The sequence below is a fragment of the Cinclus cinclus genome, chromosome 8, assembly GCF_963662255.1.
Source record: "Cinclus cinclus chromosome 8, bCinCin1.1, whole genome shotgun sequence".
Lineage (NCBI taxonomy): Eukaryota > Metazoa > Chordata > Aves > Passeriformes > Cinclidae > Cinclus > Cinclus cinclus.
The window spans coordinates 14807779-14879867 of record NC_085053.1 but is presented as its reverse complement, the minus strand read 5'-3'; the positions used below and the strand labels follow the sequence as shown (position 1 = coordinate 14879867).

The 72089-nt window shown below is 38.6% G+C and overlaps 1 protein-coding gene across 7 annotated transcripts; it reads right to left on the bottom strand.

Moving 5' to 3' along the window:
• Positions 1-15208: 15208 nt before the first annotated feature.
• Positions 15209-63793, bottom strand: ZNF644 (zinc finger protein 644). 7 transcript variants are annotated; one of them, XM_062497078.1, is made up of 10 exons: positions 46835-46869; positions 45124-45196; positions 44209-44264; positions 32727-32799; positions 29462-31505; positions 28477-29032; positions 27702-28307; positions 25028-25150; positions 17659-17761; positions 15209-17161 (listed from the first exon to the last, which is right to left on the bottom strand). In XM_062497078.1, exons 5-10 carry the CDS (start codon positions 31472-31474, stop codon positions 16969-16971), a joined length of 3594 nt encoding a protein of 1197 aa, XP_062353062.1. In that variant the 5' UTR covers positions 31475-31505; positions 32727-32799; positions 44209-44264; positions 45124-45196; positions 46835-46869; the 3' UTR covers positions 15209-16968. The 7 variants fall into 7 exon arrangements, with proteins under 7 accessions (XP_062353062.1, XP_062353059.1, XP_062353057.1 ...); XM_062497075.1 differs by lacking the exons at positions 25028-25150; positions 46835-46869 and adding an exon at positions 63733-63752 and having other exon boundaries at positions 28477-31505; XM_062497073.1 differs by lacking the exon at positions 25028-25150 and having other exon boundaries at positions 28477-31505.
• Positions 63794-72089: the final 8296 nt, after the last annotated feature.

Here is a 72089-nt window from a genome sequence, read left to right as displayed (position 1 = left end):
CTAGAATGAGGAGCCTAAATCCCTCTTATTCACCTTGGAGAAGAGTTTTTCAGAGCACCAGAACCTCATGGGTGATGCTCAGATCCAGATGTCTTGTCCCTGGAGTGGCTCAGGTCTATTCTCAACTCCTCTTCCTGCCCATTTCTCAGAACCCCAAATCTCATGTTAGGCTAAGCGTGGATAACACCTCCACACTACTCCCTCCCTAAGTATCACGAATATGTTCAGGCCTTCAGATAAGAAGCTCCTGAGGCAGGGATTATGCTCTGTAGTATTACCGTTGTCATATTTCCCTGTTGTAATGTTCCATGTACATTTATGTCATTTATAAAATACAATTAACAGACATAGTGGAATCCACAATGGTCCAAAGAAGGGAATAACAGAGGCAGAGTAAGCATGTACATTTTCTTCCTACAACTGTGCTGGCTGTGGTGCCTCCCAGCCAGCAGACGAGTAGTAAAAATGAAACACAATTCTGAATATTTTAAAAGTATGCTAAAGTTGTCCATACTTCTTTTTCACTTAGCAGAGGCTTCATAATGATGCTCAGCTTTTCTCTGCCTGAAGACACAGATCTTGCTCTGTCCTCACAGCACACCTCACCTCTTTCCAATGACTTAGAGTAAGTCAGAACTCCTATGATATACTGTCTTGTCCAACCACCAGACAAGCACCCAAACAGTCATCCAAAATGATCCACAGGAAGGATTGTACCAGGCATTATCCTTCCCCAAGAAAGGCCACTCCAATGTGGATCCACCAACGCTTCCTGAAGAGAATCACTACGGGACCAGCTGTCACTTGTTTTCAATGAAAGGCATCAAGTAGGAATACAGAGTGCCTCTTATTCACTAAAGTTTCTAAATCAATGTAAATATATATTTTACAGTGTTCAGTATTTCAGTAGTGTGTACACATACCCATCTACTCACAAGTCCACTCCTATGGCACCACCTCAGTGAGCTCTGCTCAACTGGAAGGTATTGTCATTGGGGTCACAGTCTGCCAGTATAGGCTGAGATTTTGTAGGCAAATGTCCTCCAGCAAAGCCCAAATTGTGTTTTTTAACATTTACAAATTGGTTTGTGCTAATAATTGATTATGCTCTCAAGCAATGGAATGAAACTTGAGGGAGGAAAAAAAAAAAACACCTTTAGATCAATCTGAAATAATATTCTCTGGCTTTCTTTGCTAAAACTAAAACAAATCCCATACATCTTGCAGAGAGGAAAGTGCTTTGTTTCATCCAAAATGTTTTGTTTCAGGCACTTGCAACAGAAAGAAAAAAAATCCTCCAAGATATAAGAGGTTGGATTCACCACAGCTGCTGTCATTCCCTTCTTATCCCCTAACCCAGTAATTAGGGCAGTGACCCAGGATGTGGGAGATCCGTGTTCATTCCCTTTTCTGCCTGAAGGGATCTGAACCTCCATCTCCAAGGAGAGCTTTAGAGCCACAGCACTGGAGGGGCCCTTCCCTGCTGTCTCCTGTCAGCTTGTCCCTCCTGCACAGGTGTTGGCCATCACAGGACACTGAGGGTGCCCCCTCTCACCTGGCTACAGCTCAGCTCCCAAAGTCTGGCCTTACTCCCCGACCTCTGCCCTGTGGCTCTGTGGGGCCAGAGATGCTCTGTGCCAGGTGGAGGAGTTTCAGTGGGTCAGACCACTCTCAGTTCACTAAACAAAATGTTTTAGGTGCATCCATAACCAGACCACCGAGGTGGTCCCAGGTCTGGGCATTGATGCTGTAAAGCAGAATCTGAGTCCTTCCTTGTTCCATACCATGATACCAGGGCCTTCCCCCAGTAAATGAGAAATAAGCGAGTGTTAAAAAATTAAAATATATAATTAACATAAATATCATATTCCTCTAAGTCTAAATTTCTTCCCACATTTCTAATCACACTTTGCTACTATTTCAATTACTGTCCTAATGAATTTTTTTTCTATTATTGTAAATTGCCCATGATGCTAGGAAGGATCGACCTTAAGAAGACTTTAGTAATGTGAACTTATTACTTTCTTGCCATTTTTTCTTGTACCTTTTAACCATAATTCGCTTCATAAGCAGCTTATACTCACCCAGAAATTAATTGTACAGTATTGAGTATAGAACTGAACATGTGAAACATTCAGCCTTATGCATATTTTGCAGGGAAGCTTTGCACATAGTAGTTCACATGTATCATTTTCATGTCACTGGTGAGATCAGCCCAAGTTCTTTCTTTAATCAGGAAAATTTGGCACCTCAATACTACAATTTTGAAATTTTAAAAATTAGAATAATTTTAATAATGGTGTTTAAAATTATTTTCTACTACATATTTCTATTGAAAAGATTGTCCTCATTTATTTGGTTTTTGCTCTATTGTTTCCAGAAGATAAACAAATTATCTGGCACTTCTTAGGAGCAGTCTTTGATTACTGAGAAGCCTATAATTTCTTGATACTTGATAACCTTTTATTAGGGCTGACCTCTGGGGACTCTCCAGACAAGTGGCCACACAAAGTCACAGTCAGAGAAGGGGATTCACTCATCCAAGTGTGAGAAGGACTCCTTTGTAATGAACATTAAAAAAAACCCCTCTACTTTCATCTTGCTGTAAGAGCCTCTAGCACAGCATATTTACAGAATAATAAAACAGAGCTTCAGGCCTTTTCTTCTCATACATCAGTAACAGGATTCTCATATCATGCTTACATGCTCTGTACACTGCATAGTTTTTTGCATCTTGCTTCTCATAGCAAATAGTCTCAAATACACTAAATGAAATCAATCTTCTACTACTGTTCTCACACAAGAATTAAATCAGGGCAAAAAACTGGCTGAGAATATCTATCCCTGTGACAACTTCTGTCCCCTCCTTCCTCTGACTTACCCAGTCCTACCGTGGCACGCCTGCTTGCGTGACTCATTTATTGTTGCCTAGAACAAGCCATTGTGAGATTGCTATTTATTCATGCTATGAAGAAGAAACTTCAAATGAAATCCCTAGTATCAAAAGCTGTACAGATACAAAGCTAAGATGCTTCCCCTATCAAAGAGCCAATGCTCTAAAGAGATGGGAGGTGGGAGGAAGGAGCAGGGTGTTTTCAAGTACAGTCATCAGAGCCAACTGTGTGCACAAATAAAGGGAAACCACTGCTCCCAGAATTAATGCTTTTTCTCCTTTGCACTGATTTTAGAAATTATAAAGAACTGTGGAGTTAGTAGAGTTCAAAATGAAAATAGTGAATGAATGGCTTGTTCTGGGGAAAAGCATGAATCACAATCCATCAAGCTAAACTCAGACTTTCAACTCAAAAGCAAGAAACATCTGGGATTTTTATAACCACTTATGTTGGTGGGAAAATGCTTTTGAAAATTATCTGCATCTGATGTGCATGTGTGAATGGGTGTGTGTGTGTGTATGTATGTTCATTGTTTCATTTAAACTTTGTATCAATCAAAAATATATTGAATGGTACAGAAAAATGACGATATTTGTTCTCATGGTAATTTTAATTGGAGCTTGTACAAGAGCGGAAAAACCCAAAGTCTCATGCTATTTTGGATCATAAGGAGGGGGTAGATTTTTGGCAGTGAAGGTTCAGAGAGGCTGTGAACACTCAAGGAAGTGACCAAGTTCAGGCACCCTCAAGCACACAGATGTAGCCCTGGCCTGCAGACACCCAAAGCCCAGATCAAGGAGAGTACAGCACCCAATTGTCAGCCCAAATCCTACAGCCCCTGGTCTGCAACACTAAACCTACCACAGATATCCACCTGGCTCTCTTGAGTCCTCTCCAGTAAGGAGAAACAAGGCACTGAGGAGTCAGGGCAGAGATTTAGAGGTGTCCTGCTGCCTGTGCCCACCCTTGCCCAGGAATGCCAGGCAGGGCTCCTGCAGCAGTGCTGGTGCTCCATTGGAAGCTTCCCTAGCAAACAGTTGGAAAAAGGAAGGAAAGCCTCTGTCATTATGCTCTCCTATGTCTCCATCTATTAGCTCAAATACTGTTTTGAAGTGATTCAGGATCATGGCCCAGGAGTCCTTCCAAAGAATGATGGACAACGCATTAGTGTGATCCTTTCTGCTCTCCTGCTTTGCAGAGAAGTGTGAAATGATAACACTCTCATTGGCTACTGACAGTCCCTGCCAGGAACACCCCTATTCCTAAGTGGTATGGGACAGCACTTTCAGTTTAATCTCACTTGGAGCACCAGATGCTCTAATTACATCATCCTGGTCTTCTATAAGGAGTTTCAGATGAACAAATGTCACATCTGTAACAGTGACAAGTACTATTTTTAACCACATCCATGATGGTTTTGTTTCAAAGCTCAAGAATCCTTTCCCAGCAGACCCATTTAATGTATTTACATGACCCAAGAGTCTCAGTGAGGAACTCCTGAGATACATTCACTTGTATCTGTTTACCAAAAGTTGAAGGCACATAAGGCTATGAACATTTCTTGCCCATCTGCTCCATAAATTTTTTTTGTAAGGCTTATTGCAGAGTGCAGTAAATGAGTTATAGGCAGTCAGCTTCAGCTGTTGCTTTCCATTTTTGGCGCATTTGTTGCTCAGCAGGCTGCAGGTAAAGCCCATACCTGCATCAGCCTGCTTGATACAATCTCTGTCCCAGTGAAACTCTTAGATCCAGTATCCAAATTGCTGTACCTGCATCATCTCTTAATTAGTCATCTACCCTGGTTATATACAGCTGCTCGAAATGACCCTGAGGTCTGTAAGGTTTTTTATTAGAATATTATAGAAAACAGATGTTTTCCCCCTAATCCTGATGACATGTTTAAACACAGCCAGGGACAATTAGAAATACAATGCCCTGGAGACTAATTATCTATCACTGACAATTTTCCAGATTATCCTTTTCTGTTTTCAGATTTGATACTTGTATCATTACCTCCCTCCATCCTCTTAGAGTGTAAAGAAAACTTCTGGAAAGCAGTTCTCTCCCAGGTTGTTTCAACAGCAGCAGCAGTAACATCCAGCCTGGTGAGCATCTGTTCAGAAATAACAGATCAACTTAAATATTTAAATTAAAAATATGTAACTTACAGAAACTGTTTATGGAATTGTTATTTCTATAAAATATCTGGTTACATGTTTAGTTTACAGAATAATTTCAACTAACAAAACTGTATGGTCCAAGTAGAGTCTTACAAATAAGGCAACAACTATGCCTCTCTATTTATGATATGCAAGAAAAAATGCCAATTTTTTTACATAGTGCAATCAGGAGAGAGATGCAAGAAAACAATTCCCTTCAGAGCCAAGACAAAAGCAGAGAGAGAAGTGAACTGAGCTCAATTCTCAAAAAAGTTCTTTCCCAGGAAGAACACAGAGCGGCTTGGGCTAGGACTTCAGGAATGGGAGCTGCCTTGCCTGCTGTTAGTGACAGTGTCTGAGGGCCCGTGGAGATGAAACCATGACACTTTAAAGGACAATAACATGCACCCACACCAGACTTGGGAACACACAGTAGATGGCACATGTGTAGATGGTGCAGGAAGTTTAGAAGTGCCATGTCCTGTGTCCCATGTCCTGTGTCCCATATCCTGTATCCTGTGTCTCATGTGCTCTGTCCCATGCCCTGTATCCTGTATCCTGTGTCCTGTGTCCCATATCCCGTACCCCGTGTCCCATGTCCATATCCCATACCCCGTGTCCCGTACCCCATGTCCCGTGTCCCATAACCCGTGTCCTGTGTCCCGTGTCCCATGTCCCATATCCCGTGTCCCATGTCCCGTACCCCATGTCCCATGTTCAGTATCCCATGTTCCATGTCCTGTACACCGTGTCCTGTGTCCCATCTCCCATGTCCCGTACCCCATGTCCCATGTTCAGTATCCCATGTTCCATGTCCTGTACACCGTGTCCTGTGTCCCATCTCCCATACCCTGTACCCCGTGTCCCATATCCTGTACCCCGTGTCCCATGTCCCGTACCCTGTGTCCCGTACCCCGTGTCCCATGTCCCGTACCCCATGTCCCATGTCCCATATCCCGTACCCCATGTCCCATATCCATATCCCATACCCCGTGTCCCGTACCCCGTGTCCCATATCCCGTACCCCATGTCCCATACCCTGTACCCCGTGTCCCATACCCCGTGTCCCATATCCTGTACCCCGTGTCCCATGTCCCGTACCCCGTGTCCCATGTCCCGTACCCCATGTCCCATGTTCAGTATCCCGTGTTCCATGTCCTGTACACCGTGTCCTGTGTCCCGTCTCCCATGTCCCGTACCCCATGTCCCATGTCCCATATCCCGTACCCCATGTCCCATATCCCGTAGCCCGTGTCCCATACCCTGTACCCCGTGTCCCATACCCTGTACCCCGTGTCCCATACCCCGTGTCCCATGTCCCGTACCCCGTGTCCCATGTCCCGTACCCTGTGTCCCATACCCCGTGTCCCATGTCCCGTACCCCGTGTCCCATGTCCCGTACCCTGTGTCCCATACCCTGTACCCCAAGTCCCATGTCCCGTACCCCGTGTTCCATGTCCCGTACCCTGTGTCCCATACCCCGTGTCCCATACCCTGTGTCCCATGTCCCATACCCCGTGTCCCGTACCCCGTGTCCCATGTCCCATACCCCGTGTCCCATGTCCCGTACCCCGTGTCCCATGTCCCGTGTCCCTGCAGGAGCGTGGCTCTGTGGAGAAGGCTGTCCCACTGCACTCGGTGACCAGGCTGGCACTGAGTGCAACTCCGTCATGGTATTTAAATCACATTAAAGCTTTCCTTTATTACATATCCCCTTGTGATTTTGCCTGGCTACATTCTAATTACCAGCCTTGCTGCAGCACACGTGGGCTCCACTGCTCACTCCTCCTTCCATTTTATGGAAAATGGCTTATCTTGCACAATCCTAATGAAAATACTGCAGTGAGATAACTCTCTCCTTTCATCTTGCAGTTCCCACTCTAAAGTGTAAAATGTTTTCTGTGGGGGGAGAGACCACAAAATATTCAGGGTTTCATGCATTTTTAGAAACAGCAGATATATCTGCTAAGGCTCCCCAAGGCAGTTTAATCACTTTTACTATTCTCTTATGTAATATCTGATCTTGAATTATCAATATATTTTTCCACATCAGATGTTATGTGCAGCACATTAGCTGCACCTGTTTTTCAAAGATTTTGCAATTTTTTTTAATTTCTTAAAAAAAGAAACCAATTTGCTTTTCTTATGCCTCACCTATTAACTTTTCAAATAGAATATTTTAAAGGAGATGCATCTCACTAACTTCTCATGACTTACACAGGTTTTTTTCTAAGCAATCTTTTTAGCAGTAGGCACAAATCCTCTCTCCTATTCAATTAGCTCTCAGCACTAATCAGGTCAGAGATCGTGTGAATTTTAATGCAGAACTTAATAACGTTCAGGAAAGCTTAAGAACTAGGATGTGTTTTCATTTGTCCATGGCTCTTCCACCCTCCATTTTCCAACTACAGCACTAACCATACCTAAACAGCACAAAGTTTTTATACTGCCTTTCTCTTGAGTAAGATCAAAACAATTTTGACTGATAATCAAGGCAAAGTTCCCATACGGTGAAAGGCTACATTTTTACTTTCTATTTCATTTGATTTACAACAGTTCCAGACACAGACCCACAGTTCCTGAGTACAGGTCTGGAGATGGGTCTCATTAACCTGTGTGCAGAGACCACCTTTGGGCAGGGCACTAGTTCAGATCTGCAGAGTGAAGAGGGGTGAAATCTCACCTTTGCAAGTCTTTTGGAATTAAGGCAGAATTTTAACAAGAACCTTTCCAGTTAAAAACAACACAACTAACACTTTCCTGAGGGCACGGGAAAGGAACTGAGAGAGAAAGTGTTTTCAAGGAAAGTTAAAAAAAAATTGGGATAGAGCTTGGATTTGCTCTGACAATAAACGAGCTCCCTGTGACAGAAGCAAACAGCAGCTCTGGCTGCAGGCAGCACGTGCTGCTGTTTCCTGGCAGCAGAAACATGAAGCAGTTGAAGCTCTGAATACATCTGGTTCAATTTTCTGTAACAGCTCAATTTTTATTGTGATTCCAAACCTGTCAGGCTTTCTCTCTGTGCAACAGTAGAAAAGATTTTCAGCTTTGGTCAAATTCTCAGCTTTCAGAGACAGAAAGCAGAAATAAAGCACCTGTGGTGGAGTGACTCTGGCTGGACAACAGGTGCTGACAAAAGGTGCTCTGCCACTTCTCAACTGGACATGGAAAAGAAATCTAACAAGAGGCTTATGGGTCAGAATAAGGATAAATCACTCACCAGTGGGCAAAAGAGACTTAAGGAAATTAGTTGAATGTATTACCAATCAAATCAGAGTAGGATCATGAGAAATGAAAAAATAAATCTTAAACACCTTCCTCCCACCCACTCTTTCCTGGGCTTAACTTTTTCCCCATGAGGACTACAGTCAGTTAATGACAGCTTGTCTCTGCCTTTTCTCTCTGCAGAGGCAGGATTCCTCACACTCCTACCTGCTCCAGCATGGAGTCCCTCCCTTGGGAGACAGCTCTCCATTAAGTTCTTCATCATGAGTCCTTCCCACACGCTGTAGTTCTTCACGAACTGCTCCAGCATAGGTCCTTTATGGGGTCACAGACTCCTTCAGGCATTCACTGGATCTAGCGTGGGGTCCTCCAGAGGCTGCAGGTGGAGCTCTGCTCCACCCTGGACCTCCATGGGCCCCATGGTCTTCACCAGGGGCTGCAGGGGAATCTGCTCTGGCACCCGGAGCACCTCCTGCCCCTCCTTCCACACTGACCTTGGTGTTGGCGGAGTCGTGGCTCTCACATTTTCTCTCTCCTCTCTCTGGCTGAAGTTGTACAGTTTTATCCCAGTCACTACCACCATCACTCATGGGATCAGCCTCGGCCAGCGGTGGGTCCATCCTGGAACCATCCAGTACTGGCTCTATCGGACACAGAAACTTCTAGTGCCACCCCATGACCCCTCCTGCTACCAAAAGCTTGTCATGCAAACCCAACACAGCACCTAAATTGAAATGGAGCCTTGACTGCTTGAGTATGGGGAGTTCTCACATTACCATTCAGGCATCTCTCTCACACCAGGACTCTAGCTCAGTGCCTAGCATCAGACAGCCAGGACTGACATTCTCAATCTGTTAAGGTAGGAGGAAAGTCTGACAAGGTAAGAACCTCCCACTTCAGAAAAAAAAAAAAAAAAAAGCCCACTGTAAATCTGGGCACTACAGCAGCAAGCGTCATATACATCTAGATTGTAGATACTCTCCTGTAACACATGCACTGCTTTCAATTTCCCATGCAGCAAGAAGAAAAGCCTGGGCTATCATACAGCTTCCACAGCCCAGAACACAGCACACTTTGCAGCAGGAGCCAGTGGAAAGCAAGGCTGACCTGTCTTCTCCCCACCCTTTATGAACTCAGTGCCAAATGCTCCATAACACAGGAAATTACAGAAACCTGTAGGTTGCTGATTTTGATGCTGGTAGCAGAGAGGGCTGCTCACATACTTCTTGCACAGTTCTCCACCTAAAACTAAAATAACTGTTTAACTTCCTAAGAATTTCATGCTATCTATCACATTTATCTTTTATCAGTAAAGAGGCTGAGAGTCTTATCTCCAATGTTTTTAACAGTTTTTAATAGATGTCCCTGTTTTGCTTTGCTCAAAGAACCTAACCAGCTGTGTATTCACAAAAATCATTCAAGCAAGTGCTCCATTTTCTAAATACTTCTGTGATTTCAGGAAGACTGCCAGGGGAAAAAAAAAACAAAACAAAAAAGACAGTAAATTCAGCCCTGTGCAGACAAACAGGAAGGCAACTTATCAGTTCAGCTCCCAGCAGCAATATCAAGGGTTGGTACCAACTGCGTAACTTGGGATTTTTGGTTTGTGTAACCCAAAATCACTCTAAAATCTAAACATTTCCTCCTCCCTCCTCTATTTAGGTACAGAGAGCTACTGTCTTTATATAAAATAAATCATAAATCAGGCCAATAGCTACACTTTCAAGAATACTAAGCAGTACTCTCTCTGTTTTCACAGTAATACAGGGCTTTCCCAAAAAGCTTCATCACTGGTAGCCAGCGGTAAAATAAAGTCCTAAAGAGAGATGAAAAACGAAGAGAAAAACCCAAATGTGGATGTAAGCAAAAACTGAGGAAAGGGAAAATAAACCAAGCTAGGAATGAAGATAATGAAAACAGTCAGGTTAGCAGCCCAGTGAGACGCGGCTAAGTACCGTTCCCAGATGGGAACCTGGGCCTGAGGGCAAAGAAATGAGTTTGGGATCCTGCAAGAACACTCACATTCTGGGTCAGAGTCTTCAGTCATTTATTAGCACTCATGGTCAGTGCAGTCAGAGAACACTGGGTTGAGTAGTGGAGGTTTTTTTCCGTGAGAAGAGAATGTTGCAAAATAATGGATGTCAAATACTAAAGGAGAAAATTTTTGGAGGTAATGAATGGCAGTCTACCATGAACAGAAGCTTAAAAATCAGATTTCAGTAGCAAATTCATAACTGAGGCCATATATGGGAAGAACAGCTCATGTTCTTTCATGATTGGACTAAGTATCTATGGATTTACACAGAGCACTTAAAAAGCCTCAGTGAATGTACTCCAGATGGCAAAGGGAATGGGTACAGTTGACTTCCAACACAAGAAATTGGATTTAAAGCCTCTTTCCCCTGTCACTGCCTAACTAACAGATTTAGGTGAAAACTCCTTCCTTGCCTGTTTAGCTAAGAATAATATTTGCCCTAGCCTCCTCTGTGCCAGGAACCCAAAGGCACCCCTGAAGATTTGGAGGCACAGGAAATGCAGCCATCAGCTAGCTTCCAAAAAACAAGTGTCAACCCCAAGCTTATGCTGTCCTCTTTCCCATTTCTTTTTCAACCTACGGGTTTTAGTTTGTTTTTAGAAATTTTTCCCCAGCTTTTTTATCCAAATAAGGCTGTTTTCTTTCTCCTACTTTCACACAATTAAGTTTTTTCAGAGAAGAGACAGATGAAAGAATTATTTCTTGTCAGCAAGACTTGTACCTGGGTGACACACAATTCCTTATTTGGTTAAAACACAGACTAATGGTGTTAGTTTGCATTCTACTTTATCAGTCTATTATTTTCTGAAGCTGTTTCAAAGAGCACAATGGGATTCAGAGCTTCAGCATTTGTTGCTACAGCAGTGAGGATGGATTTGGCTGAGTTTCACAGAGAGATACAAACATGATTCACAGCTGCTGCTGACTTAAAGATACATAATCAAAGGTTTACATGTGAAGTTTTCAGTTTCTAATAAACAGATTTTTAAAAAGAGGTAGATTATATTTAGGAACACTTACCATGAGTAGCATGTAATCATGTTTCATGTTGCAGGTCTCTAACACAAAAACAGAAGGGTTATCATCACTTGGTACACAAACCTCAGATTTTACGAGTTAAAAGTGTACTTTTAAGTGAAAATATAGGATAGAAAGCCCTAAAGTGTTGTGATTTATACAACATAAGGAATATATAAGCACCTTGGGAACTCCGAAAAGGCTCTAAGGCTCCCTTTGTTCCCTAACTGGACAGTAAGAGTCAGAATTTTGGAACCTTTGGGCTCTCAGTTACTGAGGATGCTATTTGCTTGGGTTTTAATTGCAGTGAAAAGAGCATGGGAGCCTGCATGAGAAAGATCTTTCAGGGTCTTTGTAAAAAAGCTTGTCTCTACTTAGCGAAGACCATTTCCACAGGAATGCATTTATTCAAATTTTTATTTTTAGCCAAAATAACTCCATTTCAGTCTTCAGGCATCACGTGCAAACCACCCTCACAGGCAGTGAGACACTGCCCAGATCCCTCCACCTGCCTTTCTGGCACACTGGAGCCACCTGCACGAGCTGAGACAGCCAGGACCACTTCCCTGAGGGGCAAGCACTGCAGCTAGACACCAGCTACTGGACCACAACGTTTTTCTACTTGATGGACTTAGTTACTAAGCAGTTTCAGAAAAAGGCTGTTGGCTGACTTAACACTAAAATCTTAATAGGGGCACAGGGCACTAAAGTTACAAGGGATTTCTTAATTGCTTTTTTAAAATAGAAGCTTATTAGTCTACAGCACAACTAGAAACTAAAATGAGTAGTGCCAGAGCTCAACCTCAGCAAAACATGGAAGGGATCCCCACTCCAGCCCTTATTAAAACAAACACACCCCCGAACAGTCTTTTATGCTGTATTTCATCAACCTCTGCAATTTTTTCTTACAGTGTTTGTGAATGGCTGTGGTATGGCAATGAATCCTCTCATGCTGCAGAAGACCAGGACCTGCAGAGCACCAGGCAGATCAGGGTTTTCAGTGTGCTCTGCTCAGGTACATGTGGCAGACACTGTGCAGCCAAAGCTGCAGGGAAAAATTATTCTTAAGCAGTGAGACCAGATTGTAGAGTGAAAATTAGGCAGATGGGCACGGATGAGAGCCACTGTCACTTGGGATACAGCTTCAGATTTGGGCCCCTGGCTCTGGTGCCATTCCCTCCACCACCAATTTTCATCCTTACTCTCCAGCAGTGGAATGTAAATACCCTCCTCCTTTCCTCACCTCTCTGAACTTTCAGGTGGCTACAGCAAGCAAATCTGCCCTGTGCATCACCACACAACTGCTCTGGTTGGGGTGGAATTCCCCAGTTAAATGACACGTGCAGTGCAGCTCACCTCCGAGCAATGGGAAGAACACCAAGAAGCCTGCAGCGTTAAAAAGAAACATTTTATTGCAAGAGATTACAAACCTGGCACTATGGCCAAATGTTTCCATTACATCACAATTGCTACCCATGTTTCAGGCAACAGCACCTACAAAGCATGGTGGATTGAAGTATCTGAAATCATAATGCAGTCAGCTTCTTAAAGCAAGTACCACCTTAAAAAGTTTGGGGATTTCTTTAAACAAACTCAGAACTATATAAATCAATTTTTAAAATACGAAACTGGTGTTTAAATATCCAGGCCACTAACTACTGTTATAAAAAGTGGAAAAGTCTGTTAACCATAGTGCTGAACTAAAAAGGTTTGTTCACAGCCCATAACCATTTAGTTAAAAGCAAGTACTTGTTATTCACTACTAATGCTTCCACATTTGTTCAGCCCAATTTATCTTCTGTAGGTTTTCAGAATCAAGTAGATTTAATGCACAACCCCTCTTTAAAGCACTGCAGGAAACCTAGAACCATAACTAGCCCAGGAAAAGCATCACAGACAAAACAGCATTGCATCTTCCTCTCATCCTGTGACACTGACCTTTAGAAACTCTGGATGCTCTTCTCTGAGCCCCAGCTCACAACTCACGTTTCTCCTGTGATCACTTACCTCACAGAGCTTGGTGATTCCCCTGAGCATGGCTGAAACAGCAGGAATTAGCATAGGCACACAGCTCAAACATGACCCACCCGGCCCAGGACTCACACCAGACTGGCAGTGCCCACCTTGGCACGGGCACGTTCGCTCTCCCTCCCCACACCTGCGATCAGCCCCTCCTCCCCCAGCGGGAGCAGCCAGCAGCTCATTTCCTAACACTGACGCCTGGGGAAGGCAAGCCCTGAGGAAGAAGTTGGATCTGCAGCAGAGCTGGACTCCCTGAGCCTTTGGGAGCAGCTCACCTCTCACAGCTCCCCGAGCCACATGAAGCAGTGCAGGGCAAACCGCAGTAAATGCTCAGCACTTGTTGTCCGCTCACCTCCATTTTCCACACGTCCAGCCTGAACTACACTTGGCATCAGCTACTACGGGCACTTCAAATTCATCACCTGTCCAAGGTTCTGCAGAAACTTCTTCTCAAGGAATGAAAGCAGAGTTTTAATTTCTGAAAGAGGATTTGGAACTATCACTGGGACTAGGAAATAAAGGCCATCATCTTATGAAAAGTGTATGGGGGTGGTCTTCTATGATTTTCCTGAGGCTACTACTAAAAAGACCTTTCCCAGGAACTAGGATAACTTCAGAAACAAGTAGGACTGTGATAAAGAACCAAAATCAACCAAACAAAAACCACGGTGCCACTGTAGCCTTTACCCCAAAGCAATCTAAGCCAACCTGAACAGACTAAAGCTTGTGTTTAAATGTGCAACTCTGGAAGTCCAGCTCTTTAGCATGGACTGCCACAGAGCCCCTCAAGCCACATAACATCAGATTGACACCACAAAGTGACATTTAATTTACCTTCTTCTACCACATTATTTAGAATTTTGGTAACTCCAGAGAAGGGGATCTATATTTTCTTGTAGATAATGATAAAAAATACCTGCATTTCCAACAACAGAAACCAGGGAAACATATAGTCCCATTTGAGGACTAGAGGCTAAGGACAGCGAATAGTACTCTATTTTCTTTAAAATATTATTCCGCCTGCATCAACCATATATGCAATTAATTTAATAATCAGAAGAGTTCTAGAACTCCTACATATTTTTCAAACTGCACCACAAAGATCTGATGCCAGCAGGGCACACAGCCTGTCACTGAAGACCGCTCCTCATCAACAGAATCGCATTTTGGAAACTGATCAGCCCTAGAGCTCAGTGCTCTTCAGACAGAACCTTGCATTTTAGTACTATATAAAGTAGCTCACTATTGGGGTTTAATGAATTAAATAGAAGTAAGTAGGGTTTTAAAAATTATTATTATTAATCTAGTAAGAGTCTTTTGCTAACGCAAAATTCTGCACGGTATGGCTTCACCTCACAAGCATTCTTAACAACACTAGATAAATATCATTTGCACTTAATTGATCTTTTCATTTGCTAAACAGCCATAAAACATGGTGCTCTCACAAGCACCTTTTTGGTGAGAAGGGTAAACAAGCACTCTATTAAAGCATTATAAACATTCAAGGTGATGTGATTATTTCCCTCTATTCTGTTTCAACACATTGCTTTAAATCTTCAGTTTTCACATAGTATAAAAAAGTCCCACAAGTATCCACAAATTCAGAAATTTGTTACTCTGCATACACAATTTGTCTGCAATACACTTCAACATCCCAGTTATCTTTTCTAAAATCTCTAAAGCATGTATTCCTCCAGCCTTCAATTGTAACAACATAAATTTTCCACTTACAAGAGAATAAATCTCAACGAGAAAGCTAAACTTAACTGTAGCAATTTGTACAGTTAAACACCTGACAGCACTAATTTAATGATAACCTTGACAGAGCTAGGATGGCCTTGTCTGAAGCCTCTGCCTTGCACAGCTGTGCATTTTTACCCCATCTATTCTGTCAGAACATTAACAAGCCTCATGTGTTAACTCTGAGCTCCGTGCATCCTGGAAGACAGACATTTATTCATACTTTCCACCAATCAAATGTAATGCATCTGTGAACAATTCAGTTTATTGCAAGTAAATGTATTTTTACGTAAAATCATGAGAAGATTCTAATCTCAAGCAAGACAAATCAATTCCACAAACTTAATTCACACAATGCAAATAAATGCTTCACATTATAGGCATTTAGATTTTCTTTAAACCTTTTTATTTAGAGATTTTTCTGGTAAGGAGATATACCATAGGAAAGCAATTTCACTGGCAGTGAGGTATGTATATACTCTACCAAAATACTCCTCTTGCTTTAACTGCTTTTAACTTTATTTACATATAAAGAAAATATCAATGCATATCCTTGGCTTAACTACAGTATCTGTTACCCTATATGAGTAAAATGAAATGTTACTTGCATACAAAATTGATTTGTAGACGAATCTAATTTGATTTAAACAAAAATCATGTTCTGAAGACAGTTTAAATGAACAAACACAATTCATCATGACCAAGACACCTGCACCATATTTCCATCCTCACAGCACATTTATTTCAATAATTCTGTAAGTAGGTCCTTAGCATGAGCATAGTGTTACAGTTTTCATACATATAATCACATCCAAAACAAGCTCTAAAATTTAAGTTGTAAACATTCTCTTCATATGTAGAAACATTTCAATCTGTGTTTGAATTTTCTAAAATGATCAATCTCTTAAACATAATTATAAATGAAAAGCCTACTCTAACCGTGTAGTGAGCAATGCTTATTAGTACATTTCTACAGTGTTAAATAAAATAGTAGAGGCAAACTTCTGTAAGCAAGTCAGACTTTAAGTAAATTGTCATAAAAGTAACAAACTTGTTAACAAAAAGATGCTTTGTAATAAAGAAAGTTGGATTGAATCTAGTATGATACAAAACATAAGGGTAAATACCATCTTTGTTGACAAGTAGGAGGTAGCATGGATGCACCACTTTATTGTCAGTGAGAAATGCAACTGAAGTAAAGAATATTTCCTTACCACAAATTTCCAGTATTATGTACATATTTGTCTTAGAAATTTGTTTAAACAAGTTTCCCTCCACTTTTTAGTACAAAAAGCCTCATGTGATTTAAAAAAAACACTTACACACCTAGATAGAATAGTACTAATTGCCCTATTTGAACAAAACAGTCTCTTGAACTATGAAGTACATGGTATTTAATGCCCTAAGTTGAGTAAATTGTATTAGCAGTTCTTGGTATTATACAAAACACTACATACATACAAACAAAATATAATAGTATCTTATTTTACTATGTAATTCTTTTTGGAATAAACAGAATCTTGGGTAACACTGAAGAGAACGTGGTTTCTTTGTTTTATTAAAATCTGTCTTTGAAGTACCCATGTGCAACAATTTAAAAATGGCTGCCATACATATAATGGTCTTGTATTGATAGTGAACACAGTAACTGACAAAAACATAAAACCTTAAAAACACATCTTCCACCCTATATAAAATATAAAGACTACTTACTGTAACTGTTAAGTATTCAATTTATTTTGATGTTACTGTAATCCACTTCCTCTATTTTCTGTCTTTAGCATTTATAAACATAATTTAGTGTAGCAATTTATTTTAAAAAATGATTAAGTATTTCAAATTTACACCCAATTAAAATTTAAAATGTTTCTGTGTTCTATGATGCTGCTTCTGCCATCAGTAAAGAAAATGAAGTTTCAGTAATTGAAGCAGGCTTTTTAAGTAGTGATGTGACCTCAACCATGCCAGCTCCAGTCCGTGGAAGATTTGCGTTGACAATGTGTCGCTGCAAGTGCTTTATCCAGTCTTCTTGAACAGACAAAGGTCCTCGAAAGACCAGACCACAAAACCTGTGCAAATATTAAAATTAATCCATCAAGACACACTGATCTCTACTTAAAAAAATATATAAAATAAAGACGGTAAGAGGAAAGTCTTAATTTTCTTGAAGTTTGTTTCTACATATTTTAGCTGCTGAAAAATGTAGTAATTGAGTTCATCAGTAGTAACTGTGAGCACAAAACCCTGCAGCTTATACAACTCACATTCTCACACTTTCAATACCTGTAATAATAATCTGTTGCTCTTCTGTAAAGTTTCTTTTGAATGACAGAGTATTACTCAGACATGACCAATAAGATTTTAGCTAGAGAAACAACTGGCAATCTAACACCCAAGTGCACCTTAATCAAATTCTCTTATTCAAATTAATGAAAATGGGCAATTCTTTTCTCCCTATTATTCAATTTAATCACAAATGTTTATGGATACAATCACAAATTTTTTTATGACTACCATTAGTAAGCACTTAAGAATGTATTTTTCCCATTAAAGTAACACAATGTACCTGCATCTGAGTATGTAAACTTCATCAGCACTATGAGGTAACGGCAGCATTTTCTTCTTGCTCCCAGATCTTGACCTTGACTTCTTTTGCTTACAGTCTAAAGCTAAGAAGAGAAATTTTCATATGTGAAAGTAATACTTCAGTGAGTATTAGTTATTCAGTAAGTATTCCCTATAGCAATAATGCAAAGACATCTACTTCCTTGTTTTTCTATATTTAATTATAACGTAAATCCAAAACAAGTACAGCGTATTCTAAGAAATACACTGGCGAAACACGAAGCTGATTTTTTTAGCTTAGCATTGTGCTTGCTCTTTGAAAGACTAGATAATTGACATTCAGCATTAAACTGCTGTTTTAGTATCAGCAAGGACCTACAAACCTATTGCAGAATTATACAGAAGCAAAGCACCATTGGAAATTCCCTTTCATGCATAAAACACTGTCAAAATCTCAGAACTGGTTTTGTAGTTCAAGCACCATCATAAGACCACTCATGTTCAACCAAGTTACAACTTTATGAAGTTGCAGCTTTCAGCTAGTACAATCAGGAATTTCTAGTTTGAATAAAACACCTGCCATTTGTTTTCAACACAAAGCAAAAATTTGTCCTTTTGTTCTAAGAATTTCAAATGAAGCTTCCCCTTCACTCCTGTCTGAATTCTAATGAAGTTTATAAAAAGTATGTATTAGTCCTTGGCAGTGGGAGCTGGTATTAGGACAATCAACAAGGATGGCAAGGCCAATTTCTAAATTCCGTCTAAGCATTTGAAACTGTGTATGAAACTAACCTGTGTGAACAGGAAACACATAGCAAAGGAGTTCAGATAGCTTTGAGGTCTGTATCTCCCATAAACAAATGTAATGGGAATCTGAAACAAAACCTGGAGACCCTAAAAAGCGGCCAAAATAGGGAATTAAACTGAATTAATATTGTTATGATGCAAACAGCTGATAAAGCTCAAGAAATTTGTGACTGCTTGAAATGTATCTAGCTACACTCTATTCCAAAACACAAGACACTAACAATAGAACTCCAACACAAAAACTTTTTGCAAACAACCAGTTATACCACTTCAACGAAAACGCCACAGAAACCAGAAAGACAGGACCAGGTGGTATTCTTGATACCAAGAAGGCATAATGCTATGCTACTGAAGCATCTTAACAGTAAAATGGGGAAAAAGAAATTGTTACACTTGGCTAAAGTTTTGACTCCTAGAATATAAAGCAGAAGAATTAACTTCTTAGTGTTCTGAAGCATAAGACATTGTCTGGTGAGGTAAAACATGTTGACTTAAAGAACACACAGTCTTGATTGTATCCTTAATTTTTTCTCATGCCCTCCAAATGAGCACCTCTCAAGCTTATACCTTGTAGCCCAAGTTTCAACTTGGTAGACATACCGGATGTATCCCAGTTCTATCCCTAGACTTAAGGATTTCTACCTATCTAAAATTTAGAATGAATTTCTGAGGTTTGAAGGTATCAGAGAACCAACAGAATAAGTGGCAAGCAGACACCAACCTAGAGAGACTTCTTCAGATCAACATTAGGAAAATGAGGCTTTACAGCATTTTTCTCTCACAGCAACAACAAAACCAGTCTAGATTAAAAGGCAGTAACCCAAGGTGGCAGGGGGGAGAGAGAGAGAAATGGCCAAGATGCTTCTGGACAAGCATCAACAGGTTCTTAATACTTTTTTCTCTCACTAGAAACATATTCTTAATTTAATTAGGAAGAAAAAAGCTAACTATCGTATCAAGTAGGAACTACCACATATATAAATATTTTACATACCACAACTTCAGTAACACCACCAGCAATGTAAGTAGGTAAAATACTGGAACCCAGACACCCATGCTTTGAAGAGAACTGTTTGTACGAGGAGCAACTTATCTGAATTAGTTATCACAGCAAAAGCTTTGCCTCTGCCAGTTTTGTGGAACATCATGGGAAGAAGGGAAACACAAGTCGGTATTACCAGAAGGCAAACATGTCCATGAGCTGAATCTGATGACAGTTAGTTGATGTCAGTTTATGTGTGGGGAAAAAAAAGAAGCAGTAGTCACAACAGACCCCTCCTAGAGAGGCCAACCTGCATTTGGAACAAGAACTTGCTGACTTCCTTGATGGTAGCAAAGACATTCATTCTCATCAAGAAATCTGATTCTACTCACATACATCTGGAGCATTTCAGAGAGCTTTTCCTTTCCTATAAGACCTGGATTGGTCTTCTGCAACAGATTCCTGACACCCGATGGGTTTGTGTGTGTGTATAATCTTCGTCATCTTCTAAGAAAAAAACCCCCTTTGAACTACTGTGCAGTCAAACAACAGCAACACTCACAGAAATTGCCATAATGAACCAGGAGAGGTAGTCTCTACTTCCTTGAAAGGTACCTTTTCTATGAACAGTGAGAAAACAAGTAAAGCAAAAGAAAGGGTATGTTCTCTGAGCCATTTATGATGGAGGCTGAATATAAGGAAATTATAAAACAAAGAGAAGAAAATACCACCATAGAAGACTACAAAAAAGAATTCAGATTATACTATGAATTCTCAGAGCAACTCAGCTGAATTTGACAGTAGATTTGCCCAAGCAAGAAGCTGTTATAAAAGACAGAAAACACTAAGAACACTAAGCCCATGTTCTGCAAGTGTCATTTTTTGTTCCCTTTATCTTCTAAGATAGTGAGCATATTCTTTCACATTTTAGGGAACTCAAAGCAGCACCAATATGTTTAGAATTTACTCCAGTGAAGATGGAGAGTGAAGGAGGAGGCATATCTGAGTAAAGCTCATTGAAAACTACAATTCAAACAGCAGTTATGAGGCATGTGTAACCATAACCATCACATCAATTTTATTTTGTCTATCCAGAGAGCAGCAAGTTCAAATAAAGTCACATGCACACACTTGAGTACTCTGTTGATACGATGCTTACGAGTGGTTGCAAACAGTAAGTAAATCACACAGTTGCCGCAGCCACTGCCTCCCCATAAAGTAGCCATGTTCTGACCAAAACTCAGTTGCTGCTTTTTCTATGCCTTTACTGTAACAAAACATGACCTCCTCAGAAAGTGTATTATTATCACGTCTGGGAAAAGACCAAGGATAATTTAGCTCTAGTAAGTTGCACGGAAACTGCAGCAAATTACTAGAGAGATGCAGGAATTACCTATCCTCAACAACTACTTTGTAGTTACAACAGCTTCCAAACTATCATTCCTCATTCTCCATAAAGGCCTACTTCTTTTTGGAAGAAATCTCCTTTCAAATTTGACAGCCTGGTGTTTCCTAGTTGATAACTGAAAAAGTTCTTGTAAACAACCAGTCACATCACTTCCTCAAAATGCTGGTAGAACATGATGGAGAAACAACCCATTTAAAACATAAGACTATCAAACTTTGGAGGAATCTCCTTGAGATACTTATGGACAATTTCAGAACACACTACTTAAAAAAATACACGCTAGGTAAAAACACTGCATGCAAAAACCTCTGCAACGACTTGTCAAGAAAGATGACAAGCAGATGGACATAGGAGGTTACAATGAACGTGACTAAGTGAATTAGACACGTCACAATTATAGGCCCTTTCATGCATGACACTTGGTCTGCAGCTCCAAATTAAAATGCTCTGCTTCCTGATGTCTCACAACATGAAATGTTTCTTATTTCAGGAAACCTAAAGCTGGGTCTTTTATTCAGACTTCATTACTTTTGTTACAGTGTACGTAAGCTAAAACACGCTGAATAATTGGACACAGAAATGGAACTAATTTACCATTTGAAAACACTGCCAATTAAAAAGTAAAAAGTAATGAACTATCTTTCTTGTACATTTAGTCGCTAATTTTTAATATTCAATCACTTGTATATCCTCATCACTACTGCACAGTGAAGCACAATAAAAAAAACCCCTCCTATTATTTTCTCCCTATAGGATTTTATAGGATACTGAAAATTAGCTCATCATGCCAGTGGATTCATCATGACTGTAATAGCACAGAATAATGACACACAAAGGCAGTGGGTCTCAGATTTCTGCATACCTGATATGCTTCCACCACAAACATCCCAAAGCTACAAGTTCGACAAAACAACATTTGAAATTATTTGAATATGTAGTAGCCCTCATGAACTGCTACCTCAGTCACATTGTTGGCTTGAAGGCCAAACTCCTTGCTCTGTACTTTATTTTTCCCTCCCAAACTTCTGACAAAGCAGTCTCCACCTACAGAAGCAGAGACCAAAGAAGAAAGTGGTGATTCCCAGAAGATGAAAGCCAGTAAAAAGAAACCGAGTATGTGAAAAGAGTCAATAAAGAGAAGATGTAAAAAGCCAGGGTGCAAGAAAGAATCAAGAGACTTAGGAAAAGTCAGGGCAGGAGGGAACAAGAGAAGCCCAGAAAGAAAAAAAGAAAGGAAACTGAATATACAACTATAATGAAGAACAGTGAGATGTATTTTGAAGATTTTGTGTAGGTTTGACCCGTGGTCTAAAGATACTCAGAAGAAAGAAGCAAGCTGACCACCTGCTCTGAAAAACACCAATGTGTTGCTATACATCAAAACAGGTATAAAAGGAAATTAACATCTACTCAAGATGAGCAGTTAGATCATTACATTGTTAAAAGCTGGACAGAATAACAACAAAAAGGTTCCAGACACAGGTACTTCCTCTACAGTAGATCTGTAATGCATTGGTATAGGCACAAATAAAGTTTAATAAAGACTAACCTCATACAGCCAACAGCCTAGGAACTTTCACTTCTAGGATGTTTTGCTTGAGTTCATTCTCCAAAGCTACCATTATGCTTAACTATGTCTACTATACTGCCAGAACTGTCAAGTTGCATTTGAAAAGAAAAACAGGCTAAGATTTAACCAAGTATGATGATAGTACTGACTGAAGAAGCAGGGCATCTGCTTGAAGAACAATATTGTAACAGTCAATACCAAAAACACATGTAAACAAATGGAAAATCTGAGATTAGTACATAAGCTAATGTAATGCTCAGAAAGGTCTCACTTTGGTGGCATGCAGAGATCACATATTTCTCATGTATTTCTCCTAATAAACAGTAGTGTCTAGATAGGTCCCATAACAACTGCCAGACAAAAGAATTACAGTATTCATGTTTAGACACCATTATTTTATTACAGCAAGAAACTGAGATAACTATTCAACTGCCGTGGTTTATTTTTGGTAGTTATGTTTGCTTTAGAAGATATAAGAAAGGCTCAATGAAAAGGAACACTACCATCATTGTCTCATGGTCCCCATACAATGGTTGAAGACCACTGAAGGTCCAGTTGAAGACATCTCAAAATTGCTCTCAAGCACAACCATCTTCTAATTAGAAAACCCAAGATCTACCCAAGAGCAACAACACTAGTAACAAGTGTGTACTTGTGTGTACTTCAAAACTAGTGTGTACTAGTGAAATCTTGCATTAAAATAATTATCTTCACAAAACTTATGAAGTAGAATATCAAATAGAACAACTGTTTAAAGTGTATTTTTGGTCTTCAAGCCTTGCATTAAGCTTGCTTGAATGAGAAGCCAGTGAGCAAAGTTTACAACCTTCAGAGCTGCAGCAGAGTAAAGACTAAGTTACTACAAATATACATCACTGCATGATGTTATAGCCAGAACTCAACACTGACTCCTTCAGTCAATGGTTTTAGTGACAGGCCTTTATCCATGATATAAATTATTTATCTGGCTTAGCTCCACCTTCTGAGAGTGAAAGAATTTTTTTTCCCCCCGAACTTTTGTTTCTAACCTTTTATTTAAACTTTATTTAACCTTTTATTTAAACTTTCTAACCTCATTTTGTTTCCAACCTAATTCAAATTCAACTTCTAGGCCCAACTATAAAAGACTCATGAGTTTTCTTTCCATTCTTTTAAGAAAAGTGCTAACTCTTCTGACGACTATGCAACTACTTCACTAGCAAAATACATTTCTTAGAGAAAACAATCAAAAAGCCCTGAAAGTACCTAAACAAGCTTCCTTCACTTTTCCCACTTAGCAAAAGGGAAGCTAGGTACAAAGTGCCTGTCCAGGATTCAATCTCTGTGTACTATCCTGTTTGCCAGTGTCTCCTTCAGTGAATTACTGTTAAGTTATTAATGTGCAATTTAAATATATAGCTACTGAAAAATACTTCCTCAGTAGGTATAAAGGAACTTACCACAGGGCTAGTATCAAATCACAGCAGTGGTAAATGAAGTTCACTACCATCACCCTTTCACTGAATAAATATGAAAATTTTCAGAATCACTGACTAAAGGCATCTTCTTCTACATGTTAGGTATTACTTCATCTGCTGACTTTCTTCAAAATCTGCTTTCTTATAGCATTAATGAAGTGCAACATAAGACCAGGCAGCCACACAGGCCCATATTATAAAAATATTTATTTTAGCCTTCTACAGAAAAAGCCTGCTACTCAGTTTGTCTTTCTTAGCATAATGAATTACATTTGCAGATAAAAAAGGATTACACATGTTCCAAGAGCATTATGTAAATGTCTGTGCTTGTTGACACAGAAAACTGATAGTTGCCCTTCTTAATTATAGAATATTTCAGGCTTCATATCTCCAAATTTTCCTCATTTATTGCATCTCTGCTCCTCAATTTGCTGTTGATCATGTCAAGTCCCACTAATCTCAGCAATAATCCAAGTAAACTCAGAAACCACCTATAGCCAAGCAAGCTGCAGGTCTCTGAAAACAAGTCAAAATATGGCATATTAGAAGAATTTCAAAATTAAGTGTGTTTTAATAAAAATATTAATAGCAGTGCCAAATGCTGTACTACCCTCACTCAGTGTCAGAGCAGGTAGTTTTTGGGTTATGAGCCAAACAAGATATGAAACCAACTACATGTGTTGTTAGAAATATACCAACTGTAAAATTACTTGCTTTTCCTATTTTACTGAAGTATTCTTTGCAATTTTATGTACTAGACAGTAAAAATTTTTTGTTGTATCATTGCCTTTTTTTTCTCCCCACCACTCTCATTTCTGAGATACTTTAAAACACTTCATTAGAAGGCAAACTATCTGGTTTGGAAGTTGTGATATCACAGGAGAATGAATTTAAGCAACCATCTCTTAGTTTTGCTTACATACCTTAAGTGTTGGATCCAAAATCAAAGACTAAGAATGAAAATCAGACATGAGAGTGGACAACAGCAACATACGTTTTCTTACAAGTTGCTGAAGTTTTATGGCAAATAAATTGTTTACCAGCAGAAGCTTCAAAATTATTTTGAATTAACATATGCTTTTGTCCAGTCTGATGAAGAAAATGTATCATAGACAGACTTGCTTTTACATCTGTAACAAAACATACCTGTCCCAGTCAAAAGTCCAGCACTCTTCTTTCGTGCATAAGCGCGTAAGTGGTTGGACAGGCTAACAGCACTTGTAAACGTCGTATTGCAATGCACACACGTTCTAAGCTTCACAGGCATACCTATCATTCAAAAGAAAACTATAATCCAGTTCTCTCTTCAAAAAATGAAATTCTCAAAGCGTTGTAAAAAGTTTTCTGCAATAAAGATGGTTTAAAATATATTCACTGCATTGACGCGATTGTTTAGTATATTAGAAGGATCCAAGTTAACCGTTATTAGTTTTCCATCTAGTGCTTTAAGCCAAACCATGTTATTTGAAAAAGAACAGAAAGGAGGCAACTTGAGCCCAGTAGGCTACTCTGCATTTAATACCTACTATCAAGCTCCTACAGATCTCCACATAATGAAGCTCTAATTCCAAAACACAATCCTGTAATTTGAATAGCACAGTTCTGTTGAGAAATTTCAGAGCTTTCAGAATTTCCAATAAAGAGAATTTGAAAAGTCAAGTTGACAAAGCGGTAATTAAAAGTGTTTTACCCATAAGACCAAAGCACTCAATACTAAAATTAGGCTGCTCTTGAAGGCTCAGAGGAAAAAGGTGGTAAAACACACCACTGAACAGCTGTTAGACAAAACATTTTGTTCAGTGCATGTTCTATTCAATATTTTAGATGCACAATTGATAATGAAAGTAAATAATTTGAAGTTTTTTGCTAAAATCTTTGTGCTAAATAAATATAAACAAAGCAACATGCTATTTATCACACGAAAACAATGAAACAATACTGAAGTCCTCACTTACAGACAAAGAAACCATTATAACTTATCTCCTGCTCAACTTCACCATAATATTTCTCCCTCCATGTTACCAAAGACATATTGTTTTGGTCAACTAATATTTCAGGATCTCTACTAATAAATTATTAAAAGAGTAAATGAAAAAGCTAAAACTACTCAGCTGAAAAGTCTCTGCAGGATAAGAAAGAATGCTATTCTCCAGCAGCCCACAGAAGACATGCTGTTTTTTCAGGCAAGTTACAGAAGAAGAACACCTGGCTGGTAAAAGCCTTTTTAAAACTAAAACCAGAATTAGGAATATTTGCCCTTTTTAGGAAAACCAGAAGATTTTCAACTTGATGTTAAATATTTTCTTATTAAGTCAACTGGCACAGTGCGTTAGTTATCAAATTCTGTTACCTCAGCCACAGAAAACTATCGGGCCCCATTCAGAACTGTTAGTACTATGCGAGCATATGTTTATTTTTACTTGGTTGTTCATCAAAACCAAACAGGTTCTACCTAGTACTGAGCAGTAAATATTACACAGAAAGCAAAACAGTGTCAGGTTTGGCAAACTATTCCATGAGCATTGTTTTTCAAATCATTAAACCTGTCAGATACACTTCCTTTATTAAGCAATCTCCAGTCTTAAGGGACAACCACAGACGTACAGAAGACATAAAATGTAATTCTTTCCTAGTTCTACTATGTCATTTTAGAAAGCCACCTTTCTTAAGAGATTTATTGCCACACTTTTATAGCCCCCTAAAAGAACTTCTGAGCACATCAGATTGTTGGGGTTTTTTGTTTAAAGGAAGAAAAGAATATAGGTGAAAAAGTACTAGGCACTGCCAGTTTTACTAACCTGGTTAATAACAAGAAAAGAAAAAGCACCAAAAAAAAGTCAGGGGTATAAAAATAAGAACCTGCTCCTCAGTCTAGAGAATCCTGAAACATTGGTGGTGTCCAACCAAGAAACCAGTAAATGCAACCTCTACATACACATTAAAAAGGATGTTGTAAGAGTTCCCAAAGACTAGAAATAATTCTCATGTGACAAGTAAGTTAACAACATCACCCTAAGAGCCTGCTCTAATAGAGTCTGTATACTAGTAGTATATAGAGTAGCTAGGAAGTTGATTGTAGAATTGCCTGATTAGCACAATTCTCAGTGGAGGGACAATCTAGGTCCTTAATGGTCAGAGGCTGTGCATTGGAAACCTGCTGGCTACAACTGTATGCCAACAAAACTTGAACCAGCACAGGTTGTCACTCAGGATAGACAGGCCCTAACCAAGCATGAGTTTCTCACAGGAGCCACAATTTGCAACAAACAAGAATTAATCTATGTTGTAAGAGTATGTTGGCCTAAACCCATAAAAATTAGTTGATAGTGATTCACCAATTTGCAGTATTATGCATTTATAATGGTATCAACAGTTCTGTTAGTTTGAGCAAATGCTGCCTTGCACAAACCTTGAAGACCTAAATGCAGTATTCCCAAACCAGCTGTTTTAACGTCCAAAAACAGGGTTGCAAGCCCAAACATTTCAGAACTGTTAGTCTACCAAATATGCATGGACACTGCAGGATGTGCCTTCTTCCTCACTGAGGCTCACTTTGTGTCCACTTTCAATTTGCATGCCCTGTCATATGCAGAACAGGAACTATACTCCATGCAAAAACCCTTCAGCAATGCCGAGGGTTTTTTTCACTTTAGGAAAAACATGTCAGAAAAATTCGCTGTGCTACCTCTTGCAGTCAAGTGTCCTCTGGAAATGAAACAAGAATTAAATGAACAGAATCCCAAATAAAATGCTCTGCACTTGTACATTTTCTATGAATTATATAATTCTTTGGAAATGTTGTCAAGAAACACCTTCTTACCTGACTGCATAGTCAAGTCCATTTTTTGTGGCTGATACATCAATGGACTGTCTTCATTCAATGGAAGAACACATTTCTGAACAAACCTCTTTCTTGCAGTTTGATTATGAATCTTTTGAGGGGAAATATCAGGATTCCTTTCTTCTCCTAACCTCTTGTTTTTCAGAAGTTCTATCAGTGTAAGTGACTGATTTCTTTTTTCATCATGTAGTACTGCTTTTGCTTCATCACATTCATTTAGGAAACTCAGCCCTTCTTCCTCCGATGCAGACACAGATATATCTTCAGTCTTTAGGCCATTATGGTATGCTTCAAGAGGTATAACATTCTGAGATAAAAAGTCATCATTTGATGCAAATTTCTGAGCAACAAATGGTCTGGGAATAATACGGCGACTGTTCAAAGCCTTTAGGATTTTTTCATACTTCTCTTCATTTTGCATCATCTCATTCAGAACACAGATGGGAGACTTGTGTGCGTCCCACTTGGTTTTGCCAAGCCTCTTCAGGTGTCCTCGCACATGATTAGACAATCCAATTTTAGTATCGAACCAGCCACCACAGAGCTGACACGTATGCTCAGAGGAAGTTTCAGATTTCTCAATTGCTACAAAGAAAATAATTATAATGTTTTTTGACAATTATATACATTTAAATGTGACAACTGTGAATCACAAGACAAGACGCTTTACAAGATAATTCAAGCCTTGTTCAGTGCTCAGTAAACCCCTTTGTCCCCCCTTTACTTCGTACTCAAATAAAAAAACAAATCTTACCTTTTCTGACACGTTTAACAGGAGTCCCTGTTCCAGCTCTTTTAAAATGCTGCATTTTGTCACTTGTTGCTATCTGTTCTGGTGAAACAACATGACGGGCTTCGTAGCTTAGTCCAGCTCTGTGAAGATGTCCTCTGACATGATTGGACAAGCCAACACCTGTTTCAAAGGTTGCTGGACAGTACGGGCATGACTTCTTTTCAAGTGACAAATCAGTCCAATGGAAAACTGAATTATGCTTTGGCAATGCTGATCCTACATTTTCTAAATTCTGAGGATCATGCAAATCATGCAAGAAGTTACTACCCTCAGCATCTTCATAATACTCAAAATAAAAGCCATCATTCTGCTCATAACCAAGTGAAGATTTATCAGCAGCTTCATTATCTTCCATTTTACCTTTGAATATGGGGAATAGGTTTACATGCTCCTGATTAATATCACTGTAAGATTCATCCTCCACAGACTGTGTAGTGTAATCACATAGTTCAACATTTTCCCATGAACTTTCATCCTCCGTTTCATAGCTGTCTTTTTTTTCAGCAGAGTTTAGTTTCTGTAAAACAACAACAGTCATTTTATGCAGAAAATCTGGATTGCAATCCAAATTATCTCCTGTAACAGAGCCTTCCCTCTTGGATTCTTTAACCACTCTTTTTACAGCTACATGCCTATGATCTTTACAGCCTTCTGCCCTTTTGCAATCAAGGCTATTTGAATCCATGACAAAACAATTATTACTCGATGAAGAAAACAAATGTAAAGCACTGACAGATCTGGACCCTTCCTTTTTTAAATGCAAAGGGTAAGAGTCACTAGATTTTTTAATAATCCTGTAGTTTTCATATTTGTGTCTATATAAATAATTACTTTTTTTGGCACTAGCTTTCTGCTTTGCTGCTTGATGAAAACATTTACGTTTTTGGTCAATGCTACTTCTAATAAAAAAGTTCTTGTTTGTAGAATTTAGATTGCACACACTTACAGATGACTGTGAAACGCTTTTCCGAGCCTTCTGTATCCTGTAGGGTCTCTTGTGGAGTTTTGTGAAGTTACTGGACTGTGAAGTAGAGCCAAATGATCTTTTTACATCCTGTTTTAAAGCAGAGTTCTTTGGAAAAGTAGAAGAATGTTTGATCAACTGTTTTGTCCTGCTACGAAAATCTAAAGATTCCTCTATTATGCTGCCTTTTCTTTTCTCAAGTCTAAGATGGCTACCAAAGGGATCAATGCATGATGCTGAATGCAAATATGCCATGTGTTTTTTTAAAATGCTTCTAGCTGAAGTAGCAAATGGACACAGCTTACACATATACGTTGATGACTTTCTTGAGGATCCTAAATAAGGATCTTTCAAGGATGCCTTTTTCTGGGTTTTTCTCTGGGACAAGTCGCTACCAATAATTGAACATTTGACTACTGCTCCATGAGCAATCCCTCGATGGCATTCCAGTTCATTTTCTGTCACAGCCATGAAATTGCATTCTTCACAACAGTAATATCTTTTATCTTTTTCATGGGTCTTTGCATGCTGCACAAATGTTTTGGGACAATTGGTACCAAATACACACTGTGGGCATTGTAACCGTGCACTCCTACCCTCATCCTGAAGTTCTTTCAGCTCACGGATTTCTTCCATCAGTTTTTGCCTTCTTTCCTGGTGAATTATCATATGTTTAAGAAGTGAATTACGATCTCGAAATGTCCTTCCACATTCCCTACATGCATAGGGCCTGGGGACATTGAGATGCCGGAAATGACTGTTCCCATCTAAATGGTACATCATATGCCTATGCAGGTGCTTCTTCTCTCTAAAATTCACATTGCACTTTGTACAGGGATAAAATGATGGTTCATCAGTACTGAAAGTAGATGGTGGTTCAGAATCATTCTCTTCACATTTGTTTTTCAAAGTATTGGATAGAAAAGTGCTAGTGTGAACAGGAGAAGTATCTTCTGCACAGTTACTAGTGGGACTATAAATGAGCTGCTGGATACCATCAACTGTTTCCAGCTCTTCATCTGTGGATTCAGGCTTTACTTTACTCAACGAATATTTCTGTGGTTCTACTATTTGTAGCTCCTCATTCTGCTCTAAGAATTCAACATTTAATAGTTTTGATTTACTAGGAATACAACTGGTATCATCAAAACAGTCTTCGGTGTAACGTGTTATTTTACTAACATCCATTTTCCTTTTTCGCTTCTTTTCTATCCCTACCTTGCAGTGAATGGGAGACTTCTCTATTGTTTCTTCATTTGTCATAAGAAACTGTATAAACTCTTTCTGCGGATCCCAGCTAGGATCACATCCCGATCTGAAGCCACCTGTACCTGAGGAAATGCCTGTTAATGTATCAACACAATCATCTTTCAATAGTAAATTTTTATCATCCTCACAAACTTCTGCTTGGTCTACTAAAGTGCTGTCTACACTGTTTCCTACTGTTTTCTGTGAATCACAACCAACTGAAGCAGAGGTAGGTAGATTTTTAATGGAATGAGTCAGGTTCTTAGCATGTGCTACATCAGGTAACAAAAATAAAACTTGGTGCTGATTTGATTTCTGTGTTGTACTCTTTGCAGGCAGCTGAAGATCATGAACCACTGTCAAAGTTGAGCAGGAATCTGTGAGATGACCTCCAGGCTGTCCAGTGGTTAATGAAGCGCTGCCTTTATTCATAATGGAAGTCTTTGTTGAGGTGGAGTGTGAAACTGGTCCATTAACAGCAGTTCCTCTAGACAACATAAAGTTTTCACTAGAAACAGTAGGAGCACCAGTGTGTGTAAATAGAGAAGCCTGGCCTCCACTTAAGGCTTTTTCAGATCTGTCCCTTGATAGCTCCTCAGTCAGAGACAATGAGTTGTTCTGAAATGATGTGTCACTCTCTTCTGGTTTGGGAATGCCACCTTCTTCTTCAGATACAAAATTATCATCACATAATATTTCCTCTTCTTTAGCACCAGTGACATCAGTATTTATCTCTAAATCATCCATATTGCTGGTCTGTCCATTAAATATATTTATACTAAAAAACAAACAAGAAAAGAATTAGGCAATTGCAGAAATAAATAATGACAACTTTAATTTACAGCTTTGCTTCAGGATCACTCTTCACACTGTAATCTAAAACAATGTTTTGTCAGAAATCTACTTTTCATTCAGGATATCCAGGACATTTATAGTGAATCAATGAAGCAATAAAAAATTACAACTTTTTTGCTATGCAAGTAACAACAACCATACAGCAAACTAGTCACTGCCAAATATTCCAGTTTAAAGAAGCCCGACACCCACACACAAGCAAGATGGGGAAATTTAGATTGTCAAAACAAACTCAAATACATTCTCTATGTACATAAATACAGATTATCTTCAGCTGCGCACCAGAAGTAAAAGTAAGGAGTAAAGGCTACTCAGACACCTACTAGCAATTCTGGTTTTTTTTAAAAACATACTTTCTTTAGGAAACTAAAACAGTCTTTACATTTCTGAAGGTAGCACTTTTTTTGAAGTACTTCCAAACAATTGACCTGATGCTACATGGAAGCCTGCAGAAGGAAATAACACAATGAAGCTGATTTTGAGCATCCGATTAGTGACAGAGACACAGCAAAGGACCAAACTCACTGAGGAAACTAGATGTCTTCCTATTCCTATCTTACAAAAGGACTCCCCTTGCTTTAAAACAAATAAATCCTACTTGCTTGTAAGGTGATTTTAAATGATAAGCAAATTAAACAACATCTCATCAAAGGTGAGGAAAAAAATACCCCAAGAACAAAACATTTCATTAGGATTTACCTATCAGATGAAGTCACCATGCTGAATCCAGAGCATGACACTAACAATATCTTTCAGTATAGAGAACTACTGCATATTAATTCCCTGTGGGTGGCCTTGTCTTTCTACAAGTGACTCTTATTCATACATCAAATCATCTATTCAGTGCTTAGTGAGCACAAAAGAGTTGCCTACACATGAAAATCAATGTGTGACCTGGCATCCACTTTTCATAGGGGTCCTCAGAATAGTGAGCATAAGGAATTAAAATATTCATCCAGGAGTCAGGACATCTACATTTTACAGAAACCAAATATTTTAACCTTAAAGAGTACTACTCACTTTGAACTTTTGGGGGTTTGATTCCTGCAATCACATAGTTTCAGGTACTAATTAACATTTTGAATAGAATTCAGTTAAAAGGAGTTATTACCTAGACTCTTTGAATTAAAATGTTATAACTCACAACTAATATCCATGGCTTCCTGCAATGGTCCTTTATCAAAATCCAGGAAGACCACTTTGCACATCCTTTTTTCCTAAGGAGAGAAAACAACCTAGTTAAACACCACCAGTTTCACCTTCATACATTACATTTAAAAATATGTCTTGTATTTTCAATTCAACAGAATGACAGCTATCCACACAATTCAAAGCTAACTACGGCTTCAAGGAAATTCTCTTTTATTGCAGTTGTTTTGTTTCAAATCGGCAAAAGGAAAAAACAATTATTTAACCTCTTCTGAGTTTGTAAAAAAAGAAACAAACAAAAAAACCAACCTTAATGTAACATAACTTACTTTTGCAGATACAAGTAATTTTATTTGGAGTAGAAATACAATGAAATATTAAGCCATTAAAAATATATTTTCTTTGCTATTCCATCACTGAACTGGCCAATTTAGAAACACAGCAACGCTCACATCAGAGCCATAATAAATGTTTAAATCGTGTGAAATATTTTATTGTATTACTATCTGTAACATACCTTTACACAAATGTTTTACTAGACGCCCCAGTTTCTCATCTTGCCATTTCTTAGATTTTTGCTTTTCTTTGCTGTTTTGAGATGGGTCACTTTTCACTATAATAACGACTTCCAATAAGATCACATCCAAAGCCATCACCCTAAAATGGTGATAATGCACCACCCAGCAGGAGTCTTTACATCACCTACACAAGTTAGAAATGGGCAGTGCAAACATGCACTTAGAATCAGTAATGTACAAGTCAATTAAAAGAAGTGAAGCCTACAGTGATGCACAACAGCTCCAGCAATTTTGTAACTCAGTAATGTAGGCTTCATATAGTAACAGGCAGCAAAGTATAAAGCTCTTCACAAAACATTTATAACTGAGCAAGACAATTTTGCCTGGAAGACGTGCGTTTTCCTTGGTTTATTGCTGCAGAAGCAGACAAAAGCATGCTCAGTCAATCTGAGAGCCTGTATTAGCTTTTCTCAACAGGAAGCAGCGTTGCTAACGAAGTGGTAAATTCAGTGTTAATGAGTGGCTTCACTGTTACCACCTCTGAGGTAAAACCTTCCATGTTCCAAGTTCCACCCATCTGTTCTGGTGTGAGGGGTTCAGAGGAAGAACAGACGCTTCCCATTTAAAGCAACTTCACTGGTACCCCCTGAACAGCAGGGAGTCAGACTGAGAATATTGTGCTGCTTGGAGACTGCAATCCTCATTATCAGAATGGCTCCTCAAAACTTCTCACAGGTTTACAAGATGAAAACTATGTTGCTCTACATACAAAACCATACTGCTAATGAATATTAGTGTTAAAGCTGAAGTTAAGAAGGTGGCTGTGACACCCTGTGGTCACCATTAAACTGAGATTCTCTTCAAAGTCACCAGAGATATCTCAAGCATTACCTAACACAATCTTGTAAGAGACTCCTCTCCATACTGTGCATTTATAGAAATTGTGAGCTATACCATATGGGTATGATTAAGAAGCCTTCTATGAAAAATACAGGAATCCCTACATATTTCAGTCTTTGAATCAAGCCTGAAATGCTTACGGTATCAATAATATCACTGCTACATATAAAAAACTTTCAGCTAATGATAGTTTTTATTCTTATCATTATATATTATTATTATTATTCTTTCTAGCTATCAAGGTGGTACAATGCACTATTTTGTGCGCAGGACAACAACAATAAAGTTAACAGTTTTAACAGAGTGGCATTAGAGAAAACAGAAAATGTATTTTTAAACTACAATAATTTAGTCGTATGATAACACTGAACCAAGATGCAGTATTTCAGTTACATTATCCACTCCATGTGTCAGAATTTATGCAGTGACAATGAGAGGTATAACTAAAGACACAATGCCATGTATTTTAAGGAAATGTTATCATCTAACTTGTCTCTTGGGGGGAAAAAAAAAAATCCATCATTATAACTAAGATGCAACCAAGGCTATGCAATATTCTTTGCATGCTTCCATCAGTTTTAAAATTATCTTCTCTATACTATATCGGGAATACAAAATTATTAATTCTATCAAAACATATAGCATTTATTTGAAAAATTAAAAATTGAGATGAAACTTTTGATTTGTTGAAAGTACTGCTTATCATATCCACTACCAGGACTAACTTTTATTTAAGCATCTAGGGCAACACACCTTGGAGATATATACATGTAAAAATGGTGATGGAAAGCGTCTGGAAAAGCCTATGCAAGTGTACATAACCCCAGCTCCTACCTTTGAAACACACTTTATCTAATGGCTAGGTCAAATTCAATTCAGTTGTTTCAGTTAAGCCTAGAATTATTGCAGTGCACTTAATAGTGTTATTCTTGGTTTACATGCTATGCTATTTATTATACAGAAATTATTTCATATTCAAAAGTAGAAACCAATTATTTATCCAGCTAAGCAACACTCCACTCTCTATTAATTGATTTAAAATATAGCTAATTTTAAATACTGTTTTTACGCAAAGTATCAGTTTTAAAAATCGTATTGTGTTCTGCAGATATGACTGCCTGTGGCCAGAAAGTCTAAGCATTAAAAAAAGTGTAAGGTCAGATTTATCTTCAAGCTGACATATCATAATTTAAATGCCTTAAGCTAATCTTATTGTCTTAAAAAAATCTTGAACATCAGTATTTTTGCAAACTATCAGCACTTGCTGTAACACCCTTACTACACTACATCTTGAGGTTACTACAGAAGAAATGAGGTGATAATTGCATATTAACATAATTATTTGGTAATCCCTCCAAGCAAGCTTCCTAGGTCACTCAGTAATTCAGATTAGATGCAACCTTCCTGTCATCAGATCTATGCTGTCCACTTTCTGTTCATTAATAATTCTTTTTGATAGCAATGTACTTAAATCCATTGTTCTATGTACATTATTAATTGTATTTATTACCAGTAAGTTTACGACCTTTCCAAGTTCTTATTTCATAAGGATAACCTTTACTATGCAGTAGGGTCACACACCAAATTAAGAGCACTGCTTTCATGCAATGCTAGTTCAGTAAAGCTTAGACCTCAGTGCCAAGCACATCATGCTGCTGCCTACTAGCAGTTGTAGGCAAGAGACCTGTCAGCCTCTGTTGCAAGCCCTGTGTCATTTTATAGGGATTTACAATAAATTTGAAAGCACACTGGAACTGAAAAATTAAGACAGAATAATTTAGCTGTTTATGAAAAGCATGATGTGCCTTTATGTGTTCTGATAACAAGTTTCTCACTAAATTCATAAATATGAGCAAATGGGCTAAAAGCACAGAGAGACTATCAAGCAGCACAAAAACTTAGAAGGCATCTCCTAAATGCTTTGAATTTAGTCAGCTTAGTTAAAGAAACTGAAGAAATACAGTCTTGCAGCAGTGCTGTAACAAAAGCAAAACTGTACTTGTCCTGTGCTAAGCAATTCTTCATAGTCAAGTTCTTTAAGCAGATATGTGAATAACCAGGACATTCAAGGGATTGTTCAAATATTCAAGAGACAGGAGAGGTGCTTCAGGTTTGCACTGCTCCCATTTAGATTTTTCATCAAAACTTCGTAACATAAACAGAGAAAACTAACAAAACCTACCATTTTTTTCCCCACAAGTGTTCCATACTAAAGCTTTCTCAAGCGACAGATTGTATTAAAGGTGATAGAAACAAAGTCGCAGATTTTTAGGCAACAAACAGAATACCAGAGAGAGTTAAAGTACAATATGATACAGGACTGAAAATGCATCTCTTTCCATTTTGCCCCATCACACTCTATGCTTTAAAACCTTAATCATGGCAAACATCAAGCACAGAACTGCCAAAAGAGAAAGGTTTAAGAATCTCTGGAATATGAAGGTTTGTACAGAGTAATAGATGAACTGGTAATGGATCAGCACAAACCAGCCACATCTTGAGGAAAAAACCCAACCCTTAGAATACAGCTGCACAATATTTTTGCCTCTTCCATATAGTCATGCAGTTTCTGCCTCTGGAGCTTTGGGTGTTATCTAGCAATATTAATGCCCCAAATCAATAAAATCATGATACTTTGATCATTAGAATATCTTTTACTTGTTTTCCAGTTTATTTCTGTTTGAAAAGCTATCCCAATCCACCCTTCAGATCGAAATAAAACCACAAAGCCTGACAACTAGAGGACAGGTCAGTGACTCACCTTGCCTTCCCCCAGCTTCTATTTGTGTTTGTAAATTAAGTTGCTGAAAACACATTTCCTTCTGCACAGCAGAAACACTACTTGCAGACTGCCTTACTTAGCTTTGAAATCTACAAATGAACACTTCCACATTTTTTCAAACTTCTGTAGTGAAGAGACAGCTTGTTTAATATGCATAACACCATGAGTACTGTCCCCTAACACGTACCTTACACACAGTCCACAGTTATTAATCTAACTACAACATGAGGCGTTCCATTCAGAACTAGTTATCTTCAATACAACTTAAATCCACAGCTGTTCACACAACAATACGAACACTGTAAAACTCTCATAGCTAACTAGACTGCCATATTAAAAATATTTTAAAGCAGTATGAAATATTACAACACTTGTATTATACCTAAATAAATACAAACTTACTGCCACCCACAGTAAAACCTTTTTTTATACTGTTAGAAAGTTCACTGAGTTGCCAAATACCTGCAGAAAAAGCCGAGCATAGAGAAACTCTCAGTTATACAGGAGACATTACAAGAGCAGCTCATCTTTTCAGCAAGATAATAATTGGGAACATCAAACACCAAGCACACTTTTTCAGAAAGTTATTTTCCTTAAACTTAGCTCCAAATGCAACAATGTCTTCCTTTAAAAGCTCTCTGTCAAAAGCAGTAAGGAAACCAAATAGTCCTTAAAAATGTCAAAATTTCAGAAACTTGATTTCTGGTCTAAACCATCTAAGAATGATACATTAACTTCTCATGTGAAAGGAAACTGAACAAAACTTAAGAGCAACCACCATACAATTAGAAATCACAAAAGAGAATTCCATTACTGCCACCAACCATTCTTAATCTTACTCCTCTAGTATTGATTTGCTTGGGGAAATAAACCAGTTTGCCACAATTGGGGCATCATGCTAAAATCCAATACTGAAATCAATAATAATAAATGACAGTACAATTTAAGTGTGACAAGAACCACATGTATCACTATAAAAAATACTCCTCTGGTTTTAACTGCTCATGCAACAGTTTAAGATGGTTTCATCGGCAGGAGCCTTTCAAAATGAACTAGGTATTTCTAAAAGATGATTAGCCAGAACACAAAACCAAGATGTTGAATCTGGTAACTTTAGAATAGTCACACACTGTCTGGCAACTCCACAGGCTTTGTAACTCCTGCCCAGAATTCCACAGCCCTCTTCACAGAGGACAGCCAGGTACCTGACTTCATGTTCCTGCAGCTCTCTAGTTTGGATTTCTAGTAGCACAATGTAGTTTGAATTGTGCTGTCATTAGCTCTACTAGAGATCACAACTACAATCAAATATTGAATTGTCCTAAATACAGACATACATGGTAATGACTAGCAGTATTCCAAAAAAGACACAGAAGTATTAAAAATACAGAATTAATGCTCTGTGGAAATGCACACTATTTCTCTTCTAAACTGCTCCCTTACTTTTACATGCATAAATTCTCTTCCTCGATGCCATCTTATGCTTTCTCTCTAAAGAAAATGTTTGAGAAAACATTATTTAAATCACTTTCAGCACTATTACCATAGTTTTTCAGTGAAACACCTAAATTATTAGGAATACAGTAAAAGCATGCTCTCTCTATCCGAAGTTATGCACAATATATTGACAGCAAAACTATAATTTGATACTCCTTTTCCTTCTACCTCGCTTCCAGGGATCCTGTTTTCCCACGTTCTCTCACTAAATAAAATTACATTTTCACTAAGTAGAGTAGTATTATCACACTCAAATTTATAAACGTGCATTTCCCAAGTCCCACCTAATTTTCTAATTGTATCTCTACAATTTTAGATTTTACACAGGATGAATCCCTCTTCATATACTTAAATACCTTCCTGATGTATCACACCTCAGAGAGGTTTCTCAGTGTCGGCTCTTCAGGCAGTACAGCAAAAATATTTCCTACTTACAGAACCCACTGCCACCAGCAATGCTCATCTCCAGCCAAACTGAGACATTACACAAAGAGACCATGTTTAGGAAAGTATCTGCACTCTTACAGACTTTAAGATCACCACTACAGTCCTTATATGGGGCATTATACTAAAATTAAAGAAGCTGCTGACCATCACAGAAGATTTTGGCTTGCAGAAGAGGAAGTCTTCTCAACATGGCATCATATACTGTCAAATTACTGTGCTATTCATTGGAATTATGCTTTTCTTTGCAGCAAAGTCAGTTTAAATAACTGCTGCCTTCTTCCACTCTCCCAAGTTCCTTCTTTCACCCTTTATCAGCTATTTCATTATCCAGTTTAAAGGGCTGGGACCTAAACACTGCGGAATCAGCACAGGCGAGAGGCAACAACTACAGTAAGGGCACAAACTTTCACTAGCTTCGTTGACAGAAAAAATCCACTGGGCAATCTTTTCCTAAAATCTATATAAATAAATAAAAAAGTAAAAATGTAGAGAACATTTCATAAGGCAAAAAAGAAGCTTGGACAGTCCTCTATTAAAAAGCAGAATGCAGCACTATAAGGAATTCTACCATGAAGCAGATTTTATGTTCTAAAATTACTTGAACTAAACTACTCAACTGAAGCAAACTGCTGGAAGTAAACGCTAAAATAATTCAACTGGGGAACATTAAACACATCTTCTGAGAATACTGTTAATAAAAGCAATACTCTTAAATTGCATATTAGACATGATAGCTAGATTTTCCATAGAGACATACAAATGTAAATCCTTCCAGTGGGTTAAATAAAAAGTATTTTCATTTCTAAAACACATAACTAACTTTCAGAAATTTAAAAACTAATCTACTCCTCCTTAACCTATAGTTTTATAGGATCAGCCACCTCATCTGCTCAGAGACAAGGCCTTTTGAGGCCAGGTACTGCCACCAAGTGGTGGTGAAATTTGGATTTGTAAATCGAATTATTCCCCACGCGTAAAGCACACAGAACTGAAAAACGTTCCTGCAGCTGCCAAATATGAGCAATGCTCTGCTAACACACGGTGTTTAAAAATTAATCAAAGCAGAACCCAGATATCCAAATCTAAAACTGATATTCAATGTAAAACAAAGGTCTTTTCAACAATTTGGTCCTTTTGTTCAGACACTGCTTGCAAGCAACCTTTTTTTCCAATACAAATCCAATATATATAAATGAAACAAGTAATAATTAGGTGTTTTATGCAACTTTATGCAAATCCCCAATGATGATAACTATATCATCAGAGAGGTCTTATTTTCAGGATTTCAGGAAAAAGTTAATTCCGTAACTGACAAAAAAGACCTCTTAAGGTATAAATATCCAGCTGGTTATCTGGATAAGATACCCACTCAATCTACATCCATTAGCATGTGAAGACCACAAACAGACTGAGAAGAATTTTTAGAAATCATATATATCTATTTTACAGAAATATTTCACAAGCTAATTAAACAATATTGTTAGTTACCTGCATCAGCTAGTTGTGAAGTGTCAAATCCAAGAGATCACAGATGAAAACTTGAATGACAATAGGATGCTGCTGCATAATGGATTTACCCAGCAACTTTCTTAAAGATAATATTAAGAACCCTTTAACCCAATTAACACAACTTTTCTTTCAACTTCAGAACAATTCTGACTTTATTTACTGTTATATTGAATAAAAGTTGTCATTTTTTTTAATCCAGCATGAGCTGAAATGCATCTAGCAGTTTCTCACAATTTTTGATTTTCTGGCTGATAATCATCTGCTGTGCAAATGTTAATGCAATCACAAATTTTGATATTATCTCCTGCTAATGTAAATAGGCTTTTTAACTTCTAAAGCATGGTATCTTTCCCAGTTCTAAAAACACTGGCTGAAACAAACGCTCTGCTTTTACTAATTTAATTCAGAACCTTAGAATAATGAAACACATTAGTGATATTCACTCATCTGCAAACTGGCTCTCATCCTATGTTCTTTCTGTTTTCAAGGATTAAAAAGCTAGTAAGATTCTAAGTAGCAGTACCAGGTAAGGCAAAAAAAGCCATCTCATACCTTTTCAGATTAAGAACAAAAAAATTCTGTTGACTTGGTGAAGGTGATCGTGCTTGCTGATGAAAATACACAATCAGAGCTTTTAAAGGACTCAAACCTACGTAATACCATGCATGATCAGAAAACCGTAAATGGGAAGAAAAGCTCAGGTCAACACACTTAATACTTGGGGTTTGTTTCTTTATTTTTTTAATTCAAAATGAAATAGTAATCTCCTGAAGTGATTAAGAGTAGAAAACTCAACTTCATGGATAATGTGACAAAGATAAAAAATTATACAAGAGCCTCTCTGAACCAAAGAAATAAAAATCCCACATAAAACTTATCTTGTGCAGAATGCTGTATATAACCTATTATTCTTCAGGATTCATGGTACTATTATTCACTAATTACATCCTTTTACTTCTAGGTAAAGCAATACTAAATACTAATTCAAGGCAGTTTCTGGAAGCAAGTTTGGTTTGCCTGGTATCTAAAATGCTTAAAATATGACCTCATTTCACTGTACACACTTGGTTACAGGGAAATTCAGCACAAGCATGTAACTACTGCAACCTATCCTTCTACACAGAAGTGTGGCCTGTTGCACTTTTAACACGTTGAGACCAAGCTTATTTTTTCCTAACTTTCCCCTGTATTTAAAACAAGACAGATTCTCCTGTGGAATTCAGACATGCAGTCTGTAAATCAGAAATTTTAAGAACAAATATGGTTACCCCAATAAAGTACATTCACTGCTTGTGAACACAATCTTATACCTGTGTGTTTTAACTAGTAACAGATTTCTTTATTTATTTACAAAAGTCAGGATATGGTATCTTTTGTATTTGCCTTAGGAACGTGAATGATTTGAAATTGTAAGAACAAAACTTCAAACCCTTAACAAAAAAAAAAAAACAAAAACAAAAAAAAACAAAACAAACCTACATGGAAAGCACACTAGCACAGTCATCAGGAAATGCATTATGGTCAAGTGTACAAGTAAAATGATTAAGCAAATAACTAAATCACATTTTCAGCTACTGTTTTAAAAGACATAAGTTTACACAAAAAGACAAGTCTGCACAGAGCTGTAGGAGCGAAAATTATTGTTTAGAAGTCTCTGAGATGCTGCAGCCACTACACTCATGAGTGGAGACTGAAGACAGAGGCGGTTGGGAAATGCAGGTTGTTCTTGAAAATGAACTCTTTCAGTCATCCCTGCTGCCCCTCTCTGAACCTTCTTCAGCTCTGCTATGTTGTTTTTCAGACACCAGTCTAGAAGAAGCAATACGCATTGCAATGCAATGCAGCTACGGTACACCACTAATTTGCAGAACTGCATCTGCTTTTTGTTTTGTTCCCTAATAAAGCACAATAATTTCATTGATTTACTGACTATTCAGTTGTCATTGTTTACTGAACTCTGAGAACCTCAAGACTTCCTCCAAGCAATAGCAATATTGATCAAACGTCATTACACTGTTTCCATTTATTCTTTTACATATTTTTCTGTCCTCTTGCTGTGAATGTGTTCTCTACAGCATACTCCTCAGAGACAGCTTTTTCCTAAACACAGATAACTGCCATTAAGATGAAAGGTCTTCAGAGTTTCATTCAGAAGACTTCATGCTTAAAAGATACAGTTATTTATACAATAGACTTTTCAATTCATTTTGTGTATTTAAACAAGTAAAAGAAACAGAGCATAAATTGCAAGCTTTAAGCACTGAAAGCATCAGAAGGTACAGGGATCAGTTTGAATTTTACTGTCAATTCAAGTCCCTTTTCTAGCCATAATTCTTGTGTTACATTCATCCTTAGATGAAGTATTTCCTTTTGCAGCATTATATTCATTTGTTTTCCTCAAAGCAGCACATTCCAGAAACCAGCAAAGTCAGGCTAAGGCAGTAATCATCTTCTACATGTAAGTATATGCATAACACAGTAGTAGAACTTATTTTTAACTGTTCATAGTTCAGAAGACTATTCATAATCAAAGTTCTGAATCGATTATACATTATACAAAAGATATAGTAGAAGAGTTATTTTAAATTCCCCATAAAGCACTCTTCTATAATCAGTATTTTAAAGTTGACAGCAACAGCTCTGAAGAAGTCGTAGTGGAACAGAAGTTATGAACAAAGCAGTTCACGTCTATTTAAAAATGCATATATCACAGTTACAAGGCAATATTAAGTCTACATATTAATTGGAGCTTGGAACTGAGGAACACACTCATTTAAGCAAATGGGATCTCCCTCTCACCTCTTTGAAATATCAAGTCACTGCAAGCAGCTACATTCTGAGATGGCACATTAGTCAAACAGGAAGCAGGAAACTTGAGAACACAGCTTTGGTTTGTTAGAGGCCTCGGTAGCCGAGTCCATCATGCCATGTCTCCAAAGCAGAAAATTTACTGAACTGTGGGGCCTTACCTAAAGATTCTCTTGAAAGACTCAAGTTAAAACAAATTAAAGCTCTTTGTAACATGTTTCACCTAATTATATGGAGACAAGATTAATTTTACAGTTGAAATTATTCCTGAAGTAGGGAATAAATGGAAGAGAAAAAGATAAGCATCTTAATTCTTTTTCTCAAAATAACAGAGGAAGGGGGTGGTGGGGAAGGAGGAAAACAGTTACAGAACATTTTTCCTAGATGGACACTTTGTAATTGCAAATGGACACTTCAGTTCTTCCATCACTAAATCTCCATAAACTTTGTCTTTCAAATAGCCTGCAAATGGTCTCCTAAAGACAGAAACAGGGGAGAAAATTCCAACAGAATTTCAGTGTTTAACACTTGAAATGCTATTCTGATAGCTGGTAAAATTTCCCATGCAGTTATTTATTATTACAGTAAGTGTGAGTTCAATGATCTGATTTTACAGTGCAAAGTACACTTTCAGTATTTTGAAACCAGGTAGATAATATGTAGAGGACAAAGTCAATTTAAAGTGCTTGTAATTTTGGCTTTCAACAGCTAGCAGAACACCTTGATAGCTTTTTGACTATAATAACTTATGGAAGAAAAACGTAACTTTCATCATAATATTAAACAATGGGGGAATATCTTTTGTTCCTCTTTTGGTTTTGTATAAGTAACATTACACCATTACAGTACATACACTGCATACATCATAGTAATCATAGATTACAAAGATAATCATTGTAATCATAAGATACAAATTTGAAGAGAATTTTCACTGACCACTTTTCTGCAAGTTTAGCAGTATATGCAAATGGCATTTTTTGGAAAAAAAAACCCATCAACACAAAACTCCTACTTACCTTTGCTTGTAAGATTTACACTATGCTTTAAAATCCACTTCCACATTAAAACAAACCTGCAAAATAAAACAAGAACTTACTGTACAGATGTCATGGTTTTCTGGTTGTGTCCTACACTATCAGACAAAACAGGTAAAGCAGAGAGGTAAGAAATCCACAGCCATGAAAGCATTCTCTTTGATCTCAGGGTAAAAGTATCAACATTCCAGTGGTCTTCTTTCAAACATGTAATTTCCACATAACATAGCTACTGGCATTTCAATTAAAAAAAAATCTACCCAGAAGTTGTATCAAATACATACATGCTATTAAATTAAGTGGGCAGAACAGGGGAAAAGAAGTTGCATGGAAAGAAAAGCTCTGCATTTGCTGCTAGTGCCTTCAAAGTCGGTTATCTCAAAGTCCCTGAACAAGGAATGATGCACATAAAGGAAATAGTTACAAACGAAAGCTTTAAAAATCTTTTTAGCAAAAATTACCAGCATATCTGAGATTAAGTGTTGGAGGACTTTAAGCCTGGGCATTTCTAATTTCTTCCCTTTCCTAAGGCAAAGTTGCGCTTATGATTTTAAGGTTAGCTGGCCCACTAAAAAATTGTAATTTACTTGTCTTCATGAAAGCTGATCAATGCCAGATGAACTTGTTTTGCTCATGTATCTTTAGAACTAACTACACAAGGTCATTTTTCACTTCCTATTTGGAAATTTTGAAGAGACTCCAAAAGCAACTGAAGCTGCACAAAACCAAGAATGGATTTGGGTATGGTATCTCTACAGAACTGGGTATACTAATGAAGACACAACTACTAGCATAGAGCTTTACAGAAAGGGTGGATTGTTCTTATTGAAACTAAATGTTTAGGCATCATCAAAATTGACTCTGAATAAAGTAATAATCTTCACACACTGTCCTTACCTCATTTTATTCACACACAGCTTTTTGATTCAGAGTTCCCCAATGAATCTGCAACTTTCTCAAAGCCCCTTGCCTAAATTACAAAGACAGATAGTAAGGGAAGACAGACCTTTCAAAAAGTCTGACTGGATAATAAAAAGTAACAGAAGATATGTATTTGAGCTCCTCTTCCTAGCCCCAGGATTGTGTCCCAGGTATCACATTAAACTGTAGCTTTATACGTGAATGTTCTTCAGTACACATACTCATTTCTCAAATAAGATCTGTTACAGAAAAAAATAGAATTCTTTAGTCAGATTTTAAAGTAATATTCACCTAGAGAATCAGAAGCGTTCTTTTCAAACAGCAGCGGAGCTCTACTGTATGTATGAAGTAATTGTAAAGCTACAGCTATATGCCCCCAAAAATAACAGCCTCCATATATGAAGAGCCAAAATACCTCTCAAAAAATGAGGAAGTCAATGGTCATGGCTTTACATGATCAAACACGATGATGAGCACTAAACCAGATACCTCAGTAAGCCTATGCCTGGCTGGGGACTGACAACCACAGTCTAACACTTCTCTCATTAAGAACTACAATGACTGTCCCCTGTGCAAAATGGCCTCAACACCCACATCCTCCAAGCTTTGCAATTAACTAAACATTAGCAATAACTGTTCTCAATATAGATTTCCTGGCTCGTGACTCAAGTGCAGACAGAATCTTTCCATCAAAGGACTGATCACTGGGGTGATAGAGCAGTACAGTGCCATATACCCACTTCTCCCTGTAACAGCCTTTCCACAGAACACCTTACTTTGGACCAATGAATCGACTTAGTATAGGGTAAGACTTCCCATTTTATGTGAATAATCTAGCTAGAAGACATGTACTCTTGTACTCACAGAAGGTGCACTTTGCTTTTGAAAACTCAAATGCAAGCACTCTTGCATTTTAGTATTCCTGCATGACAGGGAGCCCATAAACCACACTGGGGATAAATTTGGGATTATTCTATGTCTGGCATAGAGGGAAAGAGAAGGAAAAAGAGAAGATGGGCCATCATAATTTGGATATTGTCCAGCTGAAGGAGAGGTGACAAACTTCACAAAGAGATCACCAGCAAGTAAACTGCTGAAGGACCAAAGGCCTGGTCGCTGTAGCCCTGCATCAAAAACAAAGGGCCCTAAAGAAATAACTCCCCTTTCTGAGATTTCAAACCCCCGATGTACAAAGCTCGACCCAATGGGAGATGGTACGCAAAGTGTCGTGCAAACATCTTCATGAAGGCAACACAATCCACAGGACACCAGATCTTAGCCCAAACTATTGACAGCATTGAGACTGTTTAAAGACACTCACCAACAATGCTGAACCAGCACTCAGGTTCCCTCTTAAAGGTCTTTCCGTTGTCAAACAACATTTTCTCTCACTCAGTATAATCAAACTCTAACACCTACTATTAATTTCAAGGGTGATGACATTTGAAATAACTAAGTGCCTAACATTCTTTACCAGCAGATTCAAAAAAGGTAGCTCTCCAAAAATTTCCTTAGGGAAAGGCAAAGATGTCAACATCATGTAAGTTTTTGCTTCAATTTGCTTGTCTTAATTTGCATTATCAGGAAAGGAAATGAGAATGAAAGTCACTCTCCCATATCAGGTAATAAAAGAGGGCATGAAAAGGGACACAGAATTGAGTAAGATATGTAGTTACAGAACACTCACCTGGAGGCCTCAATATTCAGAATGAGAAGGGGCACCACAGCAGGAAAAAAGGACTGCTGCAAAATGGTCATGTTTCTGATTAGTGATAAGCAGCTTCCTGTTCTGACATGGGCACTGAACAGGAAGTGAAAAAATTGAAATGGTGGAGATGAAAGAGAACACAAAAGCAGCCCCAGTGATATTAAACAAAAAAAAAAGATGGACTGAAAACTGTTGCTATAATGAAGTATCTCCTAACAGAACACCCTCTCCCTCTTTGGGAAAAAGTTTAAGAAACACTAGAATACAAAGGTGTACAATGACAAAGTAAAGTTTGCTGTAATCCTAAAAGAGTATTTACTATGCAGCCCTTATTCCATAACAGATCTGCATTACAACTGATATTTCTACATCTATCTGGGAAAAGACACCACCACCTCTAACTACCACTGTGTCCTGGAATGACTGCAGCTAGGAATGTAGTTCATATGGAAGCTTTTTAGGTGGTTTATTCGACAGCTTTTATTTTGCTGTGTGTTGCTGTTTAAAAAAAAAAAAAAAAGTTTTTCCCCTATAGCTGATAATGCCTGTGTGGGAAGAAAGAAAGAGGAAGAAGCAAAGACTAGAATAAGTATATTATACAAACTATTTTTGTTGATATAAACTGTGGCTAAACAGTCAATTCCACCAGCTTGACATAACATAGCAAAAAGGCTTGCAACTATAGTCTTGACTTCACAGCTTAGAAAATTTGATTCTTTAGTTCAGAGTGGCAGCTACATTTATTAGGATATGACCATCCCAGCATTAAATTCAAAAGCAGGGTGTGGGGTGTAGAATAAATTTCATTCTAATTTTGGAAAAAATCTATAATCTCACAAAAATCTTAAGTATCAGTGCAGGAAAAAACAGCCAGCAGAAAGCAAAAATTACTAAGAAAAGGATACTTCTGGCTACAAAAAAACCCAGAAGTTCCTGCCAAAATTGTACATGCAGTATCAGGGATAAAGTAATTTCAGAAGACAACCGAAAGGGCAAAAAGTTAGCTGATGAGAGTTCTACATCAACTGATACAGCTGAAAAGCTCTTTAAATACAAGCCTATACTGCCATTTTCCAAACAAGTAGCTAGCAATGACCTTGTCTGTACAAAATGTAGTTTCCTGCTTTCTATTTGCAGGAGCTTTGATTGTCTTTGATTTCTATTTAAAAAGTATAAAAACAACTTAATCTACATTCAGTACCCACAAATATCTAGAACTAACATCTAGCGTAGATTATTTAATCATTTGAATTTAAACATGAGGTTGTCTAAAACCACAAAATTAATCCCTTTGAGAATTTGTAGAACCTCTCAACTTATGCCATTCCAACTACAATTTAACCAACTGAATTACATATGCCACAATCCCATTTACCAAAATTAAATTTGTAAAGAAAAAAAATAGTAATGACTTCTTAAAATAGTTAATGAGGAGCAATACTTAAGAACAGGTGGAGCCTGAATTACCCAAGTGCCAAATTAAGCAAAAGCTTAACACTTTAAAACATGAAGAGACAAAACTTAAGTCTTTTTACTGGAGATGCTCCTGACTTCAGATCATCTGCAACAAGTGAACAAAAGCAAGCAAGGGACTGCAAGAGATAAGACTGCCTCTTGTATTCTGAATCTCCTGCTAGATTTTGAGAGTCATCTGAAAAATAGTTCAAAGAAGTTACAGTTCTTCCTTTGTCTATTCATCACAGTAAAAGCCACACACACAGTTCCCAAAGCTGTGGTAGGGCTTTCACGTGGAAATGTTGAAATGTCTCATTTTTCTACTCATAGAAAGTTTAGCTTTTTGACAACTCTCCATATGGGACAGAGAAGCACTTCAAGGAAACATGTGACAGCATAGGAAATGAACACAACTGATCATACCTCAGACTGGGAAACTGTTTCAGTCCAAACAAGATTACAAGTATCCAAATGCAACATAAGAATATCAAGAGTCCAACATTAATAAGAGCATCACAGTAGGGAAAAACAGTAGTCTGAGACAGTAGCTTGAATGGAAAAAAATAATCTCTGTTTATACCATCAATTAGGTTGAACAAGAGATTTAATTACTATTTCAAAAATGTACATACCACAAATAAAAAAAAATAAAAAGTCATCACAGCAAAAAGTACTCTAGGTAGGCAGGAGTTTGGACTAACAAAACATACTGGTTGAAAAGGTTATTTTTCCTCTCTATCAGTAAACAGAGCAGATGCAAATATTCAAAGATGTACACAATAGGCACACAATAAAGATGCAAAGATGCCTACAGAAAAGCAGGGGGAAACAAACAATTTGAGAGTTATTTACTCTGAGCATACATTATCCAGTAAGCAAATGTGTAACTATGAATACACAAATAAAAGCATCATAAAGACATTAAACTGAAGAATCAGTTTCAAGATGGGAGTCCTGCAAACATTTAGAATTTCAAGACCTTAAGAGAAAATACTACCAACATGTTGTTTCTGAAGGTTACTTAGTAATGCAGTTTCTCCCCTCAACTAAGATGGGTGCAGCATTCTAAGTATCATTGATATTAAAAAGTTTACAGCCCATCCATACCCTACTAAATTAAATGGCATTCTTTACAATGAGATCTACCATAAACAACAAGCTACAGAAAAATAATTTGTCTTTATAATTTCTCTGCCTGTTTAAGCTACAATTCAACCTACCACTTGAAAATAAACATCCATACACTTTCAGTCACCCTTCAGCCTATTCATTTTGACCACATGAACTAGCTCTTCATTTGCTGCACTTACATAGCTTAAATATTACAGCTTTCCTTAAACAGGGAAAGCTTAAAGCACAGAATGACATCATCCCTCCATTCCACTCCAAACTACTAAAAGGCACTGTACACACTCTTGGATCATCCTTGACTCTGAATACGTCTCCGTTCATTATACTGTCAGCAAAATCTCATCAGTACATTACCTGGACAGGAACTGCCTCTACCCTTCCAGTTATACAATCACTCTGTGCCCAGTCTGAAGTTTTACATTTACACATATATATTTTTTCTTCACCATACATCATCATGTAAGCTTTACACATAACACCTCAAAATACAGTGACATACCCCCTATGACTACAAGCATTGCAAAAAAGCATTCCAGAAAATATTTACACAAAATCTTCCCTACCTTATGAGAAATTTCATTATGGTTCCTTACATATTTTTAGGCCAAGTTTGCACCTTCCATTTCTCAGCTGAAAAGTAACTGAAAATACAAACCAGGAAAGCTTGATCACTGAAGTGCTTTCTAAGGAACCAACAGCCTTAAGCAAAAAAAAAAAAAAAAAAAATGCATTTTGTGTCTTAAAAAAAGCAAACTTTTAGAAACATCTGAGGCAGCCTCTTATATTCAAAGTTTGTTTCTAAAATACTAAACTGCACAGTGATGTTACACATTTCTAGTGTTGTCCTCTCCCTTTCCCAGAACTACAAAATTTTAATAAAAACATGAAGCAGGCCAATTTAAGCATAAAAGTAAAAAAGTTTAAGCTAAGATTGTGTCCATCAAATTAGTGCATCCTCTTTAACGTACCACTAAGCAACACCATTCCACAGTTCAAACATCTGTCTTCACATACTACTCATTTTTCTACAACTTCAAAGTTTTATCTTATGTGCATTTGGCACACATTACTGTAAATAGTTTATCACCTCTATTGAATTAATCCAGTGCCTTTTTAGTCAAGAAGTCCGACAGAGAACCAAAATCCCAAAAGATGAAGAAAATACAGAAAAATGGGATCTTCTCTAGGTATAAAACACACCACACATACGGGACTTTGATGAAGAGCAGACACAGTTTACTGTCTGACCATACCTGTCATCAATCTGCCACCTGTGGAATCTTGACAGAAACAGAAATGCATCAATTATTCTTCACACATTCACTGAACTTGACATATCCCTTTCCTGATGTACTGCATAAAATAACTCTGAAATTCCTCAATGTAACTGCAACCTATTAATAAAAAAACTGCAAGAAGTTTACTACACAGTGCATACACTTATGTCCTTATGAAATAAAATACAATACAGTTTCCCAAGTAGATTCCACTCTATAATGCCCCTTATTCATATACCTTGATCCTTATTTATAAAGCTTCAACCAGGATCTAGGTTGGGCATATTTATTTCAAACTCAGAATATAAAGTAGTATTAAAAAAAAACCCAAATCTTTGCTGTATGCAGAAAAACCACTCATGGCTTCATATCAGAAAACCAGAATTATGTTACCAGATACAACATATTTTGCAAAATAGTATCTCTGTACTGTTTTCTTCCCTGCAAATTGTTTTATAAGGACATTATGTTTACTATTAAAATTCAAAACCATTAAGTAATTTTTTTAGCGTAGAAAAGGCAGTAATGATGTTTTAAAACATATTTACTAGAAATTAGTTTTCCACTAAATAGACTGGCATTCTAAAATAAGAATGCCTGATGATATCCATTACATCTAAATGGATTAAAATATCTGTTCCCTTTAAGGACACTTTTACTTCAAGGCACTGTCTCACACAACATTTCTAACAGTAGCTAAAGCAGCACATTAATAATCACGCCATGTTCTTACTGTAGCAACAATAATTTCTGGTAGCCATTTTCTTTCCAGCTTTAACACTGTTTCAAAGCCACCAGTCCTTCCTGCAACCTCTGTATAAACCCAAAGGCAGCAAAGTGGCTCAGCAGCTCTCTCTGGATACACTCCTCAGATGCCTCCCTGCAGACCATCTTCATTCCAACGTACTTACCCATCAGTATTCTCCAGCGCTGCACTCGACTCAGTTTCAGTTTGCACTACTGGAAATGTAACAGCATGGCTGTTCCCTTTTTCAAAAACCCCAAACGACCGATCCCGCCATTTAGGAGACGGAACAGTTTGCTACTACAAGATACTTTAAAGGGGAGAGCAGCGCTGCAGTTCACTATTTTCACCTGCAGGCGCTGAGAACACAGACCCAGCGCAGGACCGCCGGAGCAGGCAGTGCCTCCCTCGGTCACCGCACCGACAGCAGCCACCGGCCCTGGCAGATCACAGACTACAACACCAAAGCCAGTGCTGGAGCCAAAAACTACTTCTTAACACACTTACTCTGAATATCGCTAGATTTTCTACGTTAAGACAAATTAGTGTAAACGTTAATTCCCAAGTTTTCCTCTGTGCTTCTAAAGTCTTACAAATGGCAAAACTTGAAACACTTCCCTGAATTAAGACTGCAAAGCAGATTTTTTTTTTAAAGTTGAGCCTAAAATCCTCCAGCTCAAAATTAGTGATAAATTACTATTTTCTTCTTCCAAAAAAATAAAAAATTCTCCTTCTTGCTATCATGACAGTTTGAAAGAAAGCAGTAGAGAACAGAAAGTGAATTACATAAACATTTGTAACAGCAATGGCAGGAAATGGTGCACTGGTATTAGCACTAAGTACTCCCTACAAAACAGGATCCTAATCCCAAATTCAGTTCCTCACAAGTTTGTTCCAGTTGAAAGGGTAGCTATGCTGGGATCACGAGCTCTAATGCCTGCTGCTGTCTGTCTAGACAGCGTTTCTGACATCTCCTGAGCATAGCAGGAAAGGGAATCTCCTGTTCCTACCTTCAAAGGAAGTTCATTTTCTGTGCCCATGAAAATGTAAAATCTAACAAAAAATGCCTAGAGATTTCATCCACGCTTTTCATAAGTATCCGCAAAGCTTTGCTCATGAAGTGCTAAGAAATGGCTCATATATAAGGGCTTGCACTTAAAATGAAGGTAGGCTTATGGGGAACTCTGAATTGGTGTGGCAGAGATTCTATTCTGATATCCCTATGACAGTACCTTCCAGCAGAGGAGAGAGTAGACACTCAAGGGTATCATTCCCTGTAAACAGCACTGCTAACTCTCAAACAGCCTTCTTCCTTATCAGAGGACTAAGCTGTGACTACAAAGAATGTTCCAAGGGGAAGAAAATAACAACCGCCCAAAAAATACAAATTCCAAACCAATCACTTAAAAATTTAAATTCCAGCACTGCCATTCTTACAGCAAAAGCTTTTTTCCAAATAAAATATACACGTATTTCATACAATAGGATTCAGCCACCACTTAGCAGATTTGAAGTGAAGCTACAAAAGGCTTCCTAATTGGGTTGCCATACAAGCTATAATCTTTACAATCTAAGAAAAGAGCACTTTGGGGAGCCACATATACTTCCCTTCACTATGCAGGAGCCTGCTTTTTGGTGGCAGAGGAACGGTTTTGGTGAAGAAGGAAAGTTATAATATGCTGTCACCACTATCACTATAGCCATTAAAAATGTAAAAATCCATTCCATGCTGAGCTGCTCAATGTTCACCTTTGGTTTGGTGACACCAAGTTTCCAGCATTGTCTGTGGCCTACATAAATAGGTAAAAACTACTTCCTACCTTAGATAAGCTGTAGCAATGCAACAAAATTAAGTCAGCTGTGTTATATTTTACACGCCACGTTATATTTCATGCCTGATAGTTGCATTAGTGTTTTCTGAATAGGAACAACACACATCTTACAGCTGAGGTCATCCTAGCAGACCCGGCAAGCAAACTGGCAAATGTTTCCACATCCCTCTTTGAAATGTAGTTTGTGACCACCAGTTACTATCAGGAACACTCAATCGAGCCAGTCACACACCACCAGCACCACAACCACAGTTCAGGTCTGACACAGCACCCACCTCTCGTCACTAAGTTCCTATTCATGGTCCCGTGTTCCATTGGACAAGGTCCACGAGCTTTATTATTAATATTGTCATCATACAGGAAGGCTTCCTATAGTAAAATTTCACGGAGTTTACTAAAGCTACTGCCTTTGCTACAAAATTATTCCATGAAAAGCATTTTGCTAGGAAGCAGGTGTTTCAAGATCTACCCCAAGGATTCTACTCAAGTTATGCAGTATCTTGAGGTCTACTTTCTAAACTGTTTAATAAACATCTATAGAGTCTTCATGCAAGATTGCAAGAAGATGAAGCAGTTCTATGCAGGCTTCACTTTGAGATCAGGGTTTCATTAATCTTTCTCTTTTCAGCCTTGAACCCTTTAAATGCTTGTGGACTTGTTCACTTCCTTTTGTTTCAGGCAAAAGCTTAAAATCTTTGATTCTTTTGCTGTTTGAATTAGTTCTTCCAAATACACGAAGGCAAATGGAAAAACTTGGTATTTCCAACATGCCACACCAGTTATCCTCACTTGTGCATATCTAGCCTGTTGGCTGTCCTTAGGTATTTCATCCAGTTGGAGCTGAAGAATCCATATATTCTTCATTTGTCAGTTTTCCTAACCAGAGCAGGTTTCCCAACCGAACTTTCAAAAGTAGCTCAAAAAACAGAAGAGACAAGACAGATACTCCAAGCCTGTTTCATATGCTTTACAATTGATTACTGGGATAGCACTGAAGAACTGGATCTGCATGGACTAAGACTGCATAAAATCAAAGAGTATAAATGGCACAAGTCAGTCACATCATTACTGTTTCAGAATAGAGACACAGTTTATTAATTGAAGCAAAGAAACCCACTCTAAAAAGGACATAATTCCAAGACGAAAATATTTTCTTCTAGCAAGTAAACAGTATTTGCATTAATAACAAAACTTCTTAAATCAAGCCAAAGTGAACACCAAAGATAAAGGAAACTTTGCCATTGTCTTGGACATTCACAGTTAAAATAAAACGCTCCTGAATACCTTGTTCAAAGGCTTCATAAATTCCCAATGACTAATATGTCCCAAAGCTCAGTGCTCTACATCAACAGAGGTTCTGTGCCTTCTTTTGGGCCCATAAATAGAGCTATTTTCCTACCCACTGGCCCCAGAGCTACTGTGTTTCCTCATTATTGGGCATTTTGTAAGCATACAAGTTAGATCTCAAGACCTCATGTTTGTTTTCCACTGAAAAAATACAACCAACACTTAAACGTTGTGAGAATATGTATGAATATGAAATCCAGTTTAAATGGATAAAAGGAGCAAGAGTAACTTTTCCTTAAGTTCAAAAAGAACATATAGAAGCACACGAAATTAAAGCGATTCTGATAAAAAGGTTCAGAACTTATTCAGTACCTACTTAATCAACCTTAAATAGCTTCAGAGAAAACAAGAGCCATGAAAGACTCTGCAGAACTCTGATAAAAGTTCAGAAATACATAAGGTATTGTTACAAATTTGAGAAATAACCTGCCTTTATCCTCAGATTCACAACACCAAAGAAATTCCGAGAACAAATAAAACAGAAAACAAAGGAAGTTACACCACAAAACAGGTTAGCTTCTCCACAATTAAGCCTTCAGAATATTCTAACCAAAGCTCTTCCTTGAACTAGAAAACTGTTTGGAATTTACAATATTTAGAGGAAAAATGTGGTATTAGTATCTTTGACTTTTTAATGAGATATAGGCAGCCACAAACCACTCAGATTTGTACTTTAGTCTTGAAATGCCAAGAGCGTTTTGGGGTGGAGGGTTTTTTGTTGTTTTCTGGCCAGCGTTTTTTTTTGGTTTTTTTGGAGGGGGGGTGGAAGTGAGGTGGGTTTTTTACACTAACAGGATTGTCCTGTGGAAATGTATTGGCAACTTTAACAGTTAACATTCTTTCAAACAGCTGCCTATTTAACATCGTACAGGTTTGGTTTTTATTTCTGAATATTAAAATCTCCTTTAAGGACAGGAAGAAATGCTAATGAATATACTATGACAGAAAACATGAAGAAGAGCCTCAAGCAGGTAAAAACCAGAGCACTGTTTCCAGCTGAAAAAGGCATTCTGGAAAATTACTTTTAAAAAATGAAGGTAAGTTAAGGTAAAACTGCCTGTCAGAACAAAAGTGAAATCACAGAGATATTACTCTGGACAAAAGCACCCTAGCTTCCCAGTATTAGCATCACTAAGTTGCAAGAAAACTTTGATCAAAGAAGACCATGGAAACCACAACACAGGTGATCACTAATTAATCCACCCTCCTTTTTATTTACACCCTTTGAAAATAGTATGCATCAGCATGCTTCAGGAGCTGCTTACCAGATGGACCTAAAGCCAAGTTATTATAAATATATTAAATAGAACTTCATTTAAAATAGCACGCAGTATCCTAAAGATCAAAGTGATCACCTTGCAGAAGTCAAACAAACCTACTTTTCACTAAAAGGCTCCACAAGAAAAAAAATCCCAAAAAAAGCCAAACCCAAAAACAAACTCATCATTAATGCCCCAAATGACGTGAAGGAAGATCCTGCTGTGATACTGCAGTATTTCTTATTCAAAACTATCAACTCATCTCTCTAATTTCCTAATGGACATAGCTGAAATTCTCAAGAGACTACAGAACCTGGATGCCTTCAGTTTTATTGAATGTCAGTACATTATCCTAAATATTGCCTTCATTTAGAACTTTGTATGCTGTTCCAAAATACAGATTTCCAACTTTTAACTGTTCATCTATATACAAATATTGATAAATATCTGTAAAGATATACAGACAAAGAAACACAACTGCTTATTTGTTCTTGATGTAACTCCTTACTAGACAAGTCATCATCTCTGTTCACCTCTGGTAACACTTCACTGGACTAAAAAAATGGAAGGCAAATTCCAAAGTTGTTTTCAGTGTCTAAAAGATATTTCTAAAAGTGAATTATCCCAGCACCTGTATGATATTTTTAGAAATACTGCAGCGTTTCAGTTATATAGGAACCTGGGTGGCTTCTCCAAGCATCATTTCTATTTTCTGCATTCCCCTTTGTGCAAAAGTATGTTATGCTTTCAGTACTGCTGGCAGAACACTGAAAAGCAATAGCAGTCTTACCACTGTGGTAGAGAGGTACCTGGAGAACAATTTTTTTCTGGACAAGCCGTTCTTCTTCCTCTCCAAATTTCACACATGCCAGGAAAGAAACAACCTCTCTCATCCACCAACTCTTCCAGTCACATGTACAGCAGTGAGAATCACACTGAAATTCCACAGTAAGTCTCACCACCTCCAAAGTTTGGGAACAAGGGCCTGGCATTTAGGGGAATGTGGCACAGAACACTACAGATGTACCTACCTTACTCCAAAACACTAACAAAAGGAAAGGTCTCTAAGAATCCATGCTAAAGCAGCTCACCAACAATTCTACTACTTTTCATCACTTCAGTCACTACTGTCCAACACAGGCAAGGCTTTACAAGGACAGAAAAAGACAATCACTATCCTAAACCACTTTTGTAGGAGAAGTCAAATAAAACAGACATTCAATAGTTTCCTCTAAGTAAAGATCTAGAAAAAAACCATGGACAGTACCTACTATCTTTGGTTTATGTAACAACACAAGCAACCCTTCCACCTCAGTTTCTGTAGCATTTCAGTTCAACTTGCATTCCAGACATAGAAGTTCTATTCCCTCCCATTCTGTAACTGCCCCAAACCCTTCCAATTTTTTCACGGTGGCTTATCTAGGTTAATTTGCCATCACATTTCACCCCAACTTATCTTTCTCCTTTTTATCCCTGAAAAGAAACTGTCACAATATAATATGGTTTTTTTGTTAATATCTACCTGATTAGGGAGTTCTAACTGCCATTTTGTTCCCAACTTTCTACAAGATGAGAAACTGTTTTAGAAGTAATTTCAGAGTGCTAATATTCATTACAACTCATACACAGTGCAGTTATTTTCATTACATGCCACAGATTCTCAGTTTCAAAGTTTTGCCCAAGAACACAAAAGATCAGGTGATTTCAGTATGTCAATAAGCATACTAAGAAAAAGGAAGCAAGAGAGGGAAGAGTACTCACTTCAGTGTGGCAGAGAACTGTGAGAAGCCAGCTGCAGAACTGCCTCTTCCCACTCCCTATGACAGCACACACAGTCAAGACTTTCTCACATGAGAGACACTCACAGCTATGGTATTAAAACAAAAAATTCAGCACTTCTATGTGATTTATATATTGGAACTTAGCAGGCAGAGCTTGTCCTCTATTGAAAATATTGTTTCTAATACCAAGCTAAGTAGCAACAACAAAAATATACCTCTGTTGGAAAAAAATACTCCCCTTCCCTGCCCTCCCTGCTAATTATCACAGGGGAGAACACAGAATCTAGTGTCTTTGGTGAAGGCTCCAAAGAACATTCATAAGAATACACAATATTCTTATATGCATAAACAGAATAACCTACGTAAGTATAAACACAATAGTAAATGCAGTAACCTAAAACCACTGTTTTGGTTGTTGGGAGCCTTATTTTAGGATATAAATTCTATAAATTTCCAAATTCTTCTGACTGAAAAAGATAAATTCAGAAAACTAAGTTAATATCAGATACAGCTCTTGAAACTCTACAGTCACAAAACTGTTGTATATGCCCACATCTGAAAATTAAGCAAGGTATCAGCAATAAACATTATAAATATTGAGGGCTTTCCAAAAGTAAGTATCAAAAATTATGTCACATAGTGCTCCTAGGAGAGCTGAGTAGAAGCAGAAGCAAACAGCAGAAATATACAGAGGACAACCACTCCAGAAAAAAAAAAAAAAAAAAAAAAAAAAAGAACCTGATGCTAAAATAGAAAAAAACCCGAACAGCCAGAACACTCCAACCAAACCAATGAAAACCCTAAACCAAAACCACCACCCACCACCCACTGACTGCAGCCAGGCAAGCAACAGACACCAGCCACTTCCTACCAGAAGCAGCAAGGAGCAGCTTCAGAGCTGCCATGCTTTAGGAGCAGACATAATGATCAGTTTTCCAAAAGCAGTCACTTAGCCTCCTGTTGTTTGCCTCTTCTGGAAAAGTCACCCCTGTCCCTACCAAAGAGCCACAATGGGAAAGCAGATGGAATAAAGCACAACTCAATGCCAGCAATGTACCAAAATATTATTCTGTGAAAAGGCAGGCAGAAGGGACTCACCACTACGTTTTAGTGACTATATTTGCTAAGGAATTCCCTGTCTTTCACTCAGACTAAACTCAAACTACCAATGGATCCATCAGGTAAAAGTCTGTAAATAAAGGTAAATTACAGAAAATATATTTTTCTCTGGAAAGTATTTTTAGAAATGGTGCTTACAGTTGGTCCAGAAAACAGGGGAGGTACAATGATCTCAATTCATACCTTCAGCTACAACTGGACCAATCAATAAGGCATCTGTAATTCCACCCATCCTGTTTCCCAAAATGCGCCCTCTCCTGTCCCACTGCTTTGTGAAAATGAACATTATCAAGTAGCCATTTAAGGCAAGCAAAAAATACTCCAAAGCATCCAAATACTCACAAAATAGGGTCCCTTAATGAAGAAAAAAGAGCCAATTAAGTATGTTAAATATCTAACTTGTAGTATTCAGCATACTGAAAAGTTACAACACTAACAATGGACCTGAAATATTTCTAAACCCAGCCATCTGACCTTTATTCTGATTTGAGCATGAACTTCACAAACTGGATTGATTTTCAAGAAATAGTGAATTACTAAATAGCCCCTCATCCTTAAACTAGTTAATTATTTGTAAGACAAAGCATTCAATATCAATCAATAAACATCAACTAGAGAAGTCCATTTCCAGTATCTGGATTTAATATGAACCATCAGTTCCATACCGATAGCATTACAGTTACTTCTACTAGAGTGAGAGCTCTCTGTAATCCCAAATTTGCTCAAAACGATTGTATCACTTAACATTTAGTGTAACCAAAACATACATACACACTGTTAAGGCTCTGTCTTCCCCCACTTAACCTCACTGGCAATATAAGGGCATGGCTGCAACATTTTGTCAACCTAACAGCTGCTTTGTACAGTTGAACAGAAAGGCAGCACAACTGGATTTAAAAGAAATTATTTTATAATATATTTCATTATGCAATTTTTAAAAAGCTTGCTCTCCTTCTCTAGCACTACAGGAAAATCCTGTAGATTCTGCGTAGACTTTGTACCAAGATGAAATATTCACTACAAAACACTGAATTGCAGACCAGGTAAGTAACAAACCCTATCATGTTTTTTCAAACTTTGAAAAACAACGCATATTAGAAGTTTATGCAAACTCATTACATGGTCTTTCTTGATGGTGAACTGTGATTTGAGCATCCCACAGGATTACTGAGTCACTGCAGAGGTGCAGGGTATTTGTATCTGTTTTTATGTGGCCGTTTCACATCCTTGCCATCAAAGAGCTTGGGCATACCTTCTACCATCACTGCTTGCATGAAAGGTTCCTATTAAGTGATCTAAGGGACACAATGCATACAGGCATTAATGTTTATGTGAGCTTTCTGTCTGGGTTTTTCGTTGTTTTTTTTTTTTTTTTGTTAATTGGGCATAAAAGGATATTTCTTCGTGATACTACAAACTTAGGAAATCCTTTAACTCATTCTGATAGTATCTTTCTGTATATCAGACAGACTGAACAACAATCACAATTTCCACAGGTAACTAAAGCTCTTTATGCAGTACCAATATGAACTACATTGGTTAAAAATGAAGCAAGGAAAAATGTTAATTAACAAAAATCAGCTTTTAGATTTGGCTTATAGGCAGAGTGCTCAGGAAGACCAATTAATATATTTTCAGAGAAGACAAACTGGTTTTGGTTTATTTCACCAGGGATTCCTTTACACTCTGAAGTAGGGTGGACGTTATTTTCATCTGAACAAATCCGGTTTTGGAGGTTATGCCAAGTTTACTCAGCCTCAAAATCAATTTAAGTGAGTGCAACATTGTTTAATTTTAGTGTCATTTTCCCAGTCTCTGGATACATAATACAAAATGCTCTGCAATCCAGAGCACAAAGGAAAGTAATTGAATGTGGCTTGTAGCAACTAACATTGGAGCAGTGCATTTGGTGCTAAAAGAATAAAGGGAATAAAACAAATATATTAAGGCAGCTCTCTGATAGCCACATCACTTGAACTTTGCTAAAGATAAAAAGTTTCTTGAGAATGTAAAAATATGAGGGTGGTGTTACTGACATAGTAAATCAGCAGCTGTTCAAAAACCTTTAATTTCAAACCAACATCAGGTGAACCTGCAAACCAAGTGACATAACTTTTCTGTATTTTCTCCAGTTTTAAGTTAAGAGCTTTTAAAAGCCTGAAAGTGTTTGAAACTGATAACTGTGTGAGCACATGTGTGCTTTATTACTACTGAGAATTTTATTCCTTTTCCAATTCCATTTTCTCCATAAGTGACTTGAAAAGCCTTGAATTTAATAAGTATACACACTAGTAGGCTGTGGTAATACTTGCAAGCAAAAGCACAAGCTATTGCCCAAGATATTCCACTGGCAACCCTTGACTTCAGTGTCCATATGAAATTCAGTTATTTTAAAGTCAAAGGCATTGCCATTCTGGTTTAAAATCCTGTTTATTCAGCTGCTGATGCTCCTATGTCAATCAATCTTTTCTGTATTAAATAAGCTCACAAAGATGCTCCAAAGATGCTTTCTCTCTTACTAGCCAGGTCACCTGTTGAGAGTTCAACTCCCTTTTTGCATTAAGAACTTTCATACTTTCCTAGGCATATTGCTCCTAGTGATACCAAGCATAAATCAAACACTAGACTTCATGAAACTTAAAAATAAAAATAATAAAAAAAAAATGTCAGAGTAGTGCACCCTTGACTGTTTGGTTGGTTTTTGGTTTTTTTTTTTTTTACAGTGATATTTGCCCAGGACATTTTTTAATTAAAAAACAAAAAATCATGCAGACTGAACAAAAGGAAAAAAAAAAGGTATATAAATACAAGTCAAGTATCTCTGGTGACATTACAGGTGTTTTCCTCCAGAGAACTACTGTTCCTTGGGTTGGTCTTTCTGGTAAAAATGAAATCTGTTGGAATGAATATTAGACATCAGAAGAAACTATTCTAAGATATTCTGAAGATTATTAATTTCAATTCTTACTGTAATTCTTGTATAACACTGCACCATATCCCTCTGCAGTTACATTATACAGGTTTGCAACACCAGCTCTGACTCGAAGTCAGTGTAACAGGACTGTCACACTGCACTGCTCTTTGATGCACTCTGCTTAAACTCCTCTGCAATAAGAAAACTGCTGCATTTTCTCGTACCTGAGTGACCCACTAAAAGCTCTCCTAGATTTATTCTGCATTGTCTCATCAGTCCATTTATTCCATCCTCGAATCACCAACCTTGCACAAGTCAGGTAGTAAAGAATTCTACACAGAAGAATCACATTAAGTTACCAAAACAAGTGCTCTGAAGCACTTCACCCTCCACTGTGAAGAATCTTCCCTTTAAAATTTGTTTTATACTTTGAATCAAAAATTATGCTGCAACTTGTATTAAAAAACACTGTCAATTAATTAGTGCGTTCATTCATTACTCTATACAACATGAAATGACTTCTCACTCTAAAATCTGGTGCACATTCATTCCTCATATGCGTTTGAAAGCAAAGCTCCATGACACAATCTTCATAATTAAATTATGCGCTGGAAAGGGGGGCAGGAATCAGAATATCACCTCAAATGAGGTTTTGCTTAAAGGACTAGAGCTGCAAAGCACTGATGGAAACCTATTTTGATATATCATACTTGCTTTCCATTACCACTTGATTTGTCAGTTTACAGACCACAGTACCACGACAGAGGTATTGCCAATAGGCTGAAGGTTATACACAAGCAATAAGAAGATAAATAAAAACTTCCTACATTTCACACAAGTTCCATTTGTCAAGACGATGCTCATCTCTGCAAGCTGGTAACACAAACTTTGTCAGAGAAACTGCCAGATCCTGAAGCTGCTGGGAGCCCGAACACACGACTTTGATACCTGAATTGGTAACTTTTCCCTCGCTGTTGTAAACCACCTCCGCGCCAGGAGCTCTACCACGGCTCCCGGAGGGCACACCGGCAGCGCCGCGGCGGGCCGAGGACTCGCCAGCCCTTTGTACCGACACCAGGAGTTCCAGAGCCCCTCCGCTTCACACCAAGCAGGAAGGGAACGAAGGGGAGAGCGAGGAGCGCACGCTCCCCCTTGTCCTAGGACGGCAACACAACCTTTCCCGGGCTGGCCGCCAGCACAGGGGGGCAGCGCGGGCGGGACCCGCTCCAGGAAGACGCGCGGCGGAGCAAAGGCGGCCCTGCGGGACCCGCCGGGACGGGCGGCGGGGCACGGACGCCTGCGGGGCCCCCAGGGTGACCCGGCCACCCTCGAAGGACGGCATCGTCCCGCCCGGCCGCCCCGCCCGCGGGGCATTACCTGGCTCCCCCGGCCGCACCGTCGCTGGCCCGGCCCTAGGCCCCGAGCGGCGGCCCCGGGTTGCCCAGCTCCTCCGCGCCTGGCAATGGCGGCGGCCCCACTCCCCCTCCCCGCTCCGCGCTCACTGGCTGCGCCGCTTCATGTGACCGAACAAAACCCTCCTCGACACAGCCCTTTGTGTCCCGCCCGGCCGGGGCACCGGGAAAGCCGCTCGCCGGCTCGGGGAAGTGGCGAGGGGCGCTTGAAGGGACGGAGAGAGGCGACGGGCCGGGCTGGAGAAGGGCGGGCCGGGGAGGGCAGCGCTCTGCCGCGGCCGCTCGATCTCCGCCACGCCACCGCCGCCCAGGCCTGGCCACTTACCGCGGCGGGGGCGGCTGCGGCCGAGCCGCGGTGCCGCACCAGGTCGGAGGTGGCCGCCATGTTCCCGATGCGGCAGGATGGGGCAGAGCCGCCCGCTCCGCCACCCGCCGCTAGGGCGGCCGGCCCGGCCCGGCCCGGATTGGGTGCCCTCCGCTCGGCCCCGGGCCGCGCCCCCCGGCCCGCGGGGCTCCGCGCCTCCCGCTCTCCTCCCTCGCTCGGCGGCCGGGCGGGGGCGGCGGGGGCGCGATACGAAAAAAATAAATCGTAACGGGAAACTCACGGGCTCGCCGGGCTGTGCGTCACGCCGGGGTTACGTCCTGCGCGCGCCGTCCTGACGTCATCGCGCAAGCCTCCCGACCGCCCCGCCGCTCCGCGCGCGGCTACACGCACACGGACACACGCGCCCCGCGGCGGGCGAAGGGCGCACGCGCGCGGCGTCCCCTCCCTTCCCCCGCAGTGAGCGCGCGCCCCGTCCCCACCGCGACGGGCGCGCGCCTGTCCCGGTCCCGGGCGCGGCCCCGCGGGCTCGGAGGAAACGTCCCGGCGGGCGGCGCCCCAAACGCGCGGGGCGCTCAACACCGGCTGCCGGCGCGCCCTGCCGGCCCCCCCTTCCCACAGCCTGGGAAACCAGGTCAGGTGCGGCAGGATCTGCGCCGGAGCGCTGCCGAGCCAGCGAGGAGGCAGAGGCAGGCTCAGGCTGCGGCTCAGGCTGCTGCGGACGGTGCCCCGGGCGCGGGGAACCGGAGCGCAGCGGGCAGGGCCCGGGGCACGGGCGGCCAGGAGGTGACAGGAGGACACGATCGGTGCCATTCTCTCCTCAGGTTAATGCTGCTGAAGCAAACCCCGGCTCGCAGAGGGAATTCTCCCAGAATCGGGGGAGAATGCTAAACGTGTAGACATTGCTCAGAGCAGTTAATTTTTTCCCTTCAGACTTGCTGGGCCCGGGAGATTTCACACTAGAGAAGCTGATAAACACAACGTCAGAGGTGTGAGCGGTGGTCAGAGGGCTGCGGGAGACAACAGATGTCAGGAGAGACACATATAATTCAAAAGGGGGGATTAGGTAGAGCCAGGCACTGTCAATCATTCCGGCCTCCATTCCCAGAAAAGTACTGAAGCAAATAATCACACATCTTTAAGTACATGATAGTTAATGAAGTGATAAGTTACAGCCAACACACATTTGTCAAAAAAATCACATCAAGCCAAACTCATCCCAAGCTGCGACAGGGGAACAGGCCTTGGATGTGAGTCGTGCTCGGTTGGTTATGGCTTGACTTAAGTAAGGTTTCTGACACCACCTCAGAGAAGTCTTAATTGAGCAAGCATAAGACACAACATAATGAAATTACTTCAGTGGTGCAAAATTACATCAGCAACGTTTCGCCGTGATAAATAGCAGGACAGAAAATACGGTTCCCTGGAGGTGGGTATGTCCTGAGTGTGATACCAAGTCTAATTAAACAAGTGACAGAATACAGTTTATACGGATTGGATTTGCCAACAGTGCCAAACTGGCGGAGCTTGGAAGTGTGTTACAGCACAAGAAAAGAATTCAAAACCTTCCTGAAAAAGTAGTTGCAGAAATATGAAGCAATTGAATAAATACAAGTGCCAACTTCAACATTTAAGCAGGAAAATAACAATTGCACAATTGCAAGACTGGGAACAGATGAATAAATACCAGGTTTACAGAAAAGGGGCTGGGGATCAGAGTAAATAACAAACTGAACATGCATCAACAATGTCACACCATTGTGAAAAAAGCTGCAGTACAGAAAGATGCATAAACAGAACTGTCATATCTAGGACATAGGAGGAATTCCTCATCTTTAATACTGGTGAAGCCTCATCTGTATGTTCAGGTTTGGCCTCTGCATTTCAAGAAAAATTTCTTTCAAAACTTCCAGTAGAAGACAGTACAAGGAAGGGGGGGGGGGGGGGGGGGGGAAATTCACCATTTAAGAAAATGTGACCCTAATTCAAAATAGGAATGTGTGAGATTATTTAGTCTAGAGAATAAAAGACCATGGGCAGAAAAATCCATTGTTCACTGAGTCCACTGCAGACAAGGCTAAACATAATAGCTTTAAACTGTACTGAGAAATTTCAGTGAGACATTAGGAACAGTTCTGTTATGATATGGATAAATAAAACTGGCATATATTCTCTACAGGATCCTGGAAATGTTATTAGTATGGTTTTTAATATTAAATTAAATACCTGTAACAAAAATACAGAAGCATTTGACTGCTGTGAAGTAATGGAGGCACACTAGGTAATAACTGTTTTCAGCATAATTTTCTGTAGCTGCAGTTACTATCCAGATACCCAGATATCTGTTCTGATCCTATTTTTTTTCTGACAAAAGTGAATCCCAGAGGCATTTAAACATTTAATGTGTTGTCATGATATTATGCACAGGTGTAGATATCCCCTTTGGGAGTCTTTGTCATGTTACAATCAGTATAGCTGTGTGGCAACATGTCACATGCTCAGCTAATTTGCTAATTTATAAACTTATATATCACTATACATTGCACATTTTAAAATAATGTGTGTGTTAGTGCTGGTGTAACCATCGTCTATCACAGCTTCTGCTTTTCTTTGCTTTTTCTCCATGGTACCAGAGGCTAATTTTCCCCAAAATCCATTAAGTTCAGTGGTTTCTCTGGAGTTTGCCAGTTAGGAGAAGGCAGCGTGAGTAGTTTATGTTGTGGGACTGAGACCCACCAAACTCAATTCATTAGAGATGACTAAAAGGCCATTAAATAGGCCAATTTTCAATCTCCACTGAGTTACACTGAATTCAAACTGACAGCCCACAGGCAAAAGGCTATGAATTTCATTAACAGTACCCCAAAGCATTCAGTCCCCTAATGAGTGCTAATATTATTCTTCTGAGAATTAAGCTTGTTTTCTGAAAATATACATTTCTAAAATTGAGTTCTAATTATTTTGGCGCTTGTAAGGACAGTTTTTCCCCTGCTCTTAAACACAAGAAATATTATCATCTTGTGCAATCCACAGATTCCTTCTAAGATTCTTACATCATATGTGCTCCATGCTAACCAAAATACAAACAATAAAAAGGTAAAAAAAGCAAACATTAATACTACCCTTAAGTTTCCTGCTGAGAATCATATATTTTATTGCATGCAATTATTGTAAGGTCATCACACTTACTTAAATTATTTTGTCATGTGGAAGGTAAAATTTGAGGAATAACAATTCTTGCTTCAATTCTGCAATTAATAACTGAAGGAAATAATCAAATTCCATAAAAGTATTAACTGATAGAAAATGCAGTGTTTAATTATATTTCACAGCTATTTGTGAACAAGTAAAATGCTTAGCATAAGAAAACCCAAACTTCAGTTCTAATGCTGCCAAATCCCACAATTTATTAATAGTTTAAAGATATCTAGCAATTTTTTAATCTCTCAACTTAATACTTGATCTAAGAGGCCCAATTCCATTAGCACCAATGGACTCTTAAAAATGCTTATGATTCACATAATCTGTGGATCAAAAGAAAAATCCACATTTGGTGTGAATGAATAGAGCACATAAATGCAATATTTCATTAAAATGGCAGTGTGGTAAAATATTATGTCCAGTGGTGTCAGGAATCTTTTTTGATTTCTAATTCCACTTCTATTGCCATGTGAAACGTATATGTCTGTGAAAAGTAGTAGATCATCTTATAGGTTGCCTGATGGATTAGGAAAACCTGAAAAATGGACACAAAATTGGGATTTCATGTCTGCACAAAATAGAAACTTCAGGACCAGTGAAGCATTCCAATGTCACTAAAAGAAAATGTATGACCAGTAGAGAACCACACAATAGGATTCTTGAAAATCAAACCAGATACTACACAGCTGGCTTTCTGTTTGCAGAATTCTGGCTGTGTCCTGTATTATTTCTCCACCAATGCAGACAAGGCCTAATAATGGTTAAAACAGCATTTGAAAATCTCTTGAGAGAATGATGCTGCCTAGTTCCTCCTGGTCTTCAACAGGGCTATAAAAAGCTTAAACCAAGGCAGGTTCTTTCAAGTTAGCAGCAAAGTATGATTAACTGGAACCATTTTAGAAACTGTTTCTTCATATAAACGTTTTTGTAGCTGAAGCTGCAGAGGGAGAGTTGGAACAGGTTTAAGCTGAAGCATTTTGAAGGAAAGAAAGACTGCAAATGCCTCCTTGTAACACATAGCAAAATCCCAAATGCCTGGAGGGAAAAACTTTTTAATGATAATTTCTTACATTTATATAGCACCTTTAATTCCCTAGGACCCCAAGCACTTCATTAACTCAATGCAAAAAGCTTCACCATGGAAATATAGCCACTATATGCATAATTCCTTGAAAATTTCATATTCTGTTGACACATACTCTGGTTATCCTGTGTACAGCAAACAAAACAACAACAGATAAAATATTAAGCTGTATAATTTTGAGTTGTAGAACAATTTAAGGCTGTATGGTTTACAAAATGCTGTCATGTAATAGATACATCACATTTAGCCCATTCATTTTCCTTCTCCATTTGCTATTTCAATCTCATCTTTATACCATAGCCCTTGGTAGAAAATTTTGTCTTCCATAACATTTGCAAAATTGAAATGATTCTTGATGTCTGAATTTCAGACAAAAATGGTCTCTATAGGAAAATAGCATCTTTTATTAAATACACTACTACAATCTGAAAAAGTAGAGTTTTTGAGTACCTAAGATATAATGATGAGATTGTTTTGAGATAGTTGTACTAATAAAATCCCTTAACTTCACGGATAAAGCTTGTCTTGTCTTTGCCTTTAGACCCTTGTAACTACAAAAACAAGCACACAGAAATATGATATGAAAGATATCTGTGTTTTATTGCTCAACCTGCCACAGAGTTTTTCTTTACACTCTACAGAGATATTTTTGGTTTCTTGGCCTTTCTTACAATGACATAATACTGATTTCCCTAATATCCACAAATTTAGGAACTCAATGTACTGGTCGTTTCAACAAACAGTAATCAACATTATTTCTATTGAAATATTAGAAGAACTAATAAAATAATTATTTGGAGCAGTTTGATTTATATCAACATTATAAAACCCAAAAGGGGGAAAGTGACTTTTCCTAATATTTTTGTTTTTTGCTGCTTGAGCTGTTGATTCATGTTTTGCTGGCTTGCTTATTTCACAGGCTCTTTTGAGATACAGTTGTCAGTGTTAATTAAAGAGGATTGTCTCATCTTGTCTATTTTTCAGACAGAAAAAAAAAGTATTTTATTTAAAAATTTAGTCTCTGCCATAAGTCAAGATATTCTAGTCATCTTTGTCAACATGAATTAAACTTTTACAATTGCCAGTAAAATAATAAGAAAGCAGTAAGAGCATATAGGTAAAATTAAAACCATTGACCACTAAACCTATGTCTTAACAGTGATCCCAAGATAAGGTTAGTCCTGAAATAAAATATTTTGCAACAGAAGGGTGTTTAGACAGCACACCTAGGGAAACATTAGTGCTTGGCACTGTGGATTGCCTTTAGAACTGTCCTACTGTTGTGTTTGAAATCTCTAAGCTAGGAGAAGATTGCTCAGATTACATAATAAAGACAACTGCCACTCTGTTTTGTCACTGCTCAGCTTCTGTCCATAGGCAATGGTAGGAAAATTTCTGTGTCTGTTGCTTAGACCTGCTCCCCTTGGCTAGGCCTGTGCTTGCAATTACAAAACAGCTTTTGTCAGGACAGCAGCTCATTCCCAGCTTCTCACAGTCATCTCCTGTTCTCTATGGAGTGTTCCTGTCATCTGCCACTGATCAGGCACTGCCTGCCTGGCACACCAGTCTCCATTCTTAGCTGTTCCACAGGTACCACCACAGTAAACATTATCAGTTACAAATCCTGGATTAATTATCAATAGTCATTAATTAACCTTAGTCCTTATGCTAATTTTATTTCATCAGATATTGCTCCAATTCATCCTCCATTAAAAAGACAATAGCTAAGCCTGTATCTGTGTTCCTTTCAGGAGGATCTGCCATCTCTCTTCTCACGTCTGAGTTACTGAGCTCGTCTCCCAGATTTCAAAGATCACAAGAAAGCAGATTAGTGTAGGAAAATACCACCATACATTATAGCACTGACCTTCTTAAAAACAATGCATTGCCTTGGAGAGTTGCCATTTGCATCACATACAGGAAGCATTAATATATGAAAATACACTATGAGCAACGAAACTATAACAAGTATCTTCCTGAATCTGTTGATTAATTATAATTTAGTGTGAGAGGAAGAAAGCAGTGGCAATTAACTGGCCTTCAATAGATGATGAAAAAGGACCTAGATCTAACAGGTATGAATTATCATAGCTCCACTTAACTGATGATTCAGTTCACATTATAGTGCCAAAATGATACACAGGGAGAAGACAGAAATAGTAATTTCAAGATCCTTGTTTCAAGTGTCACACTGGTAGCCTTAACATCCCCCTGCAGGGGTCAGAGCATGAATGAATCCAGCTTCTACCACTATGGGCCATGTGCCAGACCTTCACCACAACTGTGCTATGCTGGCAGAGTGATGAGAGGAAACTGCACTAGGCCTGAGAGTATCATGTTCTGTCTCCTTCAAGGTGTGTCACCCCACTTCCTACACCCACCTCTGTGACTAGCATCAGGGTCACACCCATGGCTGCAGCATGTATTAGAGACCAGAGCAATGTCAATGTGGAGAATCAGTGACAAGAATCCTTTCACGCACACTCCTTCTCCAAAGTTGTGACTTCTCTAGGAGGGAGGACACAGGTGGCACAACATGGCAAAGTCCCCTCCCTCAGACAAAGCCTATTTCTACACCCTCCCCAAAAGGAAAAGGCTTTGCTAGCCAACCCCCACCACTTCTGTATACTTCAAAGCCATCTGGCCAGATGGAAGCCAGGACAAAGACCCAAGTGAAGACATTTTCACCAAAACCCTTTGCCTCTAGAAGCAAGTTCCATATGTTTTAGCAGCGCTTGGAAAATGAATGCCGTCTCTCAGTTGTCAAAATCATTGCCAGGCAGCATTTCAAACCACCTTCTTTTCCCTGCAATTTCCTACTCCTCTGCCTGGTAGGCAATTGCTACATCAGCATTTCTGATTTCTTGCACCATTAGACAGTGAGAGAACCTTCTTGTCTTTATGCTTGACACAATTACAAAATCTTTATTATTGTTTGTTTGTAAAGTGCAGAGGTTTGTGTATGGGAAGACAAAGCAATCGTTTTTAAAGAAGAAGTAAAGAAAGAAAAAAACCCATTTTACTACTATTAATGTAGAAGTACTGGGGATCTTATTTTGTGTTTAGATAAGATCACAGCAGCAGAAAGTCTGTTTGATATGCTATACCTTCTGTTTGTTTCTTAATTGTAAGGAGTTTGGTTTTGATCAAGACAATTAATTATGAATATACCTGAGCTTTCTAACATCAGAGATAAAGCTTAAAAAAAAAAAAAACTACAAAAGCTTTTTTAGACTATATTGTAGCATATGGATAAGTATATATCTTCAGGGCATAAAAACAGACATCTTTGTAATTGAATCCTGAAAAGGAGAGGGGGGAAAACTACATAAAACTGTGATAGTTCTACACAGTCTTAGAGTTAATATGCAATTATGGAAAAATATTTATTAAATTTTGTGGTTGCACACAATCAGCGTATGGACTGGTTTGTTAACAAAAAATAAAAGACCGAGGTACAACCTAGGATTATTATGACAGCATTGTTACCCAGTAACTTTTTCCTTTCCAACCTCCCTGCCAATCCCTTTTTATACCTTAGCTCCTCCTTTTGACCACGACCATTACCACTCATCTGCCAAAAAGTTTATTCAGTGCAATGTTCAAAAGATGTATTAAAACTTTTGCTTCTTTCTTGTTCATCCAGTATTTCCATATCACATCCCGCTTAACTCTCAGGTGAATTATTTTGAACAGCAGTTCATTTGCCATAATCTCATTCAGGAAATACTGTCAGGTTTAGGATTTCCAGGCAGATCTTGTATTATACCACTACTGGTTTTAGTGTGAAGCTCATATGAACATAAAGTGTCTCATTATAAGTTCACTGAAATAACTGCAAAGACTTTGATGAGTTTTCAACCAGGCTCTAAGAAAGAAAATTCTAGCACTAATTTTCCCAGCAACAAAAATGTAGGTACTTAAAATAACTGTAAAATAGTTATTTCAGTATCCTGGAATGCATGCTGAGTAGAGGTTTCTCAGACAAAAGAAAGAGTGAGGAAACTTAGAAGAACAATCATGTTCAGTTTTGAAATTTGTCCCAGTTTCACAGGCCTTGGCCCTAGGTTCCAACAAAGTGTGTGGAAATGGACTCAGGTAAAGCTTTGGAAGTGTATTTTTAGTTAGATCGTGCAGATCATAGAGTAAAAATGGGGTACCTGTAAAAGCAGAAATAATTTTGGGAATTTCAGCAGAAGCTGCTATATCTAAGCACTCAGGAAGCACTCAAATCTGTCTATTAGTGTGTCAAATGTGTCCCCCTAATTCCATCCCAACCATATTAGAATTTCTTCTTAAGAAATTATTGTCATTCAAATATACCTCTGGCTTTTACTTAGTACATTTATATTCTA

What these genes read in the sequence shown, in the direction of transcription:
- ZNF644 (XM_062497074.1), bottom strand. Translation starts at nt 31,474, where the DNA reads ATGGATGATTTAGAGATAAATACTGATGTCACTGGTGCTAAAGAAGAG. An exon ending in TGTTAAACGTGTCAGAAAAG is followed by an intron (nt 28,308 to 28,476) that starts GTAAGATTTGTT and finishes TTTTCTTTGTAG; the next exon opens with CAATTGAGAAATCTGAAACT. An exon ending in GTTTACATACTCAGATGCAG is followed by an intron (nt 17,162 to 17,658) that starts GTACATTGTGTT and finishes ATATTTGCACAG; the next exon opens with GTTTTGTGGTCTGGTCTTTC.